The following is a 52,595-nucleotide window of genomic DNA, read 5'->3' as shown; positions in this document are numbered from 1 at the left end:
CTTCCAAGTACAGCGATGGCGGTGACGGCGGCGTATATATCTGCCTGAGTAGCGAGTTGCATTTCGTCGAAGGCGTGAACACTCTCATGTTCAGTTATTTCCCGCGTTCAAGTGAGCTCCACCGGCAGTGTCATCGATGAATTTGGAGGTCAATAGCTTGGTATTCTCGACAACAAAAACCTCACAGCAAGCGACTGGAGCGATTTGGTGCACGTCCGTCAGCTGTATGTCTGTTTATGTATGTCTATTCAGGTCAGTTTGTGCATGCTGTTCTGTTGCCTGTTGTCCGACGTTCGGCTCAGATTTAACGTAAAGGACAGTTGGCGAGCATTGTTGCAGCAGGAGGAATAAAGATAAAAATAGAGAGAGGAGGTGGAGCGTCTGTAATGAGGCAGCGAGGCGAGAGTGGTGAAGCGTATTTAGAGCAGAGGATGATGTCAACGTGAAAGGGAAAGTGTTCCGCCAGCGAGGAGCTGAAGGAATAAGCGTGCTCGCCAGTGCGGGATATTAAGGCGAAAGCCGTTAATGGCTCATACTCGCGGCCATGACTCTGTTCGGCCGCATACGTTACATTTGAAGTGAAAGTCATAACGAGTCATTGGTAGTCACAATTCATGACTAACTAGTCATTAACCACAAAAAAATCCTAATACCTTCTGCACGGGGAGAATCGAATCACCATACTTTCGTTTCATAGCCGAGCGTGCTAACCAATATGCTACGCCGGCTGACAGCCAACGCATATGCAGTTCTCTTTGTCTAGCGCAAGGACGCTGGAGAGCGTTGCGGGAAAGGCTTTCACCTCATCGCACTTTACATCACTAAAGTGCCCCCTCGAAATTTTTAGCTACTTAGCTACACTCTCTGAGCAGGCTCGGAGGCAAAGCAGTATGTGTTTAAAGCGTTCCTTTCGAGTCGTTTATTACACATCCCATCCTTTCCCCATCAAGTGCAGAGCCCTAAAACGCAATACAACAGGGACAGTCATTTTTTAAAATTCTATGAAGAATGAACAGATTGTACTCACTTGGTGTCTCTTCGCTAGCCATATCGACGCGAGGTTTCTCTTACTCTACAAAGCTGAAAGAACAAATAAACAAGTCAAGTTATTTCCTATTGAATTTGCTTGCATTAAAGGGTGCTAACACTAACAACTTTTAACCAGCAGTAGTCGGCCTCATGCAGAGGCCTATCTGAACTTTAAATAAAATTTTTTGGCTTTGAAAGTACAGTGCTATCTTTTGTTTTTTCCTTACTCTTTTTGACGCGTTAAAAGATACAGCTATGCTAAAAATAGATCACACGGGTAGTTACTTCTTTTGCTGTTCCTTTGTTTTTAAAGATGAAATGCTTTGCGCTCCCATTTCCGGCAAAATGAAGCGAACATCGTGCCGAAATCGGGGCGAACCTGATGCCGAACATGAAGCTCCAAATCTTTCCGAAAAATTGTTTACTTTCCGTTTGAATGGCATCCAGCAGGCATAAAACTTCCGATAGTATAGTTTCGAGGGGGAATCCAACCAATGCCAGTGCGAACGCAGCAGCTTCGGTCCTTGGTGCTAAGGTCGGAGCCTTTCACGGCGCGTGTTCCTACAAGCAATCCCATAGAATGCATATTTGAATAGTCATTTTAATTCTTCATCTCTTAGAACTGGGCTTCCAAGTGTTCGGTGGCAGTAACGTTAGCACCGCGGCAGCGCAATGAAGCCGGACGAGTCAAGAGATATAAAGGCTACGCTGTGTTTTATGTAGGAGCACGCTAAGGTGAGAAGGCGGCCGAAGTGACCTATAGCGTATCCGCAAGGCTGGAGAAGGGCGGTCACGTGAAGCAGAGAAAGGAGCTGATGACGGTGAGCGATGTGCTTATAGCGCGGATTGTTGGATTGTTAAAGCGTTTATTTGGGGCCTGCAGTAGAACGCGCGCTCGCGCGCACGCGCTCCGGACGGGGCCTACGTCGTCCTCTGGGCGCCGGCCGCGCGGCCTGGGTCTCCGCTCGCCGTTGCCGGCTCGCTGGGTCCCTGCCAGGCCAGCGCCTCGATGACCGGAATGAGCGGAAAAAATAAGCGGCGGAACGCTGTGAGGCGCAAAGCTCCGAAAGCAGCTGGAGGCGCCAAGCACACTGTCAAGGTGAAAGAGAACGAGCGAGACTGTGCGTGTTGCCCAGGTCGAGCAGTTGAAGCGGGCGAAGGCAGCGGCATATCTACATGCCGCCAAAAGGCTTGGCTTAATAGGTTCGGCTACCATTTATGAGTCATCCTAGGATGGACTACGCTTTCTATGCAATGAATTTCATGCTTGCACTTACTTTCGACCACGAGGTAGACTACATTGTCTTTATAATTTCAATGAAAGTGCGCCCCCCCCCCTCCCCCAAAGGGATGCCCTCTCAAAATAAAACGCGAGCTTATGATCATTGAAATCGATTCCAAAGCAATATGTAGGATGCCCGCGTACCTCTAAAACCACAGCGAACGTGCTGAACATGACTCTTAATTCACGGTTACTAGGATCCTTTAAGGAGTTATACCGAAGTCTTTGCTAGAAATAATTAGGTTTTTATTCATGTTAACAACATTAAAGGTGCACTGAAGAGAAATCTGAACTTCTATTTTTACCGCTCGAACTCGATCTACACGTTCCGAGCGTTCCTAGAAACTTTGAATTATTGCCCTGTGCGGCTGATTTCTCTAATTTAAATACGATTAAATGACCCGGCTCCGGCCTTTTTTTTTTTTTAAGTCCCCGCAGACGGTGGGACGAGTCGACCAACCTTAAAACTAGTCCCGTGGCGGCTTGACGGTCTGCCATCGGCGAAAGCAAAGAGTTCATGCGTATTTTTATTTCCGTGGGTCTAATTTGGAGCTATGTAGTCTCTGACTAGATCTATTTATTCATGGAAACCTAAAAAAACAAAACAAAATCGAAAGCACGGCTGCCACGCGACTGCCTGAAAGGCACTCCATGCGTTAATCGACTCCTCCCACCGTCTGGGGGGGGGGGGGGGGGGGGGGGGGGGGGGGTTAAAAAAAAAGGCCGAACAGGGCAAAATTGGCCGCACAGGGCAATAATTCGAAGTTTCTAAATATTCTCGGAACGTGTACCTATATCGAGTTCCCGCGGCAAATAGACAAGTTCGGATTCCTCTTCAGTGCACCTTTAAGATACTGTGCCTCCTATAAACAGAAAAATGTTTGCAGCTAAAACCTCGTTCATATTTTTGTCACCATTATTTCACGCAAATATCAAACGCCCATTTAAATGAGGTTTCCCGTCGTTGTCAAGAATTAGAAGTGGAAAAAAAATAGTAAAACTACGCCCTCATTTGAATTTAGAAGACAAAAGCCTTAATTGGTGACGCACTTGTAGGTTTTATAGCAGTCCATTTCGCTTAAATACTCGAGAGGCTACGATCAAGAGCAGGCAAAGATTGTATGTTCACGTCAGTGAAACATTTATGTAAATCATGTAGGCTTTATTGGCAGGAATAAGCATCAACACCTCGGAATGCCATGCTAGCAAGATTCCTGTCCTTACACCAGAATAATCTGAAACTTGTATACAGCTTGTCTCACTCAATAATTCGAAGAAATTCACAACGAAGCCTGCCGATTCATTCAATGCACAGGGGCGAGCTAATCGGAGGCACCAAAAAGATAATATGTTTAGAGAAAAGTTCTTGGGAGGAATATGGGAAGCATGAATTCATACTGATAACTGAAGAGGATAGACTGACTGCACATTGAGAAAAGTTTCCTGAAGTGCTGACATGCATTCGTACGATGACACAGGAACTTCTCTACGCAGAGCTTGAGACATTGCTGATCCATCGATGTGTTGCTTCCGAGAATTTATTTTACTGCAATTATTACGACATGCTGTCAACAAACGCTCGTCAGTCACTATATTACCACTTTGCCAGAACAAATGATAACAGGTGTATCGTATCAGGCTTTATCAGAGTACCTGGAAATTGTTCTCTTCTCATAAGCGATACAAATATAGAACAAGCTGGAGTGCGGCTATGTGGCTGTTGAACCTCAATGTTGGTCATCTCCAGAGAGAGCTTTTGATTTATAGAAATTTTGCGGACACAGAGGTCGCGCGCACCACCGGAAATACGCTGTGTGCATGGTGCGGCACACTGGTGCCACATCGCGACAAAATGTCATAACGGATGGCCTAGCGAAACGGATGTTTGTGACGTCGGGTTGGGGCGCTCTTGGAGCTCGGTTCTTCAACGCGCACCGACATCGCACAGCAAATGGGCTTTTGTGATTCGCCTGTATTGAAATACGGCCTCCAAGGCCGGTATAGAAGCCGCGACGTTGGAATTAGCAGTCGAATCCCAAAGCCGTTGAGCCACTGTTGTGAGTGGCTACAAACATTACTGGAAAAGTTCGCGTAGGGAAGTTTTCATGATGATAATATAACCAGATGTTCCGAGTTTGTTCAGTGTGTAAATTTAACGTCGCGGCGCTAAGAGAAATCTTAAAAATGAGAACAATATTCGTTGCAATCTCCCATTACGCTACTCTATTGGAAGTGCCCTCAATTCCTGTTTGTGAACGATATTCGTGTCGGCTATCTTTTCACCACACTGAAAACATTTTTTATCGACTGTGTAGCTCCCACCACCCGCAATTGTGACGTACTACCCCGCTGTACCGGCTACTTTGTTTGACAGTCAAATCGTTGCTCGGCGCCAACGAAGGAAATTAGGAAAGTTGACGCACCCCGGATATTATGTTGTGATAAAGACAGCAGTTAGCGGTTCGTAGATATCAGGAATGACGAAGCCTCATTGCGAGGGATGGCGAAAAAAGCGATGGCAAGTTCCACCATGCCGGAAAAGACAACAATAAGAATTTTGGGCATGTGGGTTCAATCCAACCAGTTCAGTACTCACACTTTTATCCTGCTCAAAGCAACAACGCTACAAGTCGCACGCATGGTTACCCGCATCACCAACAGGCGACATGGCATGCGTGAAGAGGACACACTAAACTAGTCAGAAGCCTTGTAGTTAGTCGAATCACGCACAGCTTACCCTACCAGTGCCTCAACAAAAACGAAATACAACAAGCGGATGCCCTGCTACGCAAAGCCTGTAAGACAGCGCTCCGACTACCGCGCAACACGTCTACACAAAAACTCATAGCCCTGGGATTACATAACACCTTTGAGGAGCTACGAGAGGCGCAGCTTGAGTCGCAAAAACTCAGGCTGCTGCAGACAACGACTGGAAGAGCGCTCCTTCAGAGGCTCGGATACCGCGAGCAGATGCGAGAAATGACGAGGACGGAAACGATCCCCGACGAGCTTCGCAAGACCCTCAAGGTAGCGACAATACCAAAAAACATGGATCCCAACCTCCATCGAGGCAGAAGAGAAGCGAGGGCCGAATTCACCGAGAAAACATACGCTCCTCAAGCCACGACCGTGTATGCAGACGCGTCTTACAGAGGAGGAGACACCAAAATCGCTGTGGCGGTGGTGGTCGATTCGTCTTTACGCGAAATGACCAGCGCGTCTCTACGAGGCTGCACAGCTGCAGAGTCCGAGGAAGTAGCCGTTGCTCTAGTGGTGGCGGGGGGCTATAGAACCGGGCGGTCGCTAACAATACCCACGGACTCTCAAACAGCCTGCCGAAATTACATGAATGGCAGGATAGGTCGTAACGCACTCCGTATACCCCTCGCAGCGAGCGACAGAATTAAAAACCAGGAAGAACAAAACGACAAGATCCCACACAAAATTGTGTGGGTACCGGGGCACACGGGGGTGGCAGGGAACCAAGAGGCCGTCAGGATAGTTCGAGGATACATTATTTTTTGAGCATCCGGCGAGACCGCGGAACTCACGTCAGCACCCAGGGAATACTCGGCCATACTACAAAACTATAGAGGCAGAAGAATGCGATATCCCCCGCCGCACAAATCTCTCAGCAAAGAGGAAGCTGTCACTTGGAGACAATTACAAACAAGCTCTTTCCCAAACCTACATATACTAAACAAAATGCACCCTACGATATACGCGGACAAATGTCCCTGGTGCGACGAAACATCTGCTCTATATCACATCACATGGGCCTGCCAAAACATAGACGTGGTACCCAAAATACAAAACCCGAGTGCGGAGCAATGGGAGACTTTGCTGTCCAGCGACCGCTGTGAAGACCAACGAGGTCTAGTACAGCGAGCTCAACGAGCGGCAGTGGCCAGCGGAGCCCTGGACTGAGGGCAACCGACCATTGGTTAGAGGCGGACGACTTCGACAGAGAAGGCTCCTGGGGATAGAACCAAGACGTCTCTGAAGATGCCCCCAAACCGCAAGAAAAAGCATTAGTGAAAGTAAAGTTTTCCTTTCCTTTCCCCTTCCAGCAGACGACAGCAGCGCAGCACCCCAAGCCTCTCGAAGCGTTACAAAAAATAAAGTAAAATAAGGAATTAGCGGATGTGAAATGGAATGGCATAGGGCTTAATCAGGTTGGCAGGACAGATTAGGCTTATATTCTAAGAGAAGGCAAGCGTAGCAGGGAGCGGCAGAAAGCTAGGCGGGCGGGCGAGATTAAGAAGCTTGCGGGGGTACAGTGGCCGCAACTGGAAAAGACAGGGTTAATTGGAGAGACATGGGAGAGGCCTTTGTCCTGCAGTGGGCGTAGTCAGGCTGATGATGATGATGGTGGTGATGACCCTATCTCTCGGCCATTGAAATACGATGTTAACACCAGCATAGACACAAAAAAAGTAAGGATGGAATGTCTCTATGTTTTCTTAATGAGGTAGACTTCTCACTCACCTTTTTTAACAAGCATCCATTTTACCTCACTGCTTCTGCTTCCAAGCCGCCTATACACGGTTTACGCGGCTGCTGCCGGCAGTACTGCACGACCACGACATGAGAGAGACTGCAGCCGTCTCGCCAACTGATAAGGGGAAAAAAAACACACACAAAATACAGTTCTCTTATCTCGCCGCCGCGGCTGCCAGAACCAAGATACGCCTGCTCTTTTTTCCTGCATGTTTCAGTCCTGGGACGCGCTGACAGGGAAGTGACTGACGAAAGCCGAGCATCAGATTTATCCTCTTTCAACCCCATTCTGTAACACTCGCATTTTTTTTATGTACGTTGCCTAACTGGGGTGTAACACTGGTCTACCGGTGCACTCTGTTGCAGGCTTCGAGGCAGGCAGAACGCAGCGTTGAACGACGTCGAGATAGGCGACGACTATGCGGCGTTCGGCGAGTCGAGCATAGCTCGATAGACAACTCGCGGCATATGCGGTGCCTGCGCTGGCGGCGCTGGGAGCTGGACTAAAATAATCACAATCAGTCATTTTGTACGTACGAAACTCACGTGTACAGATTATCATAGACAAGGAGGTCCCGAAGTCAGTGACTATATTGGGACCTCCTAATAAAATATATAAGATGAAACATATGGCAGCCTGCGCGGCTTATCAAATGAACCTGTGAAAACTTATATACAGAGCATCGATTGTAATGCAGGCGCAGAGAAAGAAAGTAAAAGCTATTTATGAGAAAAACAGAAGTCATGTACCATTACACAGAAGTATAGTCAAACTACTACCACAGTGAAATTTGAAAAACGTGTTCCATGTAAAGAAAGCTTTACAGGCGGCCAAATCTATAGCTGGCGTGCGCGACGGCCGCGTTTTGCTTTCTCCTGCGCTTTATGACGGAAGAAACTTGTGAAAATCTCAAATCTTAGCACAGGCTCACCAAGCGGTTGCTTTATATTCAGCTTTTCACAAGTTCGCTTCATCGTAAAAAGCATGTCCAAGCAAAAATGCGGCCGTCACGTACGCCAGCTAAAGATTTGGCCGCCTGTGCATAACACAAGAGGGAAAGAAAGGGAAAATCAAAACTAAATAAATAACTCACAGCGTTCTTCGCTAAGGATTATTTGTTTAAAACGTGCTTTGAAGTTGCAGAGAGAGTTAACATTTTTTGGTTCAGTCAGCAAAGTGTTCCAGACAGCAAATGTTGAGAAATTAATGTGCTAAAGAGCCCCACTGCATGGCTTACAAGCAAGCCCCTTGGGCTCTGCAATTTTGACAAAGACTGTACAAGTCACTCCACTGAGGGTCCGTAAGTCAGGCTCCTGCACAACTACGCGGGCCGTTTTTCTTGCCACGTGGTGGAGACGCCTGACTGGAGTGAGACCGAAGCTGAGCCTTGCCTCTTCTTCATTCCTGATTTCTCAACATGGTCGATGACATGTCAACATCTCTGCGCCATTTCCTTTCCTCCAAATCACAAACTGACTGAGTCATCCTGCATCTTACGGGCCTGGGACATGTACGGGCCTTTCAGGTGGAGGTTGCGCTACACTTATCTTGTGTGCACCCCCGCGAAAGGTTAATTTGATATAAATAATTAATTATTGGCTACTTAAATTGTCAATGTAGACTGCATCCAACGCAAGCTATCGCAAGGCTAATCGAATATCGAACGCAACACGATACATTTCAATTCTTTTTCCCCAAGAAGTCCGAGAATGAAATACCTTACCCGGTGACGTTGTTAAATGTTCCTCCCTGGATAGCTTCCTTTCGTAGTTAAAGGCTGTTGCCCGACGGCAGAGTGTTCTGGATCCTTACCTTTTTGTCCTTTTGCGAATCTTGAGAAACTTAAGTGTCGTGGCCAGTGGCTTTGTTTCCTTTCTTTTTTCCAGCGCTCCACTCTACCAGCTAGAACTTCATAACATTCAGATGAGCGTACAGTCTTTGTCCAAAGTAACCAGGCTGCATGGTTTGCTTCTAGCTTGTATTGTGGAGCCCTTGTGACTTTCCTAAAGATCAAAAAGTATTGGAAGGCAAGAAGACCCCCCGTTTTTCCCTTTAACGACCATTTCAGCTTCAGGGAAGCTGTAAGGGCTCCGCTGTACGAGCTGGAACCAAACCATGCAGCCTGGTTACTTTTGACAAAGACTGTACATCGTCTTTCTGTCAATTTCAGTTTTGTTTTTTATGCCCCAACCCTGCAGCAGCTTCAACACTGAGGCTGAGAAAATGTACTAAATAAATAGAAAGAAGCTCACTGGAAGGTTACGAGTGTGCAACACGAATGTTAAAGCCCTAGCTCGGGCATGAGGGTAACGAATTTTTATTCTATTCTGGCCTAAACTACTGGGGTTCCCTCCAATTCCCGAGTGCATCTATTGCAACACGCGTGGCCTTCAGTATCATGGCCCCAATGCACAGTCTTGCCGGCTTACGTATCACGTGAACACTTCAGCAGTTGGCAGCAGTATCGTCCTGGCACCCTGCCAAGTTCGCCTTGAGAGCTACCTCCGCATCTTGAGGCGATGTCATGTCCTGTGGTGCGGACGGCGCCAACACCGGCAGCGCTTCAACTGAGGAACCAGCTACGAGGAGTTAAGGAACTGAAAACATTTTTTTTTGAAGAAGAAGCGATTTGCTGGCAGTGAAGAGACCGCAAACACACGGGGCAGCTAAGGCAGTTTGGCCAGCTTGGGCTTATCGGACAGATTCAGAAGAAGACTATAACGAGGGCGATCCGCGATGACGAAGAGGCGCACAATCCTAACAATGCGCGGCAGAGTGGAGCGAAGCTACGACGTGTCACATGGTGACTGACGGACTAGATCCCGCTACCCGCTCACACGATCTGAACATCGGGGTGGACGACTTGTGCTAACGTATACTCTTGCGCATCAATTCCATTGATCGTCTATAATTTTTGATAAGACTGTCGTGCTGTTTATTAAAGAAAGCCTGCCAAATATACCACTTTCATTGATTTGAGTAGAAATGCTTTATTCAACAATTTTAAGCACCTGCCTATTTTTGGTCTCTGCACAAAGCCAATACGGCTCTTACTCTCTGTATAAAGTATTATACTGAACTATCAATGAACGCTCCCCTCACAAACGGCGAAAAATTACTCCTTATACCCTAAAACTGGAAGCCTTGAAACCGGCTTTTATGGCATGTATGCTGTGCATGTTGGAAGGGTGCGTGTGTGTGTGGGGGGGGGGGGGGGGGGCGAGAAGGGGGAGGGGGGATAATATCTATGGTGAAAAAAAAAACGCAGGACTGTTATCAGTGCGTAACGCGAATGTTGAAACGCTGGCCGCAGTGTGACAGCAAAGAATTTTTCACAAACATGTTCGTTTTTTTTCTGCAACCTTAGACAGCTCGGCATGAATGCGGACTTGCCCAGAACTGCAGTGACACTGTGAAGTGAATTTCTTTCGAAACATCGCTTACAGCAGTCACAGTTGACTTTGTACATCTGTTTAAACACGCTGCTTAGATCATACCAACTTGAACCCCAGTATGAGCACGGTAACATAAACCACCTGTACAGACTGAGGTACTCGGAACCGAGTTCGCCTCCAGAAGAGCGTACCAGGGTTTGCGGGGCCTCATCCAAGTGAATACCCCTAAAAAATTGCGAGGACACTTTGGTAACTAAAGTGTTTAGAGGCGAAAGCCGAGGAGACTATGCCGTGACGACTTACGGTGGATGTGACGTCACATCGTTCCCGTGGCTATATCGATACCCAAATTATACATCTTTCGGTGATCTTAAGTGTTAATTACGCTTGATTACTTATTTTTTCATCTCATTTGACACAAATCCGACGTTTCTCCGACCATTCTGTGACGATTTTCACTATGCAGTGACGACTTCCGGTGGATGTGACGTGTCCCGTGGCTATACCGACGTCCGCGCTATTTCGACGCAATTTCGACTCTTTTGCCTATAATAAATTGACTAATTAATCTACAGCCATCAAACTTTGCATCTAGGTTCCTTTTTTCCTCCTCTATCTGAAGCAAGCAACCAATGGCTTTCTTCTATCTTCTTTAGTTCGCGAGTTAAATGCGTGTGACACGCTTTGTCAACGGACGGCAGTATGAGCGAATAAAGGCTTTCGCCTTAAAAAGCAGGGTGCCGGGCTGGGGAACACTTGTACACATCCTTGTCCGGTGGTGGGTTCCGAACCAGCCAACTTCCGCAGACGAGATGGACAACCAAGCCGCTGGGCCGCCCGTCACCTCCGACTGTCGGTCTTTTCCCTCTTTCTCCGGTCCTCTATAAATGCGGAGTGCGGGATTTCTCTCCCTTCACTTTTCCACCTGAGGTCCCGTGTCATCGGAGGCAGGCGGCAAGTAGCACTGCAGACCCCGCCAATGGCGATGCCGACGCCGGCTCGAAACTGAGGTTCGAGCTAATCGCAGTTGATGCTCTAAAGGAAGTAGAAACACAGACAACCTTTTGACAACTGCACACAAATTAACTTGTCACTCCAGGCACACTGGCTTCTTTGTCCGTATGAAATGGATTGATGCCTACTTGCACAATCGCATGCAGGTTCTGCACGTAGACAAGTGCTCGTCCTCTTCGTAATAAAGTTTTTCTGGTGTTCCACAAGGGTCTGTTTTAGCTCCGCTGTCGTTCTTAGTCTGTAATGATGACATTAGCGATGGTTACCAGTTTCCCGTGGAACTGAGTCTTCTTGCTCGCGATTATTTAAGTTATTCTCTAGCAACAGATGCGGACGACCAAATCAGAATTAACCGGGTCCTTGCATCTTTGGTACGGAAAATGGGGCATGGAAGTCAGTATTTCCTATATGGATTTTTAGGCATGTTACTGAGAAGCAGAGTGCGCTGCCATTTTTCTATCACTTTGGAAGTAACAAATTAAGAGGCAAGGAATTTACATTCAAGTATTTAGGAGTCACAATTGCGCGCAATTTACACTGGCATAAACCGTGTCCAACATTCTTGAAAAAACTTTTGAAAATTAGAAAACTTCAAGATACTGGTATAGAAATATTGAAGTTAATGGTCCAATCTTCCGATATGCAGCGAAATCTTTGTTTTGTAATGTTTCCACCGCTCCCATCGAGCAGTTAAGGCTGCCATAGAAAACCAAAGGGTAACGCTTTTGACGACAGCGAAACGTTAATAAAATAAAAACCGAAAACCTGCCGACAGGAGATCTGCAGATATATTGTTTGCTATAGTGAGGCCTTACAATATATGAAAAAATTGCGCTCATAAACCCTTTCCCGTTCAAAAATGTTTTTGTTCAGAATTGTTGGGTATGATATAGAAAATGTGGACTGGACAGCTTCCCCAAAACTGACCATTCCAAGCAAAGAGTGAGAACGTGCAAAGAAAGATTCTCAGTAATTGCTCACAAAGCATTCATACGTCCATCCTTACAGTACGCTTCCGTTCTCTGGATTCCCCAGGAAAGAGTTCTAAAGGACAAATTACAAAGATTTCAAAGAATGGCTGAGCATTTTATTTCTTAAAAGTACAGAAAGACAGACTTGGTAAAGGCAATGCTTCCTTCATGTGGACTAGAATTAATACAAACACGAAGGCAAAGATCCAGAATAAATATTTTTTTTTCGATCCTTTGAGTGCAATTGAAGATAAAAAAGGAGAGATGTGTTCAGTTTTTGGGAAACTGAACGCGAGAATAAATCACTGTCAGGATATTGTGGGCGGCTTGATGTTTGGTTGGCGACGAATATATAATTAATCGGGTCAACCTGCCCACCGCTGCACTCTCCGTAAATGTGGAGGGGGAGGAGCGACAAACTTCTCCACCCCGCGAACAAAAGATGAGATTCGACTGCTGACCGGTGATAGGCGCCGCGCCTGATTAGCCGTTGACCGGAGGCATGAGGCGTACACACGTTTCTTAACGACCCCTTTACTTAGGCAAAGAACAACACGAAGTGTACAAAACAAAACCGAACAAAGCAGCGTCAATACACAGGCGCGACATGAATAACAAACACAAAATGAGGACGCTAACGACGATTAACAGGAAGAGGAAAACATCAGCGCGAGAACTATACAACAATGTCACAAGATCAAAGCAATAATGTACAAAAGAATAGGACGAGAAAAAGCGACAGGACAAAAAAAAATGGCTGAGGCTTAACTTGGTGAAGCCTGGAGAATGCGAAGCATCATCGTGTCGCGTAATTTGGAGGCGCACAACCACAGCGACGGCGCGAGGTGGGCCCCCGTTTCTCGACTGTCGTGACGTCATCAAGTCACGTGGTGTGACGTCATGTATCACGTGATTTGGAGGCGCACAACCACAGCGACGGCGCGAGGTTGGCCCCCGTTTCTCCACTGTCGTGACGTCATCGTGTCACGTGGTTTGACGTCGTTGTCGTGACGTCATCGTGTCACGTGGTGTGACGTCGTGTCACGTGATTTGAAGGCGCACAACCACAGCGACGGCGCGAGGTGGGCCCCTGTTTCTCCACTGTCGTGACGTCATCGTGTCACGTGGTGTGACGTCATGTATCACGTGATTTGGAGGCGCATAACCACGGTGAAGGGCTGAAGTGGTAGCTAAAGTAGTATGCTTCGCATAAAAGTGTTTAAGCGGGTTGGGAGAAACGGTGGCTCATCGTGGCCGCGCCGTGACATGCTTGGCAAACAACCGGTGCCGTGGCCACCTCAGCGGCAAAAGAAAAAGAAACGCAAGGCATGCACAAACTTTGTGACAATCACACAGAGCAATCAAACGGTATAACGCACGTGTTGATGTTTTTCGCTGTTGTTTCTTCCTGACGTTACTGATATCTGGAGTGCTTTGCTGGTGATTTTTGTGGTCTACCAGATGAGGAGAAATTCGTGTGTTCTGCATAGTATTTTAGTCGCAAGTGTCTAAGTAGTTGCTATGAAGTGTCAAATTTAATTGTGTAGCAATGTGTTGTGTTGTAGTCCCTCCCTGTAACAACCCGCAAGCGATGCTTAACAACAGCAATCAATGCATAAATAAATATTCAAGGCCGTTATACACTCCATCTAGTAAAGGGTAATTTTCATCGCTATTTTCCTGCGGCAAATATGGCAATCGGCTAGGTTCTTGGCGCAATCCGCGCACGCGCGGTGACCACACTGGAAGGCTACGTTGTGCGATCTTTCCATGCAAATGGCGCATTGCACGGCATCCTTCAGCTCTCGCAGTTTCTCCAGTAGTTCTGCCCGGGGTGCATCGTTGTCTCCATCAGGGCTTTCTGTCGGTTTTCGTGCAACAGGAAAGCAATGCAATCAATAAATGTCAGTAACTTGTCCCGTAAAGTACCGTGGCACGATCGGTATGTTAGACAGTATCCGTAGATTACCGCGTTCTAATCACTAGGAGCACACTCACCGAGAATGGAGCATTTGTAAATTGAAAAACACCGAAGAACAAAATACAGGTGTCGCCATCCCCGGCAGATTTCGCAAGTAAATTGCTCGCGTCGGCGCAGAGTTCCTGCACGCATCTCAGAGTCCTTTTCCGCATAGACGTCTCAGTTTCCACCGAGGGGCGGGAAAACTTTTAAGTTCAATGTTCTCTGCGATAATTGCGTCCTTTGCTACCCGACAGACGTCAGCATATGCAGATATAGTCGTATAATTGATTTTTACGTAGAAAAAAAGGTGTGGTAAGCTGTCGTGAATGTTCCTTTAAATACCTAGCAAAAAATGAAGCAAAGGTTGTTTTGCTTGCTTTTCTACGTTAACAGCAGTCGTTACGAACAATCTGTGGATGATCGCATGTAGCAGAAAATCGGTGAAGGATCACCAGAGTTGAAACATTTGGTCTTACGTTCTAATGAGTTTGAAATAAGTAAAGGTGCAGAAGACAACGCAATGGCTAAAGTCAATAGTGTTTTGTGAGTTGTGCCAAAAATCAGCGAATAAGTCTACAAACAATGCACCAGGAGGCGGATTACGGAACGATCACAATCTCTAAACAACTACAAAATGGTCACATTGGTCGGAAAGGACTGGCAGACATATTTACCAGTTGTGTCAGGTTTGTGATTTGATTGTTCCGCAATTCGGTTCCTGATTTGTTTGTTAATTTTCTCGGCTCAGAAACCGCAAATAGTCAAAGAGAGACGCGTTTTGTAGACCGCGGTGAAAGGTGCGACCTCAGTGAACTAAGAAGGCAGTGAAAGAACACCCGTGTCGGCACAACAACGCCTCACCACGTTCTTCGGTCTGGTGGTCTGCCCAGATGTCCTTACTTTCGCCAGAAGTGTCCTCAGTACGGGCGTTTTTGGAAACCTTTCTCCGAAGTACATACACCCTGAAACGATAGACGCAGTACCACATCGTTTGTCACCCGGCCAAGCTCTCCTATTTTGTTTTACTAAAAATAAAGCGCCAGAAAATATTCGCGTGTAAAATGCTCAGCGCATGGCTCTGAGCCTTTCAGGTTGCCTTTTGTAACCTCTTTTTAATCTTCTTGCAACATATCTCCATCCTTTATATCGCCCCGAGACAAATATTACTGCCTTCTAAACAAGCACGTCTTGGACGTGCTGGAAAAGGAATTAAAGAAACGTGGTTATAGCGCCGGACAAGGCACGGGAAATAATTTTCTTGCCTAGCGATTTGTGCATCCGCCTCGCTTGTGGGATGTGCGGGATTCGATCCCCAGTGCAACCCTCCCCCAGCTCTCTTGAGTAGAAGGCCGCCGTAGTGGCTCAGTGGTTACGGCGCTCGGCTGTTGACCCGAAAGACGCGGGAATACCTAAATTGTATTCTGTAAAATATTGGGAAGATGTGAAAACTTTTTCCACATGCAGTTACCCGGGGTTTTTGGAAATACTCTGTCACTATATTACACACACCTCGAGGCCATTAATTATATATGCACAGTTTTGAAGCTGTATTGACGCCCCATTCATTAGTCCCGAAAACAAGAAAATCATCGGATGTGCCTGTACTTTTTGGAAACCGACTCGAATACGACTAGTCTAGCTATGTTACTGAATCAAGGAGAGAAAGGACCAAACACGAATAGAAAATTTGTACGATTATTCGCTACTTGTACGAATATTCATACGAAACGATTATCCCTGCGAAACAACGAAGCACTAGCGGCGCGCTACAATTCATAGAGTTTGGAAAGACGCAACATTGATGTCCACTAGAGGGCGCGCAACACGAAGTGAGTATACGAGTATTAACTTTGTGACCGTCATGTCATGCGCGTAGTAAAATTATATTTTGCGCATGACGACGACGGCGAGCAAACTAGCGCCACATCTCAGCATGTGGGATGGTTAAGACGTTATACATGGCCTCCAGTCCCGGGCATCAAGATAATTTCCTGAACCTGGCGGAACGCTGTCATGTTGCCCACTCTTGGAGGCCATATGTATGAGCCTCATGAAAGCCGCCACACGAATTACGGCACCGCTGCGCTAAGCCCTCTTTTGTACGCAGTATGATCGCGGCCGCATTTTGTGCAGCGTCGAAATGGGCCTTATTTTTAGAACGGCCGCAAAATTAAACTACGGCGTGTCCTAATCGAGTTCTTTGGCTATTGTTCGAAAGCTAATAAAAAAATTTAAATAGTATTCAATTTGTTTCGAAAAATTTTGAACGCACAATTTGATTTGTCCATCAAATCGAATGCAGGATATTTGAGTCGCTATTTTAAACTTTATAATATCGGCACATCCCTACGTATCACTTGTGTGCCGCTTATTCCCGGAAAAGTGCGCCGCACAATTGTTGGTCTAAAACTCCGAAAGGTCACCTGTCATTACTCAAGACGTAAATGTACGGGCGGAAATTACGCGCTGAAGTTGAGAAAGTTGTCAGGCACAAGCAAAATCACGTCGTAGTCTACGAGTGCAGCGATATAGACTTGCGCTCACCCTCTCGAACCGGGCAAGTCAAAGCGCAAGAAGATGTGGTCAAGGTTGTGCGTGCTGGCCATATAGCAGGAGGTGCACAGGTCGTAGTCAGCGCACTGGTCGCACTTCCAGCGTGCTCCGACAATACCACTTTTGTCGCAGCCGTCGCAGTTGACTCCGTGGAAAGTGACGCCTGTTGGTCAGGGGAAAGGGTCGGCCGGTCATGGCCTTCACGGTGTCACACTCATGCAACTTGCAAACACACTAGGAACTATGAAATGCACGTCCACAAGGATAGTAACCGATGAACACTGCAGACTTGCTAATAAGTACAACACTAACATTGGGAAGCGTACTGAGCAGAATGGCCATCCATTGTCGTATTTCGCTGGGCTTTATTCGGTCAAATCTAGCGATCACAATACCCTCCATGCAATACCGTTGAATTTAACACGCGTACTTTCTAAGTTTTTTCTTTCAAAAAACTTTAAAAACTAACCACCTCAATCACTCACTCAATCACTTTGTTAGACGAGCCGCCACGGTGTCTCAGTGGTTATGGTACTCGGCTACTGACCCGGAAGACGCGGGTTCTATCCCGGCCGCGGCGGTCGAATTTTGATGGAGGCAAAATTCCAGTGGCCTGTGTACTGTGCGATGCAATTGCACGTTAAATAACCCCAGGTGGTCGAAATTTCCGAAGCCATTCACTACGGCGTCTCTCATAGCTTTAGTCGCTTTGGGACGTTAAACCCCATAAGCCAAACCAAACTTTGTTAGACGAGAACAGTATCAAGATTTCGCTTCTTATTGTTCGTATGCTTTCTTTATGGAGCGCACAGTATCAGGCGCTAACGAATCGTCCTGACTGATTGCGTTACCAAATTATCATGTGATATCATCTCTGCCCCTAATGTGGTGGTGGCTTTGGCGATCGAGCTTGTGCTGTTTGCATCCACACTGATCGCGAAAGCGCTGTCCACAAGACCAGCGAAGCAAACCGCGTGGCCGTGCGGCTGAGCTGAACAGGATGATAATCGGTAACTACTTCATTAACTGAAATATACATTAGTTTAGGGAATCTCCCCAAAACTATTGGGCCAAAAACTTGTCCTTTGGAATCTTACCGTTGCTCTTGATACTTCCGACTGGTACAGTGGTGCAATTTTTTCTCGGGGCCAGCATTTCACTATAATAGTAAAAAAAGTCAAGCTGAAAGCTTTCTCCTCACCGCTCAGCAGCTGTTTCCGCGTTCCTATCCGGCTCGCAGATCAACAAAAAAATTAGGAGCATTATATTGAATTGCGGCGGAAGAGATGTGATAGCGTTTTTCTTCACTCGCCAATTCACTCCTATCATGATTTTGTTCCAATTCTATTCTAATTCTGATTTAATTCTGATTTTTACTCAAGTCTGATTTCATTACAAATTACGAGAATTATTAGAAGTTATCAGAATTATATATCATGCACAAGGCTGTCTGGTCAAAGTATTTCTACATGCTTGCTACTGCCAGTCCCCCGTGCCACTGTCTGTATTAAAAGACCTCAATACCTGGCTTGCGTACAAGAACCAGATGAGTCTTTAGTGGACAAGTACTCACCCAAATCAGTTTTTCACGCCATGATGTTTTTTTTCCAGCAAATAGTCCAGGAGTGAAAAAGCACGTGGGCCACAGAATAAATTTCACGGAGGTTTCTATATTCTAGGTTGCTAACAAAGCAAAGATGACGTAGGTACATGTTTTTTTATTATTTCAGCTTATCCTCTGGCTTTCAAAAACGGGCGCGCTACATGGAACGCCGCCGGTTTAAAAGCACATGCCACAAGCACTTGCCATTAGGCTTGCAAGTCCGAAGACCGCCTTTCAGTACAATTACTCTAGCTTTGCACTCTTGTACTTAGCTCTTCAGCACTCGGACAACCACCGTTGGAATGCCTTCCTAAGGCCTTGTACGGAACCACCAGCGTCATCAGCATGAACCTAAAGAAACTTTAGCTGACGCGACGAATTAATTTGTACTGCTTCATGCCTCCCCCCCCCCCCCCCCCCCCCCCCCCCCCCCCCCCCCACCTCTCCCCCTGAGATTGTTGCCCGTATACTTTTTCGCGACATCAACGGCGTGCCTGTAAAGCACCCTTCATACACCCAAGTTAAGGCAGTATTTAAAAAAGTCAGCAATAACATCCGACATATGTGTCATCTCACTAACATGTCAAGGCGGTTCTTTAATCCATATGAGTAATAAATTTGCAAGTTATTATTGACAAAAAATATGTCGTCATTTTATACATATGATGCGACGCATCGGCAATGAGTGTGGTGATCATTAAGTCTTACATATAATTGAAGATGGGAACTTACGACGATAGAGTACACATTTCCAAGCAGTGGGAAGTTTTTTATGCATGCAAGAGCTGTAACAATTCTGCGTTCTAATGGGAGAGCAGTGCATGGGGTATTTGAAGGTGCAATACTTCAGCGGTGCGCGCAGTTAGAGATTTATAGGTTTGTCGCAGAACTTGGCACTCCTGATGTAGCCGCAAGGTACCGGCACCATCATGATCAGCAAGTAACGTTCAAACAAACTTTTCCTGCTTACCGATGTCGCTTATTTCTTGTATGGCATCAGTCAACCTGACGCCACTTCATGTAAGGATCAGTACACAGAGCATATCTAGACCAAGAGACTGCAAGCGCTTCTTAAACTTGGCCGACAGCATCACCAAGGTTCTTCACTGAATGTCAATTAAAAGTCTCCTATTCTGTGTTGTCGGTAACCTCCGAGGTTGGCGCTAATTATTCTCCCGTGAATTTCGTTATTGCGTTGTTTTGTGCTCTAAAATCGCTCCGGCTCGAGAGCAGTGTTTGGGGCTTTAAATGCCAGTACAAGAGTGAGATTAAGTACCGCTAAAGAACCAACGCCTGCAAAGTAGGTAAGCAATGTGCGTTAGCTCATTAATGTTGGACTGTCGATTGTTCGAACCTCATCGAGCTGGTAGAGACAGAGTAATTATGCCTCTACAGCAAGTGTCATCATCACCATCATCAGCCTGACTACGCCCACTGCAGGGCAAAGGCCTCTCCCATATCTCTCCAGTTAACCATGTCATTTGCCAGTTGTGGCCACCGTAACCCCGCAGACTTCTTAATCTCATCCTGTACGACAAGTGTGCAAAATAAAAAAAAATAGTGGGAGAGAGGCTTGTCCTCAATTTTGCTGTAGTATCGTTCAACAGAAAGCTACGATGCATAATTGCGAATTGCGCTTTCTAGCTTCTATATCCCTTGGACATTGCTGTAAATTAAAGTAAAAACATAAACATAGGCTTACGCAATACCACCGGGTACGTCCACTCGCAGGAACTTGTGGTCGAGGTTGTGTTTGCCTCCCACGTAGCAACTGGTGCAGAGATCATAGTCAACACACAGTGCGCACTTCCAGCGCGTCCCCACAATGCCACGTTGTTCACAGGCGTCGCAGTTGATTCCAAGGAACGTGGCCTCTAGAAAATAGGCATGGTTGCAGGGAATGTTCTACAGAACAAATTAGTGAGCAAAAGATTACTTATCGCTTGAGGCCCATCGTTCTTAATACTCGTTCTTGAACTGTTATTTAGTTCGTTCCGGGTGGGAATTCCATGACAAATGTGTGTAACTTGTTGCCATAGTTGATGGCAAAGAAGAGATCGCGATAATAAGTGCGGTGATTGCTTACTGAGCAGTAGAATAAATGCGGGCATGCAGGATACGTGCAGTTGAACTTAGTTCGAGCTTGATATGCGATGTGGTGCTTCGCGTAACGGAGGCCAATGGAAAACAAAAAAAAATAAATACTGCTCCATGTGCCGGAACTGTAACACGAACTGTGGTGTTGGTAGTCTCCTTGTACAAGCAGTAATTAAGATTCTATTTTATTGGAATAAGTTTACGGAGTGACAAAAAGTACTGTATAACTGTTGAAGATGTGCAAGAAGTTCTAATGTGACGCAAAGCGCCAAAATGAAGGCTGAAGGCGCAGTTTGTACACATAAAGGTTAACCTGGAGGTTACTAACGATACCTAAAAGGAAGCGCACTTAATTCTGGAGAACATCAAGATTACGGCTGCTTTTTCATGCCGCTACCTTCTGCGGCGGTGTAAAGCTGGCCATGCTAATCCAGCAGCCAGTATGGGACCGCTGTCTTGTGCGAGATGTCCAAAATATGCGCTCGTAGCTTGGAACTTTCGAATCTCCCGTATTTTCATCACACCGCAGAGGGGAACTTAGCAGTAAAGGTACCGATGCTATTTATATTTATAGTATTTATAGTATTTATAGTATTTATAGTATTTATAGTATTTATAGTATTTATAGTATTTATAGTATTTATAGTATTTATAGTATTTATAGTATTCATAGTATTTATAGTATAGTAGCTTAATTATAGTATTTTAAAGCGACTTAAGGCTTCTGTGCAGCAAAAAATCAGGCAGTATGAGCGGCGTGTGAGGAAATGCAGATTGATTGCAACAAGGTAGCAACAATTAGGTTAGGTCAAGGTTATGTTCGGTTAAGGTTAGGCTAAGGTTAGGTTAGGTTAGGTTAGGTTAAGGTATAGGATAAGTTAAGGTTTAGGTTAGGTTATGATTTAGGTTAGGTTAGGTTAGGTTAGCTTAGGTTAGGTAAAGATTAAGGTTAGGTTAGGTTAGGTTAGGTTAGGTTAGGTTAAGGTTAGGTTAAGGTATAGGATAAGTTAAGGTTTAGGTTAGGTTATGATTTAGGTTAGGTTAGGTTAGGTTAGCTTAGGTTAGGTAAAGATTAAGGTTAGGTTAGGTTAGGTTAGGTTAGGTTAAGGTTTAGGTTAGATACAGATTCTGACACGTAACCCCTTGGCCACCAAGTCACGTTCGCCCGACTCGACTGATTGATGTCTTGTGCGTCTTCACCGACAGTGTCCGTGTCTGCTATGGGACATGCAGAGAAGACCTCAGGTCCCTGAAGAGAGCCACTAACGCTATCGCGTCATACCCTTATGGCGGAACATGACTGTCCCACGAATTTTTTTTTATGCATACTGTAATTTTCTCATTAGCGCTTTTCATAACTTTGCTTGGTGAGTTTCAACTAAGAACATTAAGTAGAATTGCTCAAATTACACAAACTTTAATGTTTTTATAGCGACCACCACCAACGTTGTCTAAATTTTCCGCAACATCTAACAGCTCGAGGCCTTAGCTCGCGTTACACTGGTACTACGCGGACTGAATTAACGACAGTTCGAGAAATTTTAAACGGCTAGCAGCAATTTTTGAGCTGCAGCATGTAAAAATTTCCTATACTCGTGAAGTTTTGGTGCAGCCTCTTTCGTCAGTGGTTGAGAGAGAAAAACTTGTGGCTTAGGATACACGACCCGGCGTTTTCGAGGATGCACTTCGGCTACAGGCACTCAACAAGGCTTGACCGCCTCTTCAGGAAAGCCGAATTACGCCTAAGACACCAGTGTCCCTGTCACAAAACTCCAGATTATACTTACGTTGGTTCCTAGGCACTTCGTGGCACACTTGGAAGATGTACGATAAAATAACTCTTTCCAGTTCTTTTTTTCATCATGTGCTTTGTTGGACGCCTTCTGTTTGGAACAAGCTCATTTTACGCAGGTTTTATTCTGATATGCTCCCCCGGCAACCATACCTTGAAGCCCTGCAGGCATTTGTATCGGTAAAGAAATGACCCTCTGAACGCTCTATTAAATATTAGCATTTTGCCCATGTAATTAGCACTTCAAGCTTTATGCCACTAAAATCACGGGGCTCTGAAAGGTCTTACTTCTCATTGGTTTCTATGAGAGAAAATTATTGCCTTTATTTCTATGGTTGCACACGAGTCTGTATCCCTATATCCATGAGCTTTTTTTATCAATTAATCAATCAATCGCGGGCGTGATTCTGCTCGCTTAAAATGTCCATATATTTGTATCATGCTTTAGGGATTAGGGAGAGCCTACAGCTCCTATTCGATAAACATGGTAGCTAGATGTCGATTATACTCGCTAGTGCAATTTTAATGGATGTTACATTCACGAAATAACAAACGCCTGCCATTTGTACTCACCCATGAATGTGTACGAGCTCGTGCACACCTACGACCACCACATTTCTTAACATTAAGGAATGTGCATGCTTACTTTTGAAACTGCCGTGGACGATGCATCGTTACTTAATTTCTATATGTTTTCTCTCTATTTTTTTTATTCTTTTGCAATTCTTTGTTTCGATGTGCGTTGAACCGCATGTCTCCTGTTGTAGTAAAATTAACAGCTTTTTCTCCCAATCTCTGCAAGAAAGCTGTGCAGTATCTATAGGCCTAATCACGCAACACTGAAGTCTCTATTTTGTTTCAGTGAATCATTTGAGGGCCGAGGAAATGCTGCTTAGCACATGCACGAAGTTCCGCAACGTTCTCTCTTGATTACTTCGCGTTCTAATTAAGATGCTTACCTTCAGCTCTTACGTTGCCTCGCCTGGGAGGCACCTTAATCCTGAAAATGAAAAAGAGATGTGCGTTTTTATATAGGCCAATGTACGCATCACATTTAGCTGCTTATTCTTACTATAGCAAGTAACTCGTGCTGTTACCACGCAAAAGAGGTACCAAACCAATCACTTCAAACGATGACCTTCTCAAAAGATATGCGTAATTGTTGTCATCAATCAAGTGCATAGCGTTTTGTTGGCAGCATGTCGAAGCAATGCATTTGAATCGCAGCAGAGGGCTAATATACAAGTTCGCCAAAATTTTTCCTCCGATACTCTCTCAACTGAGCACCATTGCCACCTACTAATAGTGAGTACATAATGCTGAAGGTCTGAGGACTGTGAAAGACATAAGCAAAGAAACGAAACCAGAACAGCGTAAAAAGACTATTTGTAGCGCACTCTGGCGGCAATACGAGGATGTCAAAACACGGTTCGCGATCTACGTTGTCCCACTACACTGAAGGTTCACATAGCAGTCGCTAGTAAAAAGCTAACGAGATATTGAATTTATAATTTTCATGCTATCCTTGTACATTTAACAGGATGTCGACAGACACCCTTAGTTGGACATGGGCCCTTACAACAAATAGTCATTTCCTGTTTTCAACGAGAGACATTTAGCCGTACCAAAATTTATTATTTTTTTAGCAGTGTATAGAGCACCCACGCTCAGAAAATATAAACCAACACTCACGCTGTACAACCAGGCACTCTGATACACAAGAAGGCGTGGTCGAGGCTGTGCTTGCCTCCACGGTAGCAGGTGGTGCAGAGGTCATAGTTGAAACACACTGCGCATTTCCAACGCGTCCCCACAATTTCACGCTGTCCACAGCCGTCGCAGGAAACCCCTCTGAACTTCATTCCTGTACGATACACATGAAAGCACAGAGAAAACCCAGAAAACTGATATGAAGATTTAGGTTTCGGCGCAGGTGCTCAATAATTTTAAGCACGTAATCCTGATTTACAACGTACTCTACATACAAGCTAAAAAGAAGAGAACGTTTAGATCGCCTTCAATAACGAAGTTTGTTTTCACTTGTGCATAAAGAGTGAAGCGATAGCATGACAATAAAACGTCCTGGAGAAATCCCCTTAGTGAAAACAAGGACGTATATCCCTGATATCAGTGGAGCATCCGCTGATTGAGAGTTAAGAAAGCGTTTCTTCTCCTATCTGTAATGTTCGAACTTGTACTTGTGCATCTTACGAACGACGTAGCGCTCATGCCGGTTGTCCCAGACAAAGTATTCAAGACCTTGGCATAGACGAGTGAAATCAATGGAACGCCATTGAAAGTCGCATGGCCTAGTAACCAGTATTTTTCGTTGTGGAAACGTAATTAGTATAGCCAAAGTATCTAACCTTATAAATACTATAGTGTCAGTAATAAAGTCGCAATGCGCAAGTTGTAGATTGCCTAGAAAAACAGCCGGTTGAAATGTTTACACCAAGGTACCACTTGCATCGCTTTTTTCCGCCCTTAAATGAAAACCCGCAAAATGCAAAAGGTACCTAGTGAGAGCGGTGCTACTCTGTTTCACACGACGCGTACGAGACGACAAAATCCTCTTTTCTCCGGAGCTCTCCTGAAGGCGCTTTGAGGGTGCAATAGTCGAGAGATCTGCGGCAGCTGTTGTAACGTGGTAGCTTTAGTAATTCGCGGGCTTTCTTTTGAGCTCGCAAATAAGGCTTCATTAATGATACGTTCTTGGAAACATTTCAGCCAGTTTTTCTTCAAGTCTATCTACAACTTTTGCATTCACACTTATTATGAAGCCAGTAAAAAAAATGTACCTAATAAGTCGTAACAAATTAATTAACCTTGCAAAACAAAAAAAAAATACTGCTCACCAAGCTAAGTGACCCGGCAAGAAAATTCATGGCTCTATTTGGTCAAAATAATCTCCTGATAAATTAAGTGACACTCTCAGCAAAGTACGTTTGGTATTAGGCATTGTTGAAACGTTATGTTTTAAACTTTCAGTGTGCAGACAATACCTCAACTGCTCGTATAACTCCTTAATCATGCTAAAAAGCAGACCAGCCTATATCTTCAAACCACGACTCCTTCTCACGAGCCTTTTATACAAAACCTTTACACAACTCTTTTACGCAGTATGCCTTTCAGCTTTTGTGGCAATAGTTTATGAAAAGCTATGTTATTTTTAAAATTTGTTCACGCTATACCCTTGATCTTCGCACAGCACTCAGGCGAAGCCTGCCAAGGGCCTTCTTCTCAAATATGTGAAAGAGGCATGCATCCATAGTTTCAAGGAAAATAGTTTATGGCGAAAGGTAACTCGGTTGCCTTCTCTGCTTTTTTATGCATACTTACTGCGCACATGCGTTGTTCTTATTTTGCACTTCAAGCGTTTAAATAGCGATCGTTGCACTGGTACTCAAAGGAATAGGAATGTTTTGAAAAGAAGGTAACTCAGTCTTCCATCATGCCTATTTTTGACTGCGAAGAGTAATGAACTCATTTGAGTATAGAGCCGCTACAACTCAATGACTCTCCTAGCTCCTTCCACCGGAATTGTCCAATTACCTACAATGAATCGACTGCGATTGACAGGTGCAGCCTCTTCTTATCATATCTGCATAAGATAACGTGAAATCTAAAGTCCACTCGATTCTTGCGCTGTACCTTCCTAGGTTTTAACAACACAGCGCATACTTATCTGCATGCGAACACACTCGGCGGCCTTCGTTACCTCTTGCAGTCTCGTCCACATGGTTAACTGTCGCGAAAAAATCTCCAGATCCATGTCTCGCAGCGACCGTTATTCTGAAATTTAAGCAAAAAAAAAATGCCATCTTTATTACTCTGTTTCCGTTTTCGCAGTTGAAATCACTGCGCATTCATTGCCACAGTAAATTGTACAAAAATAACCGGTAGAGATCGACGGAGGGGAGGAGAGGTTGCTCCTTTTTTTTTTTTTACTGCCCCAAATAGATAAAAACTGCGTGATTTCCTCGTTGACTCACCCTTCCCTCTAAGAGATATAAAACCGTTTGCTTCTGTTTCTATCAGAGAAAGTATGGAGGCACCACTCTCCGTTATTGTCGTCACTTAATCATTGTGTCCTCAGCAACTGTAATCACATTTGGCGCATAATAGCCTTCGTTGCTCAAGGGATAATAAACGGGGGAGTATTTTGTAAGCGTTCCTTATCCTTTCGTTCAATGGCCACTTCATTATTTGCAGCGACCTCCTGTGACGTCACGGCTGAAAGACGCCATGTAATGTCGTTCGCGAGCTCTGTTATTAAAGCGAAAGAGAGGAAACGAAAAAAGAAAAATTGCGAAACACGCGCCCACAAAACTAATTAATCTGACTCGCTGACTGACTTAGTATAATTTGCATGAATTTTTCATTAATCTTTTTTTTTGTATCAAAACATGTAACTTACAGAAGTCGTTACTGCGTTCTTATGAGCAAAACTACCTTCTCGTTAGCCAGCAGGAAGATGGCATTGTATGAAAGTGAGCGCGCGCACGTGAAAAATAATACACGTTGATTTTCCGCATATTGGAAGAAGCAGCGTAATCGGTCCGGAAAAGGAGGAGGATGAAGAGGAGGAGGAAAGGCGGTGAGGTTAACCGGTAGATGTAACAGTTTGCTACACTGCACTGGGGGAAAGGGTTGAGGATATATAAAGGTGAGGAAGGGAGAGATAAGAAAAAGTAGGAGGCGATAATACTTCGGCAAAGTTTCACCATTGCGCGCACACGACGGAGTCCTCCAGACAAGTCTACCAACGTGCTCACCCTTGACGTCCCGGAGCATCGAAGCTCACGAAGGCGTGCTCAGGACTGTGTTTTCCACTCATGTAGCACTTGGTGCAGAGGTCGTAGTCACGACACACTTCACACTTCCAGCGGGTGCCGATGAGAGGAAGCTCGTCGCATCCGTCGCAGGCGACATTGCTGAACACGATTACTGCGTTCCAATACAGAGGATTGGAGATGTCACCATAAGTGCTCCGCACTCCAAATTGGGGTCGCTGAGGAAGCTCAAAATCCACAGAAAAGTGCGTTGACAAAAGAAGAAACGCATATATACAGGGCGTTTCACCTAAGAGCTTACGCAATTTTTAAAAATAGGCTTTTTGTGTTAGAAGAGCACTGTTTTTGGCATGGCTTTACCAGAGGTGTTATCAGAGAGTTATCAGAATACAGCTAAGATGTGATAACCTAGCATGCTGGTTAACTAACATTGAATAGTTAACTTTCTAACTCTTACTGTTGCGCCCCTTAATTACGAGAGGTGCGTAGGTCAGCGGAAGTAATATCCATATCAATTTTTAGAATTTCGAAAATGAGGTTACCGTCGGCGCTGTGGCCCAACAAATTTCGGCAATTTCGACGAGTAACGTGCACTGGAGAGGTTACTTTTCTGCAATCTTCTTGAAAGCGCATGTATTTTGGCGCGATATCGCCAAAAAAATAAAAGCCCGTAAACTTTATTGCCACACATTTGATATCTCATTTAGATAAATAGTTTATTGCTTTCAAACCAGTTGCTTACTCTGTAGCTCTGAAAGGATTCACACGAATAATGTTTTTGTGCAGACGCTCTGTACTTCATTGACATCATGTTTCCTGTGTGCGGATGTTCAGAGTGTTGTGTGGATACTGCTGGTGGAGATTGGTACGCATGCATTCAATACACTGGGCTTGAGTCAGAGCGATAATATATTACGAGTGAATGTGTGTTGTTGCTGTTGAGTAGTGGTTGGAACTGCTGATACAGGCGAGTGCCATGAGACGGGAGTGTCATTTTTCAACAATAAATGCCACTTCGCACTTACCATCAATACTAGTGTCATTTATTTATTCATCTACTCTGGTGTTTGATGCGAATGACATCCCTGACACTGAATGGTACTGTTCCCTCCCTGCTGAAAGCTAGGAGAGGGCGACGATGTGTTTGGCAGATTGTTTACAGTGAAAACTTCTGTGTCATTATTTTGTGGCTTAAAATAAAAAATAAACTATTCCATGCATAGTGTTTATAGTGTCTAGCAGCTGCAGTGGAGGCGCTATATGGGCACATCGCAGCCAGTACCTATGCTAATAAACCTTCTCTGTGTCGGTGGTCAAGTTTCGCATTTCATGTACGCTCTACTGTAGAGCAAGCCATTACACATGCTTGTGAGTTATGCCGCATGGCTCCTATGTATTGTTTTTCTGTGATAATACCATTTTATTATTCGGCGCAACTGGAATATTGCCAAACTTGCTGCTGTCGCCTACTAAGCCTTAGGGAGCCGTAAACTCGAAAATTTAGACTAGCGCAAGAAGGAATATATCAAGAGAAGTATACATTGGATGCAGGCGCATCATTATGTACTCGCCGTCAAAGATAAATGGAAGGCGACTTTGCCAAAAAACTTTAATTTCTTTAAATCTAAAGCGTAATGGTCCATGTTTGTTGGTGCGCAGTGCAATTTGTAGGGTCTGCTCGCGGGCAAGTCAAATCTCCCGCCGCTCACCGCGGGTAGCCTGGGACCCCTTCTTCCCGAGTGGTGGGGCGGGGGGAGAGAGGCTAGGAGAAAGCCTTTATAAGGCGAGACCGGGCAGGCTCGCGGTCTCTCGCTCCTGGACCAGCCCTGCCAAAAGGACCACCTGACCCAGCTGCCACGACGACGACCGGCCCCCCTGCCATGTGAGAATAAACCGTTTGTACGAAGTCCTGCCTCGAGTGACTGCCTGTGCGTCCCCGCGCAGAGGAATTGCCCACAAATAATGGCGCCCAACGTGCGGCTTTAATTAACACCTTGTGGACGATTTCTCTGCCGATTTTGGGACGTGCAGCCAGACTCGTGGCAGGCCCTCTTTGTTCAGGGCCACGCCGGACCGATAGGGTTAAGGAGCGGGTCAGGCGGAATGTTCGCGGAGTAGCGACTTGTGTAGTCTTGTAAATTTGTTAGGGGTTTTGTATTATTTATGTAGTTTTCGGGCGTTTTGTGTTGTGTATTTCCGCGTGTTTGTAGATAGATTGTTGTGTATGTGAATGTTCTTGTTGCCATGAGCAGTTAGCCGGTGCGGCCGGACAGTTAGCGCGAACTATGCCTCCCAGAAAGGATGTTTCAGCCACGGCTTTGGATGGCGGGGCGGCCGGTGGTGAGACGGCCGACGCGGCGGCCGTAATGGGGCATGTGACTGAGATGTTTGCCGCATTAGCCCGTCAGCTCGGTTCGGTGGCTGGCGCCAACCAGGCCGCAGCATCGGTAGCATCGGCGACAGCATCGCGCCCGCGGATAAATATGGAGGTCCCCTCCTTTTCCGGGTACACGGACGCGAAATCAGTCCACGAGTTTTTACAACAACTCGAGGACTACCAGACGGCTCTGGGCGCCCCAGATGACGTAGTGCTAGGGCAGGTCCTGCCTGTAGCACTCGTCGAGAGCGCGGCGCGATGGAGGCGCTGCCAGCCGACTTTCCAGTCGATGGCGGACTTCAAAGATCGTTTCCGCGCCGAGTTCTTGCCGCCTGATTATGAGCGCCGGATGCTGGATGAGCTCGCGTTGCGCACCCAACACCCAGAGGAAAGCCTCCTCGAATACGTACGCGCAATGCAGGAGCTGTACAAGAGGGCAGATCCGACGGCAACCGACCGAGATCAGGTTGCGCGTGTGATCAGGCAGTGCCATCCACGCTTCAAGCCGTATCTGCGGGGCCGCAGTTTTACAAACCTCGAGGCCCTAGCGCAGGAGGCCAAGACCGTGCAGGCGGATTTACTCGCCGAACTGCGCTACCGGCCGCCCCCCAGGCCGGCCGAATCGCTGGAACCGGGATGCGCATGGGATGGAGGCCGAGAATGCGCGATGAGGGCTCGGCGCGCCGAGGTAATGGCCGTGGAAAATCAGGCGGAACCCCCTGTTGTCCCTCGTGCGCTTGACCCGTACGCATTCGAGCAGCGGCGTCGTGCCGGTCTCACAGGCCACGCGCGGAGCGAGCGTCAGGAATGCGCGGAGAAAGGGGAGAGCCGTCCCCAACCGCTTCGTGGAACGAGGGGTCCTCCGTCTACGCGGCGGGTGAATGACCGGCTTTGCTGGAATTGCAACCAGCCCGGCCACGTGGCACGCGAATGCCAAGCTAGGCGTATGCAGGGAAACGCCAGGCGCTGGCGGTGATGTCTGGTGGCAGCGGCCTTTCACCGTCAGCGGGAGAATTTCATGGTTGTCAAGGCGCTAGTCAGGAAAAGAACTCCCGCGCCGGCGACGGGGAGGCCTTTGTCCCGCTCGCCTGTAGGACTCAGGGAGTCGTTCCGCGCTCAAGCCCTTTTATGCTAGTGCAGTTAGCGGGTCGATGCTACTCCGCACTCGTAGACACGGGTTCAACGCTGTCACTGGTCGGTGACGAGGTGTACGAGGCTTGCCGGATAGGTAACATCCGTGTCAGACCGGCCGAAACCCCGTTAAGCTTAGCAGCTGGGGCGGCAAAGGCAAAGGGAGCAGTGCGTCTTACGATGCGTTTTGACGGCAGAAAGCGGAGACATCGCTTCGTCTATCTGCCTGGCTTGTCGATACCAGTAATTCTGGGAAGGGATTTTCTCTCGAGCGAAGGCATTGTGCTCGACATGGGGGAGAATGGCTATCGTTACAGCCAGCTGGCCCCCCTCATTCCCTTCGAAAGCGCATCCTTGCCCGGCTGTCCTGCACAAAAGGTGGTTGTCCACACCTGTGCGACAGAAAGGCAGGTGAGCTCCCTCGAGACGCTGAGAGACGGTGGCCCGTTAGAAGCGATTATTGCGTCTTTCTCAGGACCCAGTAGTCAGCGCCGAAGGCTCGCGGAAACTTTACTCCCGTTTTCGGATTGCTTCACGGAGAAACCGGGCAGAACCGACCTGCTTCAGCACGAGATTCAGACGGGTGATACGCGCCCTTTCAGGTGTAACCCGAGGCCGTTAAGTGCGCATAAGAGGCAGCTTCTCGACTGTGCCCTAGACGAGATGATTGACACCGGTGCGGTGAGACCCTCACAAAGTCCCTGGGCGTCACCAGTGGTTCTAGCGCCGAAGAAAGATGGATCGGTCAGGCTGTGTGTTGATTATCGTAAGCTCAACTCACTGACGCCTACGGTTGCGTACCCTTTTCAGTCGATCGAGGCTGTGATGTACGCGTTAGGGAACGCGAGGTTCTTCACAGTCCTAGATGCAAGCAGAGGGTACCTGCAGATTGAGGTGGCCGAAGGTGACATTGAGAAAACCGCATTCACCTGCCACCGCGGGCTCTTCGAATTTACTCGACTCCCGTTTGGTTTGTCTAACGCCCCGAGCACGTTCATGCGACTGATGGACATCGTGCTGGGCGATGCAAGGTTCAACTACGCCATGGCGTACCTCGACGACGTTGTGATATTCTCACAGTCGTTCGAGGAGCACCTCATTCACCTGAATTCCGTTCTCGATAGAATGAGACGTGCCGGTCTAACCATAAATCCAAAGAAAGTGCAGTTGGCATCGAAGAGAGTGAACCTCTTGGGCTTTGTCGTGGATGATGGCACACTGAGACCGAATGATGACAAACTGCAGGCAATTCTGAACTACCCCTGCCCCATGGATGTGAAAAGCTTGCAGAGGTTTTTGGGGATGGTTGCGTTCTACAGGCAATTCATCCCGCGCTGTTCGGAGCTTGCAAGGCCGCTGAACCTGCTGTTGCGTAAAGGCTCGAAGTGGGTCTGGGGCAAGGAACAGAGTGACGCATTTGTTGCCTTGGCTCGCGCGATAGCGAATACCGCTAGTCTGCGCCTCCCCGACCTGAACAAGCAGTTTGTCTTGCAGACAGACGCTAGTGACTACGGTGTTGGAGCTGTTTTGTTGCAGGAACACGAGGGCAAACTGCGCCCTGTCGCGTTCGCTAGTCGCACGCTCACATCGGCGGAGCGGAATTACTCCGTGACCGAAAAGGAATGTCTGGCGATCATGTTCGCATTGTCGAAGTTCGACATGTACCTAGACGGAGCGGTCTTCACCGTGCAGACAGATCATCAGGCATTGTCTTGGTTAAAGAGGCTCAAGAACCCCGCAGGCAGACTCGCGAGATGGGCGCTGACGTTGCAACGTTACGCGTACGCCATCGAGTACCGCCGGGGCAGCTTGAACAAGGTGGCCGATGCTTTATCGCGCGCACCATGGAATGCTGGCGGAAGCGCTTCAGAGGCGCAGCCCAGCTTTGTAAAAAGCGGCGTCACCGCTGTTGGAGAGGAAGAGAGGGCGGACGGGAGTGTCGCGCCCTGTTTGGAGAGAGAGGAGACGGACAAAGGTCCCGCACGGTGCTGTGACGGAAGGGAAACACAGCAGCTCGTGGCGGCGACCGCTCGCCTGCCTAGGAGCGAGGCAGAAAGAAATCTGTCTTGGGGAGTAGCGGTCAGTAGAGAAGAGCTGATCGAGGCCCAGAAAGCAGACGGTCTTTGCCAGCGGGTGCTGAAGGAGCTTGCGAGCAGCGCAGCTTGCACCGGGAACGCTGAGGGCAAGTACGACGCGTATCTGCTGGGCGATGATGGCTTGCTGCTCCGCTATATTCCCCAACTTGACGAGGAAGCGGCGATAGCATCCCCTTTCCGAGTCGTGGTCCCGAGAAGGTTGCGGAAACGGTTCCTGCAGTACTTCCATGACTCAGCGCTGGCAGGCCATGGCAGCGGCAGTAAGACTTACGACAAGTTATGCCGTGTCGCGACCTGGCCAGGCATGAGAAAGGATGTGCTGGGATACGCCCGTACCTGCCCGGTATGCCAGGTAGCCAAGCCTCGGGCGGGCAAGCCCGCTGGCATGATGAAGGCGGTAGTTAGCAACTACCCGTGGCAAGTGGTCGCGTGCGATATCATGGGACCCCTCCCTCGGTCCGCACGCGGAAACCAATTCATCCTGGTAATAACGGACCACTATTCCAAGTGGGTTGAGGTTTTCCCCCTTAGGAAGCTTGTGTCGGAACGAATTTGGGAAAAACTGTTGGAGACTTTCACTCGTTTCGGTTTCCCTTCCGACCTGATTACAGACAATGCTTCGTATTTCACAAGCAAAGTCTTTGTAGACTCCTGTCGGGCGCTTCAAATCCGCCACAGGAGAACGGGTCCCTACCACGCTCAGAGCAACATAACCGAGCGGGTGAATCGAAATCTGAAGAGCATGCTGGTCGCGACGACCGAGCAGCACAGAGATTGGGACGCGCGGCTGTCCGAACTGGCGTTCGCTACAAGGACAACCGTGAACAGGTCAGTGGGTATTACACCCGCTTACTTGAATTTTGGGAGAGAGATCGCTTTTCCGCTAGAGAATGCCCTACTCGACGCGGCGGGGCCTGCGCCCCCTCCGCTTTCGCAGTACGCGGCAAGGCTCCGGGAGCGCCTGGAGGCAGCGCAGCGAGCAGCCCGCGAAAACCTCGATGTGGCGCGCATGGAGCAGGCGGATCAGTACAACAAAGGTCGCCGTCACGTCGTTTTCAACACGGGCGACTTAGTACTCAAGAGAACGCACCCACTTAGTAACGCAGCGCGCGGTTTCGCCGCGTCGCTAGCGCACAAGTGGGCTGGGCCGTACGAAGTTACGGCACGGACTACGCCGCTCACCTACCAGTTGCGGTTGTTGACAAACGGCGAAACCGCCGGTCCGGTGCATGTCGCTGATTTGAAGGCTTTCCACCTTCGCAAGGACGATGGCTGCGAAGCGGTGGAAAATCAGCGCGATGCGGCGATCTCACCCCCGGGAGGACGAGCAGGTAGCGGTGCGGTTCGCAACCCACGCTACAACCTGAGGACCAGGTAGCACCCGTGTCTCTCGATCAATTTTCACTCGCAGTGCTCTCGCCCTCTCAGTATGTCTTCTAGGAAGCTCCAGCGGACCGACGCCCGTGGCTCGGACTCCAGAAGGCAAGGCAGACCACCGTCGAACGGTGGCCGCCATCAAGGCGCGCCACCCGGCTGGCGGCGGGAGCCGCGCGAGTGGCGCAGGTTCCACGGCCGCGGTAGCCCCCACCGCCCGCCAAACCACATGCCTAACCACTGGAGAGCACCTCCCAGTGGTGCAGGCCAACGCAAGAGGGCCAGTGACGACCAGGCGCAGGGCCCCCCTCAGCACCCAGCCGGCGCTTCGGCCGCCGAGCAGCCGCAACCCAAGCGGCCCAGGGTCCTGCGGCACGTGGCCACCTGGACCACGGTCGCCAACGGAGCGGCCATCTCGTACTGCGCGCGGTCCAGGTGGCGGGACCAGGCGCAGCCCCTTCGCGGCGGAAAGGCGCTTGGCGGCTGCAGCGCCTTCCCCCGCTGCGCCACTGCAGAGGGGCAGCCCGGAGGAGGCGGCCCTTAGCAATCCTCCAGTCCAGCCGCCCAGACCTGCTGTCCCCGGCGGCCGAGGAGCTTTGGAGGGCGCTGCCGGCAGGGCCCCCAGCGGAGCCAGGCGCCTCGCCCCCCCCAGGCGGCTCGTGAGGAGCCCGTCCAGCCAGCGGTGAGCGGCCCCCCGGCGAGCACCCCTCCCCCCTGCGACGACTCTATGGACCCGGACCCGGAGGTCATCGAACGCCTGCTGGCGGACCCCGGGACGGACGTTTGAGGGGGGGGAGATGTAGGGTCTGCTCGCGGGCAAGTCAAATCTCGCGCCGCTCACCGCGAGTAGTCTCGGACCCCTTCTTCCCGAGTGGTGGGGCGGTGGGAGAGAGGCTAGGAGAAAGCCTTTATAAGGCGGGACCGGGCAGGCTCGCGGTCTCTTGCTGTTGGACCAGCCCTGCCGAAAGGACCACCTGACCCAGCTGCCACGACGACGACCGGCCCCCCTGATGTGAGAATAAACCCTTTGTACAAAGTCCTGCCTCGAGTGACTGCCTGTGCGCCCCCGCGCAGAGGAATTGCCCACAAATTCACACAATCACAATTAGGCTGCACTTGTGTATTCAAGGATGCGTGAATTCAGGGGGCGATGATTAAATTTTTTTCGTTAAAACTGCCTTCCATTTACTTCTGACGGCACCTGCTGGATGCAGACGCATCATTATGTACATACAGTATGTCCCTGTCATGGGTACACTGAAATAGCAGTGCCTTGTTTCGGCAGCTTGCGAATCTACTGAAAGGTATTCCGACAGCCTTCTTAGCTAACTCGAGGCTGAGGCTGTGTGGCTTATTATAGAGGGCTTAGCAGGTTCTAACAGCAAGTGCGGCTGGGTATGAATATATGTGTCAAAACTCTTCTGCACGTGGACGATGCATGTGGACGCTCATAAAATCTAGGAGGAGCTCCATCATGCCAACGAAACCTCCTTGCGAGCGACTAACGCATACCACCATGCGCTTGTCGTTGCTTGCCCGCAGCTGTGTGTGTGAACTTGGCTCCTAGGCGTGCACTCATCACGGACTTCATTCGGAGTAAAGGCACTTGTGTAACTGTTGCCGTGTCGGCCGGACGGTCGCTTGCTCGCAGTCCACCAAATTTTCGTTTTTAGAGAAGTTACGCGCACAGGAGGGGCTGGTTTGAATGCAAGGTTTTCGAAAGAGCATGTATTTTGACGCTATGTACACAAAATTTGTTGGGCCGCAGCGCCAAGGGTTAATGTGTTTTCGAAATGCTAAAAACCGATGTGAATATCACTTGCGATGGCTTCACGTCGGACAATAAGTAACGAGATTAAAATAAATAAACAGTTACCTTCACAATATTAGTTAACCAGCACACTAGTTGCTACGTCTTAGTTGTGTTCTCATGAGCTACACCACTGAAAACGCTACGCCGAAAAAAAAACCTCTTCTAAATCAAAGAGCCAAATTTTAAAAATTGCAGAACATCTTGTATGCAACACCCGGCGAAGTGTATGTTGTAAACTTGCTCTGTATAATTGCAGCGCTCTAAAAAATTGAAACCTTCTACCTGCTTCGGTCTCGACAGGCAGTGCTCGCGGAGGTTTGCAATTTCCCAAGGAATTTAGTGTTTGCCTTCAACACGCTGGGCATGACTAGAAGTTTTAGCATAGTCGATCTACAGCGTTTTCCTGGTAAATGCCTCCTGCCTGCTGTCCGATGTTGGTTAAAGGCGCAAAACATATGTCCCGTCTACGTTTCTTGTGTCCGTGTGTGTTTCGCGCTTTTAACCAATGATGAATTTTAGCACAGAGGACAGCGGGTGATCACTGCTTAGGTAGAAAGGACGTTCAAGAATAAAGTCAGAAACAGAATATGAGAAGAGGTGTGCGCTTACGAGAAGGGAAAGCCTTTCTCTTGGGCCGCTATCTATCCGGCAATTTTTCTTATAAGAGCAGCACCGAAAATCCTATAAATACTGAGCATTAAGATCACATTTATGAACTACTAAAGAGTACTCACTTCGCTTTTCTTGGTTAGCCATATCAACGTGAAAGTTTTCTTTATTGAGAAGGCTGAAAAAGGAATGACAATTCAGTTATTTCTTTCATTAATTGCTTGCAATAAAAGTTAACACTAACAATGATGTACGATAGTAGTCGGCCCCATGAACAGGCCACAGTGAATGACAGTCCAGTTATTTCTTTCATTAATCGCTTGCAATAAAGCGTAACACTAACAATGATGTACGACAGTAGTTGGCCTCATGCACAGGCCACAGTGAACTTTCAATATATATTTGTTTGCTTATTTTTGCAGCACATTGCCATATTATATTATCTTCTTTACGTTTTTTTTTTAGTTTATGAAGCATTAACAATTTTCATGCAACAATAACGGCCCACATTTAGCTGTATCTATCACTATTCCTCTTGGTATTGAAGCATCAGATACTTTTTTTTCCATTCTGAGCAAATTGATTCAAATATCCTTCGCAAGCTGCGCCGAACCTACGGCTGAACATTAAGGCAAACCTTTCGAAAAATTCCGAAATTTTCTATTTGAATGACATCCAATAGAAAAATACCTATCCACACAATAGCCACGAGCGGAATTCCAACCAGCGCCAGTGTGTACACAGAAGCTTCATTCCTCAGTGTGTTAGACCACTCGGCCATCGCCGTAGCCTCAAGCGCTACATAATCTTAGCGGTAGCCTCTCGCGCTGCAAAGAATTGCTCGCTAGAGAACTTTTTAGAATTGCTGTAATAGAGAATTTTGTCGAAAATAATTAGCTCTCGTTTAACTACTGCTGAACCCGGTTAGAGAGCGAAAGCTGTGGCGTATCTGGCAACTAGACGCGGCTTGGCGTCTGCAACGTTGAGTGCGTTCCGGACAACTTCACTACTCGCTTAAATGGAACATCTGTAATTTATACGCTTATAACTAATTTTTCATGACAGCCTCAGTAGGTAACTCGAAGATACATTTCTAAGACATCTGTGCGTTCACTAGACGCGCGCCATCTGCTAGACCATCGCCGTACATTGCGTGTTGGCGTATCAGTGGCTGCCGCATGATGGCACTACGACTGCTCGCCATGCGCGAAGGAAATTCACCGGAAATGTACTTCGCTACTCGCTTAATTGTGATATCTTTAATTTATATGTTCATAGTTAAATTATTCATGCACGCCTCTGTACATAGCTCGAATATATGTTGCTTAGACATATGTGCATTCACTAGACGTGTTTTTATTGACTACCAAAAGTTGAACAGTCGTGGCGATTTTGTTTGTTTTGTTTTGCAATTTTGTTTTGAGATGTGTTGCAGAGGGCGCTACAGAAAGGTTTTCTCCTAAATCCCCACAGAGTGCGCTACCTCTTGTTGTTTCCCAAGATGACTCAAAACCCTAAGATATGATTCTTCTGCTTTGACTTCATAGCCTTTGGAAAACGCGGATGCAAAACCGCAACGTTGAGCCTGTTGTTTCGCCCAGAATTCGTTTTAGCCGAATTTTGCTGCAGGTGACGGACATTTACGAAGAATTGGACTTTTTACCGGATTGGTGTCTTCTCCTGATGCGCTGTATATCCTTGCCGGCTTTTTAGTTATGTTATGTTTTCAATCAAGATTGTGGCACGTAGCGCCTACCTAAGTGCTCTGTAGTTCTTTGCACACACACACACACACACACACACACACACACACACACACACACACACACACACACACACACACACACACACACACACACGCACACGCACACGCACACGCACGCACGCACGCACGCACATATAATTATATATACATAACCATGTAGGATAAATATCGTACAAGGAAAAAATCAGTCTTTGCGGAGTGGAAGCGTCCCCGTCTCACAAGCCGCAGGCCAGGGTTCGATTCCCACCTACGCCACAATGTTCTTGTTTCTTTATTAACTAGGCTGCTTCGAGGTCAATGTGACCTTCAAGGTTTGAACGCGAGAAGTGGAGCTTTAGCTCCAAAAAAGCAACCTGAAGGGAACTTCTTCGAAAACGATCGGCGAGCGTTTGATTACTAAAATGAATTCCAAACAAATATCATCTGAACCTGCGCACCTCTATAATCACGTCAACGTGCTGACGACAACAGCGCTGGGTTCACAGCTACTTTGGCAAACAGATGAGTTGTGGAAGTATTTGCTAAGCCCCGTTAGATTTCGAATTCATGTTTACAAGTTGATCCTCGCTGTGCTTACCATAATTAGAAGAATGTTTGCAGATCAATCTCCCACTGATACTGTTTTCAACCTAATTAGAGAAGATTAAACTCCCATTTAACTTAGATTGCCATTCTTGGCCAAGAATCGGAACTAGAAACAAATTTGGGGAGCTAACGCCCCCATCTGTAACTGGAAGGTAAAACACCATGAAAATCAATGTACAGTTCAACACGAGACGGCGTAGAAAGTCCCATTCGTTTAAATAGTTGGGGTTTACGATCAAGAGAACATTATATTATACGTTCATGCTATTGATATATTTATATATTTTTAATGTGGGACTGTTCTAAAGCACACAAATGAGAACGCCTCCGAACGCCGAGCAAGCGAAATAGCTTGCTCGCACGCGACCAATCCGGAGACTAGAATAATCTGTAATTCGTGCGTAGTTTGTTTCAGTTATCAGTTAGTAGAAATTTGCAGTGAAGCGTTCTATTTTATTTATTCTACACACGGGAGCGAGCTAAGAAGAAGCATTAAAATGATTATGCTCCCGAAGAACAGTACCCAGGAGAAACATGGAAAGCAGGAATTCTTATTGGTGGTTTTAGAGGACAGTCTGACGGCACATTAATAAGTTTCCTCATAAACTGGTTGAACAGGACCCCGCACAATGTCCTAAAATCTGCTCCACGTAGAGCTCCAGACATTCTCGATCTACATGCGCCTTGGTTCTTAAATTCTTTTTGCCGTATTTATCCCGACATTTTATCTAAAAGCACATGTACGTGAGACGACTACATTACAACTCTGCCTGAACAAAGCATGCAAGGCATATCTGCGTATTTATCACTTCGTGGAATTTGCTCTCCTGTCGTCAGAAAAACAAGTATGCAACGAGCTGGAGCGTGGATATGTGATTGCTGAGCCGCGGGTGGTTTTTCCATGGAAAGAGGTTTTTACTTTATATTTTATAGACATCTTACAGCACAGTATTGATACTAAGGACTTCACTGCTGATGGTCGAGATTTTGATTTGTGTCATAAGCAGCCTTTATATCTTGTCTATTTACTGTGGCTATACTTGAAGCGTCTATTTTTTGTTGATGCTTTTGCTCATATTATATGCAGTTATTACGGGAACCTTTCTTAAAGCTCTTGTCAGGCATTCCTGCTTGTATCTCGGCACTTTTCTCCCCCTATACGTAACCTTTGGTCTAATTTTAATATCAGCGAGTGTTGAGAGACTTGCGCAAGGCAGCTTTTTCATTTATCTTTCTCTTTTTTATGTCCGAAAGTTTCATGTATACTATAGCGGAGAAGGCCCATACCAGGCACTGTGCCTTTTGTTCTTTTTCCTTGAGTGCATGCACACTGACTTCCGACAAAATTCTACTCTAGTTAATCCATGACCTCTCCTCGAACATATTTTCATTTCGAGAGCTCTGGAGTGTTCTCCATTGCAAACATGCCACTCATTCACTGCACGTAAATGAAATGCAAAAAAAAGTGAACGCGACTATGTGCGGCTAGGCCTAGGCGCGCACATCTGTCCGAAGAAAAGATACTAACGCTTTATCAATGAATAAGGAGTGAGTTATTGAATAAGGATTGAGTGACAAACAAAGTAAAGGTGAGATATTCACACTCAGTCCTATTTTCACCCAGACATTACAACCAGAACACTGTTCTTAAGTCGTTACAACAATTATGCGCTTTTGTTTGTCTCAAGCGGGAATATATTATCATTAATATCCTTTTTACGCAATTTTTTCTGAGACGTTAAATAACCTTGCCGTCACTTAATTTAAACATCTAAACAACATAAATGCAACTTTCACTAAAACTGTAAAGTAAAGTAACTTTTCACGAGCATGCACGGACGCCATTTGCAAAAGTAAAAAACTTAACGCTTTCCAAGTAGCAACAACGAGGCCAACACTTGAGTTCTACATACACAAACCACAATCAACGCACGCAATTCACTTACCTTCGAATGAATAACAAGGAGATGAAGGGTGCCCCAAGAGTGATAGTCGTGAGTCGGTAATAAGCAAAGTTTTCCTACAGAATAGGGGGGCTATGCATGCCATCTGTCGCAGGCGCAATTTAAAAGAATAATTGCAAATTACATCTATATTTAGAACGTTTTTCGAGACAACAGGAGGGCTGATCATGCCACGTGTGACAAGTGTAAGTTAACCGATTAACTGCAAAGTACTGTTGTTTGAAGAACATCTTTACTCTTCAAATATATACGCAATGTTGATTTATAATTTGGATCCAAACATTATAATAATATCTAAAATACATTGTTAAGAGAATTTTAGTTGCAACAATTCAATGTGTACAATACATATAATGTTATTTTTTTAATTTTTAACATCAAGTACCTAACGTCAAGACACAGCATTAACACAGTATATACTTTGAGTGCTAAGCTAATGGTTAAGGTACAAAATATCACGTTATATTTAATTGTTATCATTAAAATAGTATTCCGGTGTAACATGTAGCGTTACAGCAACGTATAAAACAAGCATACATCACAATATAACGTTATTTTAATTGAGTTCTGCTTGGTAGACTAGTCTTCAATTCTTAAGTTTGAAACAAAATTTCTATAGCAGTCGAACTCTTGGAGCAAATTTGGTGTGGGAGGAATTCGGTGTCAGCTCGAAAATCCGGTCGGGTCCCGCCTCACATTATGAAACATTCACGCTGTGAACCTTTTGACAGCTGTCACAACTTGCGTACGCTGCCTAGTCATTCAGGCATCCCAGTGTGAGGTTAACGCCAGCACGCATAAAACTGAAGACTGAATGGCTCAAAGTTTGTTTACATACGGTAGTCGACTTACCCTTTCAGTAAGCTCTGTTTTGCTTCGCTGCTTCTGCCTGCTTCTACGTGGCTTTGTACTCCGCGTCACTGCGGGGGCTGCCGCTGCCGCTGCTGCTGCTGCTGCCGGCTGATATAAACAGCGCAGAAATGCAGCTTTATTTTGTCGTCGCCGCCGCAGCCACTCCGTAACGTCATCAGTGCAGTTTTATCTCGCACGTTTGCGCCGGGCGCCCGCAGACAAGGAAGTGACTGACTTAAAGCGAGTATCAGCTGTGTCCTCTTTGCATCTGTTTTTGTAGCAGTTGCAGTTTTTTTATGCTCGTTGTGCAACTGCAGTGTAATACTCGTCTGAACACTACTCACGCACTGCGCTGCAAGCTGCGGATCACGTGACGTCGTTGACGGCGAAAGAGGATGCGACGTTGCGGGCGTTGCCCAGTCGAGCGTTGCCCGAATGATGATACCTCGCGGCTGAAGTGTCGCGCTGGCGATGCTGACGCCGCTGGGAACTAGACTGAAATGATAAGGCGAAAGCCTTTAAAGGCTCATTCTCCCGTCCGTCCGCCGGCGTTACATCCAGCGCCTGGGGTCACTCATCGCTCACACTTCCTCCCTTCCTCTACAAACGGATGACGGGTGTCCACCGAGATATGTGAGACAGTTCCTGCGTAATTTCCCCTCCTCAAATACAATTTTCATTTTTTTCATTACGGCCCCTCTTTCTTCTTTCACTCCCACTACCTCCCTTCCTGTGCGGTGCGGTTCGGGTGTCCACCGAGATGACATAGAATTACTGCGCCATTTCCTTTCTTCAAAAAGCGCTGCGTTCAAAGATGTTTCCAACTTGCAAGACATCGCGCTGAACGGGTGGTGGTGTTCCGTGGACTCCCTGGCAGCGCTACAACACGCTGTCGCGTTCCAGTCCTAAAGGCGAAGCTTAAGCTTCAATAATTAGCAGTTTTTTATTATTCAGTCATCGCTTAGTAATTAGCCATTAATTAGTAATTAGTCATTAATTATGTATGACGACATCCAGACGTGACGTCACCAGTGCCACAGAGGCAGTGAAGTGGTGCGGAAAACGCTTTCGCCTCTACGCACTTTGCACAGTCAAAGTGCCCCTGAATTTTTAAACGTTCTTTTGTGCCTGCACGCGAAATGTGTCTGGTGTTTCTGTTCGAACGCCTGATACTTACTAACTTTATACGTGGTGTGATACACGGTAATTTTATACGTGGTGTGATACACGGTAACTTTATACGTGGTGGCATCCGGAGGCATGCTCCCGAAGAGACTCGTGCCTACAATTGTTCCTAAGCGGGCTTCGCAACGAGGCAGCTGATGAATCGAAAACTCCCCAAGCCACATTTAAAAGATGGCCACTGACTTGGGCTTCCAAAGCCCAATTTATGTGGAAGAATTCACTGAAAACTGAATGCCGCCGTCTAGGGCTGCAGCCTCGAACGTAGGTCAGCGCCGCCTTCGGGGTTCATTCGTCCTCTGTCGCTATGTCGTATAAGCGTGCACGTTATGTGTCGATAGAACAGCCGACACGTTTGGCGTCCAAGTAATATATCACGCTTCTATTTTTCTTCGTTTACTTTTCAGCACCCTCAGCGCACAGCGCACATGTTGGCGTCTCGATAAAGAAAGCTAGGATAATATGAACTGAATTAGCTGGCGAAATTCAGGAGCTAATGCGATGTAGGAACAATTGCTAATGACGTAAGCCGCGGAAGCATGCCAATGAACCGCAGTAGAAGAGTGCGGGTAATAACAAAAGATTGTTTCTGCACATATTTGTTGTCGTCCTTAAACATTATACCATTGTAGGGGTCATACTAGCTTTTTAACCTTCCTTATGAACACGAACTCTTGATAAAAATATTATTCGGGTTTCTCGTTTGACCATAGTAACTATTCGGCGTATTGTTCGACCTCACAACAAGGGCGTTTATCCTTTTCGGACACGCATCATGTTATACTGTTGAGAAAAATCAGTAAATTTGTGTGTGTGTGTGTGTGTGTGTGTGTGTGTGTGTGTGTGTGTGTGTGTGTGTGTGTGTGTGTGTGTGTGCGTGTGTGTGTGTGTGTGTGTGTGTGTGTGTGTGTGTGTGTGTCTGTTTGTGTGTGTTTCGAAACTCCTACTTCGCAAAAGATAACAGCAATGACCCTAAAACGTTATGTATTCACCGCGCGCCGCACAGTTTCACACTCAAAGAATTAAAGCCCTCTTCTTTAAAAAAAATGTTCTTATCCAACTGATTGTTTTTTTTATAATTCGAAGCTGTTTCCTGAACTAAAATTCAGTTACAGTATCCTTTAATAAGATATTCTATCGCGTGAGAGAAGAAGAAAAGGTTCAGCCCTAGACAGCCCTTCCTAGACCCACCGTAGAACTCCGAAAAGTACATATTTATTCCCTGTTTTTGAAAAATCCTCTTCTCTCTAGCCACTAAATTTCTCTAGGCACTAGGTTGGGAACTAGGCCCAACCATTTTGTCCAGCATGTAGCCGGCAACCCTGACTTCGTGAAAACAGCTCTAGACCCTTATAAAGATGGTCTATAGACAGTCTATAGACTTCTTATTGACTCTATTGACTTCCTATAAATATTGCTTTTTGTCTAATAGTTTATAGACTGTCTATAGACAAAAGTCTACTAAAAGTGTATGGCCATAAATCTATAGATCGTCTATAGGCTGTATATAGCATTTGTATTGCCTATAGACTTTTGTCTATAGACAGTCTATAGACTTTACAGACAGAAGTCTATAGACATTCATAGACTGTCTAAAACTTTTTTAAGAGGACGCTTCGAAAAAAATTTCAGCAGTTCGGTTATTCCGGGAAAAGTCCGGGAAAAAGCTGGGAAATGAAGTCTTTTCTGCCTGGCCAAAATATTGTAGATTTTGAGGCATCAGACTATTAGTACCAGCGTCCGCTCGGGCTGCACGTAGGCGAAAACTGCGCTGGTTGGGCCTCGGTCGAAGAAAGTGCTCAGACTTCACTAAGCGAGAAGTTACAGTTGGGAGGGCGGGTCCGAATCCCACGAACACTACTGCTGCCTAACCTCTCTTTAGCGTGTAGGAAGATGGAAGAAAATTTTGTTTTCAGGATCGAATGCGCCACTTCAGGCAAAGCTTGATGTTCAGTCTGACGACATATCTGTTGCGTCGTTCCTGATGGCGAGAGAAGTCTTAGAAAGCCACACGTGATTAGTGAAATGTGCCTACGCTACGCTTGTGCCCCATAGACACTTTCGAGGCGTACACGCCAGCACCTGGGCTGCCGCGCATTCATCTGAAGCGGTTTGCTCATGTTGGCGGCAGGGGACTCGAGCAGTCGTGAGCGCGACGCCCATATCTGTGCCTGTTCGTTTATCAGTGCTCGACAGACAGCGTGTCGCCATTGCGATCCGCGGTGCGCCTGTTGATAAGAAGATTGATGGGAGGAAAATAATGTCACACATTCCATACATCGACCTACTCACTCCCTGGGTATGCAGACCAGATCATAACTAGAGACCGGATTTTAGACAAATGCTTACTTTTATTTCTACGTATAGTAGCCACGAAATATTCATATATGAGCGAGAATTAGGTGCTGACTTCTTTATTCAGCGCCACTTCGTGGTTCTGGGAGCCCGGCAAAAAAGCCAACAAAATTGTCGGCGTGATGGGAACCGCACCCCCGTTACAAACATCAGTGGCGGCGGCAGTGATGTCGCAGTTTTTGACACCGAACAGAAGCTCAACAATGAGAAAAAATGATAAAATAAAATAAATAGATTCAAGTTGTACGCAGTGAACAAGGAATCTAACAGTATTGCTGTACAGACTATATACACATTCACTTTTGAAACACTCGTTTTCTAACGCAAACATTTCTTTTTTTCATATGAAGTGTTTTCCAGAAGTACGAAATGCAAGAAAAACTGCGATGACAAAAAGGAAATACAAAAGGTAAGGAAATACATAAGAAATTCAAGGGAAGATATTTACCATTAAAAGTAATATGAGCAGACAGCTATGCTAGGCACTGTAGTTTTCATTTTTTGCTTGCAAGAGAACGAGGATGGATGTTACTGTTTTTATAGTGCCTATAGATGCCTATTTTTGATGTTAGTTCCTGTATGTAGCAATTCCTGCTGTTCCTGTCTAAAAATGCCCGATTTAGACTAAAAGGCCGCTGAAAATACAATGCCGTCTCGCTTCGATCACCATTTTCCTTCGGATACATTTCGGTTCTGAGTACGCACATCTTGCAACTTTAGACGACCTCGTCAGTTGGCTGTGGGGAACACTACATTAACATCCGCTTTGCAAAGAGTGCAAGCCAAGTCAGCCGGAAATTTGCGAAACGCCCTTTTTCCTAACAATGTCTTCCCCTGCCTTTCCATACGGCGGAAGCTCGTAGCAGCATTTGGCTGCTACGAGCTTCCGAGCTTCCGGAGCTACCGGATGGTGTCGTATTTACGAAAGTATACGAAATGGGTTACGCGTTCTTCCATACTTTGTTAGGCGGCGCTCCTCCACCTTACTTTCTTTATTTGCGCCGCAGTCACACCTGATATTCTTGGAATGACAATTCAAGGTTGAAAGCAAAGCAATATTTATTCATACACAGAGGATACATATGGAAATATCTGGACCGATAGCCGTAGGGCTAGTTGACGGTCCAGTACAAAATAAACTTCATCAGGCAGCCGTTACAAAAAGAGGAAAGAGAGAAACAAAGGAATCAAAATGCCTAGAGCAAAGTATGCATTTGAGTGAACAGCAGTATAATACAAAGCAGAAACAAAGAATAGGGGAAAAAAACAGGGGGCGAGGGGGGGGGGGGGGGGCTCAAGGCGCTTCCTGGCTGTTAATGAAGAACAACTTGGAACTGAGCTTAAAGGTATTTGCAAGTTTCACATTGATAGGTACTGCATTCCAATTTTTTGCTCCTGAAAATTGAATCAAGCGCTCACCGTACACATTGCGACAGGGAGGCAGGTTGAAGTGGCCATTTAATGCGTGTCGTGTTTCGGGATGGTATCAGGAAAACATTGAATGGCAAAGGAATACTAGTATTAGTAATGTTATTAACCAGTATGCATAGTTTGTAATTAAGCATGGATTCAAATACTCTCTATGTTCCTGATACATATTGTCACGTGCTTCCACAGAATCTCGACGGAAGAAGCAGAAGATGAAGGACTGACCGGCAGGGAAAAAGAAGAAAAGAGCTGAGGGACGCTGGTAGGCTGCCTGCTTCCATCCTGCTCCGACCGATCCCCTCTGTGAATAAACCCCCGTGCGTGCTAAGCACGTAACAGTTTGGTGAGAGGTGCCGGGTATCGACCACGGAGCATTCCATCTACCGAAGGAGCCGTAGACTCGCAGGCTTCCCACCACTGCCATCGGACATGCCTGGAGACGACAATGCCGAGCAACCCGGGATATCCACAGCGAACAACTGGCCACATTATCGAGAGCCCCGCACATTTTTTGGTAAACCTGAAGAGGACGTTGACGAGTGGCTGAAACACTACGAGCGGGTGAGCAAATACAATCGCTGGAACGCTGCTACTAAACTGGCTAACGTAGTGTTTTTCCTTGCCGCCACGGCCCTTGACTGGTTCGACAATCATGAGGATACACTGAGTTCATGGGCTACATTTACGACCGAGGTCAAGAAAAATTTTGGGGATGAATCGGCTAAGAAGAAGCGTGCGGAACAGACATTGCTTCACCGCGCGCAAGTACCCGGAGAAACTTGCACGGCATACATCGAAGCCATCTTAAAGTTATGCAAGCTAGTTAACTCCAGTATGCTTGAAGAAGATAAAGTCGGCCACCTTCTCAAAGGAATTGCGGAAGATGTTTACAATTTCCTGATTAGTAAAGAGAGCCTGAGCACCACCGCTGACGTTATAAAACATTGCAGAACATTTGAAGCTCTTAAGCTGCGTCGAATCACCCCTAAATTCGGAAGATTGGCCAATGTCACCTCTATAGCCAGTGTTGAAGCCTGTCCTCCAAATTCTATGGCTGATATGATTCGAGAGATTGTGCGCGAGGAATTGTCAAGATCCCGGGACACCTTCTGCCGCACAGAATATCCGCGGCACAGTTCTGCACCGGAGGACGATGTTGCCGCCCTGTCGACTCCGTGGGCTCAACCTAACGGCACTTTGCCCATGGAAGATCGGAACATTGCCCAACGTTATGGCCACCAGCCGACGGAAAGGAGGCCCACTTACCCAGAAGACGTGGTTCGTCAGCAGCGAGATCCTGGCTCCAGCCAACGTCGCGACTTTGTTCGCCAGGACTTTTATGGCGGTCGCTGGCGCTCTCAACCTTTGTGCTACCGGTGTGGTATTGCAGGGCATATCGCTAGATATTGCCGCCGTCGTTTCCCGACTTCTCAAGACTGCCAACCCCCGGCGCCTACTTACGGACAACTGCACACCGCGCAGCAGCGACCCCCAACGTCCGCTTGGGACCCGTACCGTCCGAGCACTTTGCGGAGTTCATCACCTGCATCTGACCGCAGTGTGACGCCGCCACCTCAGCGCCAACGGCGGTCACCTTCTCCTCGACGTCGTGCATCCCCTCCGCCTCCGGGAAACTAGGAGGCGCGGCCGATGGAGGTGAGGCCGCCGGCGAGTCGATGACGTCCAATATACCTCTGCCGGTGTTTATGTTGAAGAACAAACTGGAAGTGTTTATTGATGGTGTGAAAACAATGGCTCTTGTGGACACTGGTGCTACCGTATCCGTTATGAGTTTGAGGTTTAAGAACCGTTTAGGTAGGAAAGTGATGTTTAGTGGTGACCGTGCAGCGTTATTCCGTGGTGTCGGTGGTGAACCTTTGGTTCCACTTGGTGTGTGTGCTTCGGATGTTGTTATTGGTGGTCTAACGTTTAGAACAGAATTCGCAGTGCTACCACGGTCAACGCATGATGTGATTCTTGGGATTGATTTTCTGCAAGAGTGTGGTGCAACTTTAGACTGTCGTACGGGAGAAATTTCTTTGAATTCTTCACTACTTTCAGCTCTTGTGGATAACTCGACACCGGATTTTGGAGCATTTGCGGTGGAAGAAGACACTATTGTACCAGCTTTCTCCGCAGCATTCGTGCGGGTTTCCTCTGTTCACAATCAGTGCGAATCTTTTGAAGCTGTGGCAGAACCTACGACACTCGCCTGCTCTAAGAAGAGTATCGTCGTGCCTCGTTGCGTCGTTCCCGTGGTGGGAGGCCGTACCGAGCTGTGGACAGTGAACCACTCTGAAGAGCCAGCTGTGTTGCCCCGGGGCCTCAAACTCGCCCGTTTCGAGGAAGGTGTGTCAGGTTCCGTCGCGACGTTAACCAACTCTGTCAGTGAGCAGCACGTGAAAAGAGATATGGAGACCCAAGTTAAGACTATGGTTAATCAGGCTCTTCCCACAACCGAGCGTCGCACTCTAGTGGAACTCCTTCTGAAGCACGTGTTCGTGTTCGACTTTGCCAAAGACGATTCTACACCACCGCCTACCAGTCGTATTCATCACACGATCAACACCGGCTCCGCACCTCCTATACGCCAGAAACCCTATCGAGTCTCAGCCACTGAACGTAAGTTAATAGATGACCAAGTTCAAGAGATGCTAAAGCGAGGCATAATTCGAGAGTCTTCCAGTCCTTGGGCAGCTCCAGTTATCCTTGTTAAGAAAAAAGATGGCACATGGAGGTTCTGTGTTGACTACCGTCGCTTAAATACGGCCACGAAGAAGGACGTCTACCCGCTTCCACGTATAGATGACGCAATTGATTGTCTGCACTCCGCTTCGTACTTTTCTTCTATTGATTTGAGATCCGGCTACTGGCAAATCCCCATGCACGCTGCAGATAGGGAAAAAACGGCATTCATAACACCAGACGGACTTTACGAGTTTAACGTCATGCCTTTCGGATTATGTAATGCACCTGCAACATTCGAGCGGTTCATGGATACAATCCTGCGTGGCCTCAAGTGGCAAATTTGTTTATGTTATTTGGACGACGTTGTAATTTTTGGCAAAACGTTTAGTGAGCACAACAGCCGCCTGGATATTGTGCTTGATTGCATGGAACGAGCTGGCCTTATCCTCAATTCCAAGAAATGTCATTTTGGGAACCGTGAAACAATTGTTCTTGGTCATTTAGTTGATAAAGAAGGTGTTCGACCAGATCCAAAGAAAATTGAAGCTGTCAAAAGTTTTACGGTGCCTCAATCAGTGAAAGAGCTGCAGAGTTTTTTAGGGCTCTGCTCGTACTTTCGACGCTTTATAGCTAGGTTTGCGGACATCGCTTACCCACTCACGTGTTTGCTGCATAAAGATGCACCGTTCCATTGGACCAGCGAATGTGACGCAGCTTTCCGACATCTGAAATTTCTTTTGACCTCGGGCCCCATCCTACGCCACTTCTGTCCATCTGCACCAATTGAAGTGCACACTGATGCAAGTGGTATCGGTATCGGCGCTGTACTTATACAACGCCATGGTCACGATCAGCACGTGGTAGCATATGCCAGCCGTTCATTGAGTAAGAGCGAAAGAAATTACACGGTTACTGAGCAAGAATGTCTCGCCGTTGTTTTCGCTGTCCAGCGCTTCCGCTCCTATCTGTACGGGAATGCTTTCACCGTCGTGACCGACCACCACTCGCTTTGCTGGCTAGTGAGTCTTCGTGACCCCTGTGGCCGGCTTGCTCGATGGGCTTTGCGCCTACAAGAATTTAATTTCACTGTGGTGCATAAAAGCGGCCGTAAACACTCAGATGCCGATTGTCTTTCCCGCTTGCCGCTTCAAACGACTGATGACGACGCAGACAACTTTGATGAATACTTGGCGTCACTTTCACAAGCCTTCCCCGATCTTGAAGTTTTCCGAACTGAGCAACGCAAAGACCAAACATTAACCTCTTTGTTTGATGCCGCTCAAGATTCTGTAAAGAATACTTTTTGCATTCGCGACGGTTTGCTTTATAAGAAGAATTTCGCTTCTGGAGGAGCACGCATGCTTCTTGTCGTACCCGAAAACCTACGCATCACAGTTCTTGAAATGATGCACGACGACGCCACGTCTGGGCACTTGGGAGTGACACGCACACTCCACCGCACGCAACAACGATTTTACTGGCCTAACATGCGTTCAACCATCCAGCACTATGTAGCCAGCTGTGTGCAATGCCAGCGCTTTAAGCTGCCGACTTCAAGTCCACCGGGCAAACTGCGGCCAATTACACCTCCAACAGCCCCGTTTGAGCAAGTTGGCATTGACCTCCTTGGACCTTTCCCACGGTCCTCGAAAGGAAATCGATGGATTCTTGTGTGCGTAGACCACTTAACCCGTTATTGTGAGACAGCCGCGATACCAGCTGCTACTGCGTCTGAAGTATCTAACTTCTTACTTCGATTCATCATTCTTCGGCACGGCCCTCCTGCAGTTCTCATTAGCGACCGTGGACGCCAATTTACAGCGGACGTTGTTGAAGAACTTCTCCGCCTCAGCAGCTGCAGTTTTCGCCACTCCACGCCATATCATCCCCAAACGAACGGGGTGGTAGAACGCACTAATCGGACGCTCACCACCATGCTCGCTATGTACGTCGCTGCAGATCATAAGGACTGGGATGGCGTCCTCCCGTTCATTACTCATGCATACAACACAGCGCAACATGAGACAACAGGCTACAGCCCCTTTTACCTGCTCTATGCTCGCTCACCTCGCTGCGGCCTTGACACCATTCTACCATTTTTCATCCACGACGAACCTTCTCTTGCAACCACACTCTGCAGAGCTGAAGAAGCTCGCCAGCTTGCCCGCGTTCGAATTTTATCTTCTCAAGAGCGTTCCAAGAACCGCTACGACGTCCAACACCAAGAAGTTTCTTATGTTCCTGGTGACATTGTGTGGTTGTGGACCCCTCTACGCAAGCGTGGTCTGTGTCAGAAACTGCTGTCCCACTACACTGGACCGTTTGTTGTGTTGGAGTGCATAAGTGACGTTAATTACGTTATATCACGACTAACTGCTAGTGGTCGACGGTCACGCCAGTCTCAGGTGGTGCATGTAGCCCGTCTCAAGCGATTCCATCCCAGACGGTCTACGTAACTCGCCCGACGGGCTCCGTCTGCGAGGAGGGAAATGTCACGTGCTTCCACAGAATCTCGACGGAAGAAGCAGAAGATGAAGGACTGACCGGCAGGGAAAAAGAAGAAAAGAGCTGAGGGACGCTGGTAGGCTGCCTGCTTCCATCCTGCTCCGACCGATCCCCTCTGTGAATAAACCCCCGTGCGTGCTAAGCACGTAACAATATTATTGTTGTTAAAATTTGACGATGCACGACCTATCAGACGCAATGCTCCCTTTTGCAGCCTCTGTACTGGAAGTAGATAAGTTTTGTCTGTGCCCAAGATTCGCAGCAGTAGCTAATGTGACAGTGAAGCAGGGAGAAATATAAGGATCGTAGTAGATTGTACGGGGAATACCGTTTTGCCTTAACAAGTGCGTAGGAGCTAAAAGCTAACTTTTTACATATCTTATCTGCCAGTTCTTGCCAATGCAAGTGTTGGTCAAAGATGACGCCAAGGTATTGGAACGAAGAGACCTCCTGAACACTACGGTGGTTTAGTGATATGTGAATCACGTTGGGGCGGTGTTTCTTCTCCTAGAGTGGAATACCGCGTATTTTGTTTTGTCAACATTTATCGTCAATTTATTAGCCCGAAACCATTCTGAAATATTAGAAGTTGGGATGTTGTTCTGTTTTGTAGACCGGACAGTGATTCAGCTGTGAACTAAAGGGCAGTGTCATCCGCATACATAAAGACCTTAGAAAATTGAACGGACTGCGGGAGGTCGTTCACATAAATAGAAAACCAAACAGGACCCAGCACAGATCCTTGTGGAACCCCGCAAGCAGTAGGTTGAAATGTGGAATGTCTATTATTAAGCACTATTTTTTGTTTTCTAGTGGGCAGGTAACTATCAAAGAACTGGAGCGAGTCATTATTAAAGCCACAAGCTTCTAATTTTTTC

The 52,595-nt window shown here is 47.0% G+C and overlaps 1 protein-coding gene across 1 annotated transcript; it reads right to left on the bottom strand.

The window, feature by feature from the left end:
• Positions 1-12,327: 12,327 nt before the first annotated feature.
• On the bottom strand, positions 12,328-41,685 carry LOC149364140 (uncharacterized). Its single transcript, XM_089568640.1, has 12 exons — positions 41,560-41,685; positions 36,519-36,571; positions 26,976-27,147; positions 25,919-25,992; positions 23,893-24,064; positions 23,160-23,200; positions 20,014-20,185; positions 17,787-17,867; positions 17,680-17,699; positions 16,700-16,871; positions 15,017-15,117; positions 12,328-14,053 (listed from the first exon to the last, which is right to left on the bottom strand). Exons 2-12 carry the CDS (start codon positions 36,538-36,540, stop codon positions 13,842-13,844), a joined length of 1,239 nt encoding a protein of 412 aa, XP_089424766.1. The 5' UTR covers positions 36,541-36,571; positions 41,560-41,685; the 3' UTR covers positions 12,328-13,841.
• Positions 41,686-52,595: the final 10,910 nt, after the last annotated feature.

Source organism: Amblyomma mixtum, chromosome 2 (genome assembly GCF_055824585.1).
Source record: "Amblyomma mixtum isolate Tamu chromosome 2, ASM5582458v1, whole genome shotgun sequence".
NCBI lineage: Eukaryota > Metazoa > Arthropoda > Arachnida > Ixodida > Ixodidae > Amblyomma > Amblyomma mixtum.
Note: the sequence above shows the minus strand (reverse complement) of the source record. Positions and strands in the feature narration are given on the sequence as shown.

Bases quoted from the DNA above. Each gene is read 5' to 3' on its own strand.
- LOC149364140 (XM_089568640.1), bottom strand. From the start codon at position 36,540: ATGGCTAACCAAGAAAAGCGAA. The intron at 27,148-36,518 runs GTGAGTACTCTT...ATTGGAACGCAG, and splicing joins GGCTAACCAAGAAAAGCGAA to TAATCGTGTTCAGCAATGTC. The intron at 17,700-17,786 runs GTTTTTGGCCCA...CATCCTGTTCAG, and splicing joins GGTAAGATTCCAAAGGACAA to CTCAGCCGCACGGCCACGCG.